General features: G+C 35.8%; 3 protein-coding genes and 1 long non-coding RNA gene across 5 annotated transcripts; 3 read left to right on the forward strand and 1 right to left on the reverse strand.

Moving 5' to 3' along the window:
- The first annotated feature begins 10,533 nt into the window (after positions 1-10,533).
- LOC132598657 (uncharacterized) lies at positions 10,534-16,154 on the forward strand. 2 transcript variants are annotated; one of them, XR_009566630.1, is made up of 4 exons: positions 10,534-10,709; positions 11,209-11,255; positions 11,970-15,932; positions 16,028-16,154. It is a non-coding gene; the product is annotated as an uncharacterized LOC132598657 (long non-coding RNA). The 2 variants fall into 2 exon arrangements; XR_009566629.1 differs by having other exon boundaries at positions 11,970-16,122.
- Positions 16,155-17,989: 1,835 nt separating this feature from the next.
- On the forward strand, positions 17,990-19,583 carry LOC132598664 (uncharacterized). The gene is made up of 3 exons (XM_060311669.1): positions 17,990-18,146; positions 18,257-18,310; positions 19,112-19,583. Exons 1-3 carry the CDS (start codon positions 18,087-18,089, stop codon positions 19,367-19,369), a joined length of 372 nt encoding a protein of 123 aa, XP_060167652.1. The 5' UTR covers positions 17,990-18,086; the 3' UTR covers positions 19,370-19,583.
- A 1,099-nt stretch (positions 19,584-20,682) lies between these two features.
- Positions 20,683-31,878, reverse strand: LOC132598674 (COP9 signalosome complex subunit 5-like). The gene is made up of 10 exons (XM_060311680.1): positions 31,562-31,878; positions 28,254-28,380; positions 27,145-27,231; positions 24,922-25,007; positions 24,571-24,783; positions 22,468-22,634; positions 22,018-22,176; positions 21,852-21,932; positions 21,698-21,752; positions 20,683-21,106 (listed from the first exon to the last, which is right to left on the reverse strand). Exons 1-10 carry the CDS (start codon positions 31,670-31,672, stop codon positions 20,930-20,932), a joined length of 1,263 nt encoding a protein of 420 aa, XP_060167663.1. The 5' UTR covers positions 31,673-31,878; the 3' UTR covers positions 20,683-20,929.
- Positions 31,879-46,104: 14,226 nt separating this feature from the next.
- On the forward strand, positions 46,105-52,227 carry LOC132598680 (uncharacterized). Its single transcript, XM_060311694.1, has 9 exons — positions 46,105-46,258; positions 46,921-47,097; positions 47,776-47,870; positions 50,372-50,431; positions 50,583-50,816; positions 50,911-50,973; positions 51,621-51,689; positions 51,836-51,881; positions 51,968-52,227. The coding sequence occupies exons 1-9, from the start codon at positions 46,249-46,251 to the stop codon at positions 52,036-52,038; spliced, it is 825 nt and encodes a 274-aa protein (XP_060167677.1). The 5' UTR covers positions 46,105-46,248; the 3' UTR covers positions 52,039-52,227.
- The last annotated feature ends 2,346 nt before the right edge of the window (positions 52,228-54,573 follow it).

Below are 54,573 nucleotides of genomic sequence, written 5' to 3' on the forward strand. Positions count from 1 at the left end.
CATCTACCTATTAAGCATTAGTTCATAAATATGTTGTTAAGTTTAATTCATAGTTTTTTTTTTCCATTTGGTTGAAAGTGATGTTTAAATGCCTATAGATTAAGTTGATGCACATCATGTTAGGATTAGCCTAAGTTGATTGGTATTGAATGTTAGTATGCGAATCTGGACATATGTGGTAATTTTCAAACATAGATGATGAGTAGTACCATGGTGCTTAATTGGTGTTTAGATATGCTATCTCGGATTAGTCCTTTAGTGTAAATGATGTTGGTTAGTAGGATTATTCTTGTTTTATTTTTTTTAAAAATGGAAGATTTGTAAAGAAGGATATTGAACCCCCTTTTTAGAAGTTGCAGAGTGTCCTATTGAATGTTAAATGGATTAGCTGGTTACATTGGTTGTTTATGAGTGAAATAAGTCGATGGTTGAATCATGCCCCCTTTGAAAAGGTTCCTGTTTGCTTGATGAAAGTCATATTTGTACAATTCCCTCTTATGTGTTTCTTTAAGAGCTGTTTAGTAGACTTAAGACAAATGTGTTCTAACCTCTGTGAAAGGTCACTGATTCTGCTAAAACCTGAAACTTGAGCTTCTCTTTATAAAACCATGATGAGGGTGTAACCTGGAAACAGCTATAGTTTTACAGAGTAAATAGGAGTATAATTTCAAGCATGTTTGTTTTGTTGATTGAGTAGTTATGGCTCTGAAAGTCCATGTTCTCTATTCGTTTAAAGTTATCTTTGGCATGCTTAGAGTATATTCATTCCTTGCTTTACTCAACTTCGAAATACACTCTTCCCTTGATGATTTTCATGACATCTATACCTCAACAATGGGCTAGAAGTAGATACAAACATTAAAGAACCAGAATGTCCCTTACTCCTGTTAGTTGTTGTCATGTCTTACTTTCTTTTTCCTGTTTTAGTTTAGTTTTGTCCTAGAAATTTATAGTATTTTGATCTTATTTTTCTTGTTTGACTGGTTTTGTCCTGTTTTTTGATGAAAATGTTAGTTTACTGCTTCTGTTTTCAGTTATGATATATGTGGGATTCCAGCCCTTTTTTTTTTTTTTTCTCTTTCTTTTCTTTTTTTACAGCAAAATATACCTTGTTGATCTTTAGATTTCTATATGTGTGCAAGTATGCATTAGTTTGATCTTGTATATGTCTAAACATTCCCCATATACCTCATTTCGAACTATGCCATTGGATGTGCATCAACTGACTGTTGTTTAATCTCTGTTCACTTAACAAGGAGTAAAAAGGGGTCATATCTATAAAGCCTGTTAGGTCCCTACCTGTTCGATCTTGGTGTCTTCATATTGCAAGCATGTTGTATTTGATAGTACGTATACATAAGTTATACTCAACTACATATCGTATACACGTGATCTGCTTTGAGTGGGTATTTTATATGTTGATCCTATTCATCTGGTTATGCTCTAATTCCTTTTCTCTCGTTTTTTTATGCATGACCATCGCATACGAGTCCGAGGGACTCGTCTCTTCCTTCTCATTCGGAGTTGGGCTAAAATCCCAACATGATCTCTCCCTGCCCAGCCATCTGTCCGCAAAAAGAATTAAAAAAAAAAATGAGTTCTGGGCCAGGCCCAATTTCTAACAGCAGCAGAAGCAGCCCAGTAATAAAAGAATTTGTTGGGCCGAAGCCCAACAACAAATAGCAATTTCAAAATGGGCCGAGCCCATTTAATTTTATTTATGCCCCTTTTGTTTTATTTTATGTCTTTAACTTGTATGTATTATTTGACTAACACTTTCGTATTCTTCTGCTCTTCCTTAGCTTAGTTGAACTATTGAGGATTAGTAAAGATAGTTTAGTAAAGGGGTAGTTAGATAAAAAGACTAACGATCAATCCCATAAGTCGTGTTCTTCTCTTTTAAAACTATTTATAAGCATCTAATATTTATCTTATTTAGAATAACTGATTTGCAAATGGCCTAATTTCATATTTTTTGAGTCAAAGGATTCACGTTTTATTATCTCAGGAATTTCGAAACGTCATTAACATGTAAATAGGAATTAAAGAACATTTTGAACTTCCAAAATGCAAAAGCAAAAGTCAATCAATACATTATCGTTCGAGTTTGTTTCAAATATTTGTTAAAGCATTACGCAAACCCGCGTTTTCTTTTTACTTATACATTTCATGCGAGTTCTATTAGCATCATTAATTAAAATCTTTGCAACATTTATAAGTTATTTTTTCGTATGGCATTTGCAGTTTTTTTTACGCGAATTATTACATTTTCTACAAATTTCATTTCTAAACTGCACTTTTTCTTATATTTCAACCTTAACAATATTTACGAATTTTATGGCATTTGAAGTCTCCTTTTATACAAATTATTATCTTCTTTTTTTCATAAGTTTTATTTAGTATTTTATTTTAAATCTTAGCAACATTTGTAAACTTCTATTTCAAAAAGCATTCTAAAATTCCCTCTTATGCGAATTACTAGTCCCATTTTGACAACCTTATTATTTGAAGTCTTTTTTTATAAGATGACATTTAAAATCCCCTTTTGCATAAATTGCTATATTTTATAAGTCTTATCTGCATAAACTATTTTCTTAAAATTTGATACTATATCCAACATTGATTAATTAACCTAAGTTTGGTCGGATAACCGTGTTTTTGCGGATTCTAAAGGATGCCTAACCCCTTCCCTTTAGGATGATATAGAACCCTTACCTAGAATCACACTGGTTAAGCAGACCATTAACAGAGGTTTAGTTTTAACTTTACCTTAGTTAATAATTAGGTGTCCTAATTCACCGTAAAAAACCAATTATGTGGCGACTCCTTAAAACAAAACAAATAGGAATCACCAATATGTTGTACTCCGCTTCAACTCCCGGTTAAAATGTGGTATAACACTAATCACTGATCCTGGAGGGAAGCCTGATTATAGCTTACATCAGGGGTTGATCAAGTACAAAATGAAGATTTTTGTGGGCAGAAGTACTGGTTGGAGACTGAAGATTTTTGAGGTACTCCACCAATCTCCATTGGGTGGGCACTCAGGACAGCTAGGTACTTATAAAAGGATTCAGATGGTTTTCTATTGGCCTGGGATGAAAGCTGAAGTGGCTAAACTGGTCTCTGAATGTGATGTTTGCCAGAGAGTGAAGACTGAAAATGTGCAATACCCTGGGTAATTACAGCCCCTGCCCATCCCTGAAACACTATGGCAGGACATAGCCATGGATTTCATTGAGGGATTGCCTTACTTAGGGCAAAAGAACACTATCCTACTGATTGTGGACAGATTAACCAAATATGGGCATTTTCTGGCCCTAAAACACCCCTACAATGCCAAGGGTGTTGCTGAACTCTTTTTAAGGGAAATATACAAGCTCCATGGTCTGCCTAAAACCATAGTTTCATATAGAGACACCATCTTCACCAGCCAATTTTGGCAACAACTATTTATTTCTATGGGAATCAAGCTAAACATGTCCACATCCTACCACCCTCAGTCAGACGGGCAGACTGAACGACTAAATAGATGCCTAGAAACCTACCTAAGAGCAATGATTTTTTCTAACCCAAAACACTGGGTCCAGTGGTTAGCACTAGCGGAGTGGTGGTATAACACCAACCACCACACTTCTCTTCAAACTACACCATTCCAGGCACTGTACAGCTACCCACCACCACAAATTCCTATGGGATCTATGCCCCACCCTATGCATACAACTGTGGGTGCTAATTTAGCTCAAAGACAATAAATTCTACACACTCTAAGGGATAACTTACAGCATGCACGGGCACGAATGAAATTCTTTACAGATCGTAATCGTTCAGACAGGGAATTGCAAGTAGGGGACTCAGTTTACTTGAAACTATAGCCTTATCGACAAGCATCGGTAGCAGTTCAGAGAAATTTGAAATTGAGTGCAAAGTTTTATGGGCCTTACCGAGTTACCAAGAGGGTCGGAGTTGTTGCATATCAGCTGGAGCTGCCAAGTGGGTCGCAGATTCATCCAGTCTTCGACGTCTCTCAACTCAAGAGACGTATTGGACCAGACATCACTGCTCAACCACAACCACCAATTTGCGACGTAAAGGGTCGTGTGTTGGTACAGTCGGTGGCTGTCTTGCAGCGGATAATGGTTCGACTGAACAACGCTGCTGTTACACCCCGTAAGAGTCCGTACTACTTGAATTAAGACAAGAATGAATGAGTTATGAAAGTTCAAGGAAAGTTAATTGAGTTAGTAAGAATATCGTTATATATATGGTTGCCTTAAGTATCCCGAGATGACATGGTAACCTAAAGAATTTGAAATCGCGTTATGAGTACGTATATGAGGTAATGTGAGTGCCCTTTTAATTATTTGAGATTATTAGTAATGATATAGAAGATGGACAAAAGATATGAATATACTTTTGCGATTGGAGTTTCGTCGAAGCTTCGTAAGTTCTCTAGTTATGTTTAAGGTTATTGTGATTCTCCGGACCCTTCGAGACGTGTATGGATTGTTATGTATGTATATAAGTATGTATATGTATGTATAAGAGGTTACATGAGGGTTGGAAGAGGATTAGAAGTTAAACGAATCTAAACGAAATGAATCGGACAACTTCAGTAAAATCTCGGACCAGATTTTTAGCCCATATTGTTGGAGGCATATCTCCTACTGAACTGAATGCCATATCAACTGCTGAGCCTACTTGGATGATGGAAATAATAAGTAGCTATGAGCATGATCCATTTGCTCAACAACTGATTGCTGAACTAATCACTGATCCTGGAGGGAAGCCTGATTATAGCTTACATCAGGGGTTGATCAAGTACAAAATGAAGATTTTTGTGGGCAGAAGTACTGGTTGGAGACTGAATATTTTTGAGGTACTCCACCAATCTCCATTGGGTGGGCACTCAGGACAGCTAGGTACTTATAAAAGGATTCAAATGGTTTTTTATTGGCCTGGGATGAAAGCTGAAGTAGCTAAACTGGTCTCTGAATGTGATGTTTGCCAGAGAGTGAAGACTGAAAATGTGCAATACCCTGGGTTATTACAGCCCCTGCCCATCCCTGAAACACTATGGCAGGACATAGCCATGGATTTCATTGAGGGATTGCCTTCCTCAGGGCAAAAGAACACTATCCTACTGATTGTGGACAGATTAACCAAATATGGGCATTTTCTAGCCCTAAAACACCCCTACAATGCCAAGGGTGTTGCTGAACTCTTTTTAAGGGAAATATACAAGCTCCATGCTCTGCCTAAAACCATAGTTTCAGATAGAGACACCATCTTTACCAGCCAATTTTGGCAACAACTATTTATTTCTATGGGAATCAAGCTAAACATGTCCACATCCTACCACCCTCAGTCAGACGGGCAGACTGAACGACTAAATAGATGCCTAGAAACCTACCTAAGAGCAATGGTTTTTTCTAACCCAAAACACTGGGTCCAATGGTTAGCACTAGCGGAGTGGTGGTATAACACCAACCACCATACTTCTCTTCAAACTACACCATTCCAGGCACTGCACACCTACCCACCACCACAAATTCCTATGGGATCTATGCCCCACCCTATGCATACAACTGTGGGTGCTAATTTAGCTCAAAGACAATAAATTCTACACACTCTAAGGGACAACTTACAGCATGCACGGGCACGAATGAAATTCTTTACAGATCATAATCGTTCAGACAGGGAATTGCAAGTAGGGGACTCAGTTTACTTGAAACTATAGCCTTATCGACAAGCATCGGTAGCAGTTCAGAGAAATTTGAAATTGAGTGCAAAGTTTTATGGGCCTTACCGAGTTACTAAGAGGGTCGGAGTTGTTGCATATCAGCTGGAGTTGCCAAGTGGGTCGCAGATTCATCCAGTCTTCGACATCTCTCAACTCAAGAGACGTATTGGACCAGACATCACTGCTCAACCACAACCACCGATTTGCGACGTAAAGGGCCGTGTGTTGGTAGAGTCGGTGGCTGTCTTGCCGCTGATAATGGTTCGACTGAACAACGCTGCTGTTACACCCCGTAAGAGTCTGTACTACTTGAATTAAGACAAGAATGAATGAGTTAAGAAAGTTCAAGGACAGTTAATTGAGTTAGTAAGAATATCGTTATATATATGGTTGCCTTAAGTATCCCGAGGTGACATGGTAACCTAAAGAATTTGAAATCGCGTTATGAGTACGTATATGAGGTAATGTGAGTGCCCTTTTAAAGTATTTGAGATTATTAGTAATGATATAGAAGATGGACAAAAGATATGAATATACTTTTGCGATTGGAGTTTCGTCGAAGCTTCGTAAGTTCTCTAGTTATGTTTAAGGTTATTGTGATTCTCCGGACCCTTCGAGACGTGTATGGATTGTTATGTATGTATATAAGTATGTATATGTATGTATAAGAGGTTACATGAGGGTTGGAAGAGGATTAGAAGTTAAACGAATCTAAACGAAATGAATAGGAACAACTTCAGTAAAATCTCGGACCAGATTTTTAGCCCATATTATTAGAGGCATATCTCCTACTGAACTGAATGCCATATCAAATGCTGAGCCTACTTGGATGATGGAAATAATAAGTAGCTATGAGCATGATCCATTTGCTCAACAACTGATTGCTGAACTAATCACTGATCCTGGAGGGAAGCCTGATTATAGCTTACATCAGGGGTTGATCAAGTACAAAATGAAGATTTTTGTGGGCAGAAGTACTGGTTGGAGACTGAAGATTTTTGAGGTACTCCACCAATCTCCATTGGGTGGGCACTCAGGACAGCTAGGTACTTATAAAAGGATTCAGATGGTTTTCTATTGGCCTGGGATGAAAGCTGAAGTGGCTAAACTGGTCTCTGAATGTGATGTTTGCCAGAGAGTGAAGACTGAAAATGTGCAATACCCTGGGTAATTACAGCCCCTGCCCATCCCTGAAACACTATGGCAGGACATAGTCATGGATTTCATTGAGGGATTGCCTTCCTCAGGGCAAAAGAACACTATCCTACTGATTGTGGACAGATTAACCAAATATGGGCATTTTCTTGCCCTAAAACACCCCTACAATGCCAAGGGTGTTGCTGAACTCTTTTTAAGGGAAATATACAAGCTCCATGGTCTGCCTAAAACCATAGTTTCAGATAGAGACACCATCTTTACCAGCCAATTTTGGCAACAACTATTTACTTCTATGGGAATCAAGCTAAACATGTCCACATCCTACCACCCTCAGTCAGACGGGCAGACTGAACGACTAAATAGATGCCTAGAAACCTACCTAAGAGCAATGGTTTTTTCTAACCCAAAACACTGGGTCCAGTGGTTAGCACTAGCGGAGTGGTGGTATAACACCAACCACCACACTTCTCTTCAAACTACACCATTCCAGGCACTGTACAACTACCCACTACCACAAATTCCTATGGGATCTATGCCCCACCCTATGCATACAACTGTGGGTGCTAATTTAGCTCAAAGACAATAAATTTTACACACTCTAAGGGACAACTTACAGCATGCACGGGCACGAATGAAATTCTTTACAGATCGTAATCGTTCAAACAGGGAATTGCAAGTAGGGGACTCAGTTTACTTGAAACTATAGCCTTATCGATAAGCATCGGTAGCAGTTCAGAGAAATTTGAAATTGAGTGCAAAGTTTTATGGGCCTTACCGAGTTACCAAGAGGGTCAGAGTTGTTTCATATCAGCTGGAGCTGCCAAGTGGGTCGCAGATTCATCCAGTCTTCGACGTCTCTCAAATCAAGAGACGTATTGGACCAGACATCACTGCTCAACCACAACCACCGATTTGCGACGTAAAGGGCCGTGTGTTGGTACAGTCGGTGGCTGTCTTGCCGCGGATAATGGTTCGACTGAACAACGCTGTTGTTACACCCCGTAAGAGTCTGTACTACTTGAATTAAGACAAGAATGAATGAGTTAAGAAAGTTCAAGGACAGTTAATTGAGTTAGTAAGAATATCGTTATATATATGGTTGCCTTAAGTATCCAGAGGTGACATGGTAACCTAAAGAATTTGAAATCGCGTTATGAGTACGTATATGAGGTAATATGAGTGCCTTTTTAAAGTATTTGAGATTATTAGTAATGATATAGAAGATGGACAAAAGATATGAATATACTTTTGCGATTGGAGTTTCGTCGAAGCTTCGTAAGTTCTCTAGTTATGTTTAAGGTTATTGTGATTCTCCGGACCCTTCGAGACGTGTATGGATTGTTATGTATGTATATAAGTATGTATATGTATGTATAAGAGGTTACATGAAGGTTGGAAGAGGATTAGAAGTTAAACGAATCTAAACGAAATGAATAGGAACAACTTCAGTAAAATCTCGGACCAGATTTTTAGCCCATATTATTGGAGGCATATCTCCTACTGAACTGAATGCCATATCAACTGCTGAGCCTACTTGGATGATGGAAATAATAAGTAGCTATGAGCATGATCCATTTGCTCAACAACTGATTGCTGAACTAATCACTGATCCTGGAGGGAAGCCTGATTATAGCTTACATCAGGGGTTGATCAAGTATAAAATGAAGATTTTTGTGGGCAGAAGTACTGGTTGGAGACTGAAGATTTTTGAGGTACTCCACCAATCTCCATTGGGTGGGCACTCAGGACAGCTAGGTACTTATAAAAGGATTCAGATGGTTTTCTATTGGCCTGGGATGAAAGCTGAAGTGGCTAAACTGGTCTCTGAATGTGATGTTTGCCAGAGAGTGAAGACTGAAAATGTGCAATACCCTGGGTAATTACAGCCCCTGCCCATCCCTAAAACACTATGGCAGGACATAGTCATGGATTTCATTGAGGGATTGCCTTCCTCAGGGCAAAAGAACACTATCCTACTGATTGTGGACAGATTAACCAAATATGGGCATTTTCTTGCCCTAAAACACCCCTACAATGCCAAGGGTGTTGCTGAACTCTTTTTAAGGGAAATATACAAGCTCCATGGTCTGCCTAAATCCATAGTTTCAGATAGAGACACCATCTTTACCAGCCAATTTTGGCAACAACTATTTACTTCTATGGGAATCAAGCTAAACATGTCCACATCCTACCACCCTCAGTCAGACGGGCAGACTGAACGACTAAATAGATGCCTAGAAACCTACCTAAGAGCAATGGTTTTTTCTAACCCAAAACACTGGGTCCAGTGGTTAGCACTAGCAGAGTGGTGGTATAACACCAACCACCACACTTCTCTTCAAACTACACCATTCCAGGCACTGTACAGCTACCCACCACCACAAATTCCTATGGGATCTATGCCCCACCCTATGCATACAACTGTGGGTGCTAATTTAGCTCAAAGACAATAAATTCTACACACTCTAAGGGACAACTTACAGCATGCACGGGCACGAATGAAATTCTTTACAGATCGTAATCGTTTAGACAGGGAATTGCAAGTAGGGGACTCAGTTTACTTGAAACTATAGCCTTATCGACAAGCATCGGTAGCAGTTCAGAGAAATTTGAAATTGAGTGCAAAGTTTTATGGGCCTTACCGAGTTACTAAGAGGGTCGGAGTTGTTGCATATCAGCTGGAGTTGCCAAGTGGGTCGCAGATTCATCCAGTATTCGACGTCTCTCAACTCAAGAGACGTATTGGACCAGACATCACTGCTCAACCACAACCACCGATTTGCGACGTAAAGGGCCGTGTGTTGGTACAGTCGGTGGTTGTCTTGCAGCGGATAATGGTTCGACTGAACAACGCTGCTGTTACACCCCGTAAGAGTCCGTACTACTTGAATTAAGACAAGAATGAATGAGTTAAGAAAGTTCAAGGAAAGTTAATTGAGTTAGTAAGAATATCGTTATATATATGGTTGCCTTAAGTATCCCGAGATGACATGGTAACCTAAAGGATTTGAAATCGGGTTATGAGTACGTATATGAGGTAATGTGAGTGCCCTTTTAAAATATTTGAGATTATTAGTAATGATATAGAAGATGGACAAAAGATATGAATATACTTTTGCAATTGGAGTTTCGTCGAAGCTTCGTAAGTTCTCTAGTTATGTTTAAGGTTATTGTGATTCTCCGGACCCTTAGAGACATGTATGGATTGTTATGTATGTATATAAGTATGTATATGTATATATAAGAGGTTACATGAGGGTTGGAAGAGGATTAGAGGTTAAACGAATCTAAACGAAATGAATCGGAACAACTTCAGTAAAATCTCGGACCAGATTTTTAGCCCATATTGTTGGAGGAATATCTCCTAGTATATGAGGAGTTTTAAGGTGATTCAAAAGCCTAAAATGAATTTCATCGAGTCTAGTTTCCAACGCAACAAACCGCTCGTCAAAATGATATTGGTATAAGGATATATGGACGATGAAAGTTGGGCTGGCGGGGCAGCAAGTTGAGACCCAACCCATGCAATTACATTTCGGCCCATGAGTATATTTCGGCCCATGAAGCCCATTAACGTTAATATATATGGAAAATTCATTTGAGGGCTGGTCATTTGCAACTACGAGCTTCCAAGAATATTAGAGAGAGAGGGAGAGAGATTCTAGGCTAAGAGAGCCATGTTGATCAAAATCCGAGCCCCGAATCCCGAAGCTCATGAAGAGAAAAGCGTTGTGCGTCGCGTTGCCTTCAGTTTGAGCTAAAAATCAGCCAAAAAGAGGAGTTCTGACGTGGTTGCTGCATACTTAAGGTAATATTAAGGTCCTTTTTTCATTGTTAATAAGTTTAATTAGGGTTTTAACGGATTAGAACGGAGAAAATAGCGTTATAAACTCGTTTGTTGCTTTGTTGAGATTTATGGATCGGGGGCTGTTTTAGTTGAATTAAATGGATGGAATTAGCTGAGTTATGATGTATATTAAAGGTTGGTACTGTTGTTGATGTTGTTGATGATATTTTGGGGCTGTTTTGTATGATTTTCGTGGCTGTTTTGTGATGATATTTTGTGGCCGTTTGGTATGATTTTTGTGGCTGTTTTGTGATGATATTTCGGGGCTGTTTGGTATGATTTTCGTGGCTATGTGTGTTGTTGATATCGTTGTGATTATTTTGGGTTGTTGGTGAGTTGGGACGGAGTAAGAAAAATAAGGGAAATGTTGCCGGATTTTCGTTAGATTGTTTGTTAGCTTACAATGAGTAGTAGAGACTGACTTTCACCTAATTGTGGCGTAATTATTGCCTTGTTATAGATTACAAACTTGGACAGCAGATCTTAGACGAATAGGCGCGCTTCAAGGTATGTAAAGCTATCCTTTCTTTCTTTTTGGCATGATATATGTGAGACAAACAGACGACGAATGTATAAACTCCAAAGAAACTCCTATTCTTAGAGACACTAGGATGGCTAATGTTCTTGATTTTCATAACCTATTTCATTATGTCTTGATACGTGTCTATGATTCTTGAAGTTCTATTTGATATAATCCATAGTGACATTCGAGGGGTACTTGACATGACTGTTGTCTTTGATACTCAAGTATTAGTTCATTCTACTTATTCTATTGAGTCTCAGATGATGATTTAGTTTGCATATGGTTGCTCACTACTCTGCTCGTGCATGCCGTTAATATATCTTTCACCGAGTCCCGGGCCGGGTATGTTTTCGTGCACAGTTTCACTGCATTGTTCACCGAGTCCCTCCCTAGAGGGCCGGGTACAGTATATATATATATATATATATGATCATGATGATGTGATTATGGCGCCGAGTATGGTATATGATGACTTTATTCACCGAGTCCCATAATGGGCCGGGTATGGTATATGATATAGACATGCATGATTCTCATCTCATAAGGCATAAGTACATTGGTATCTTTGATTGTTATACTTGTCTCCTGCAAACACTCATTCAGTTATGATCTTCTTTATTGTATTTCACACTTTATATACTCAGTACATATCTCGTACTGACCCCCTTTCTTCGGGGGGCTGCGTTTCATGCCCGCAGGTACAGACACTCAGTCCGGTGATCCTCCAGCGTAGGACTTCTGCTCAGCTGTTTGGAGAGCTCCATTGTCCAGAGCCTAGATATTTTGGTACAGATCTTCTGATATAGACTTATATATATTCAGGGGTACGGCCGGGCCCTGTCCCGTCATATTTCACTCTTATAACTCTTAGAGGTCTGTAGACATATGTGGGTTGTGAGTAGGTTTTGGTCAGCCGTGTCAATATGGTTTGTTTTGGATATTCCCGTGTATAGTGGCAGCTTTGTCGGCTTGCGTATTGTGTTATGCTTTGATCAGCTATGACTCCTCAGGAAACAGGTTTATGATGATACGGCTGTTGACACCTAATTTTAGCTCGACGTGCTTAAAATTAACGTTTTGGGGGGCCCTGATTCGTTAAAGAGCACGAAATACATTTTTACACATTTTTACACTTTTTCAACAATTTATTGATGATTATCATTATTTTAGAAATTTTCTCATTTTATTGTCATTTTTTCAAGAATCATTATTTTGCACATGTACAGCGTAATATTACCATTTTTATGCAATTAATAATTGTTTCTTAATTTTATATCAATACATTTTCATATCATAGACATTAATATTTATATTTTATACTTGCGTTATTATTTATACATGTATTAATTAACTATATTTTAATATAGTCCGACAGTGCAGAGAAAATCGGAGTAACTAATTTTTTAACGCAGAGTAAAATCTGATCAAGTCAAGGTTCATCACTTTAAAAAAAAAAAAAGGGATTAAAGTAAGCATTGAGGAGACAAAAGAGTGCAATCTTCTATTCTTTGGACAAAATAAGGGGCCATTTTGCATTATAAGAAAAGGAGGGGTATTCATGTTCTACATATATTTACACATACACACACAAGCACAAAAGAACCTGAGACTTTTTTTTCTCTCTCTAAAAAAAACCCTAAACATTTTCCCCCCCATTTCTCCCTAGCCGCCGCCACACCACGCCGGAGCTCGGAGCTCCGGCGCCCAACTACACCACCAGTTTCCTCCGTCCTCGCCAACCCAGTACCGCCAATGACGCCACTGCCCCCATTTCTCTCCTCCCCTCACACCTCTTTCCAGCCGCCTCTCCGCCACCTTCTCCGGCGAACTCACGTCGCCGGAGCAACCCAAAATAGTCCCCCCCCCTTCTCGTCCTCATCTCCTTCGCTGCTTCGGTGAACCCAAGCAGCCAACAACCAAATCACTACCAACCAACAACGCCACCAAACTTCGACGAACCACCGCAAAGCCACCAGCTGCCCGTTCCTCCCTTTCCCGTCACTGCTCCGATGAGCTAAGACCAGCGAACATCTTCTCCCACCGCGTCATCCCTCTCAGCCGCCGCCAGACCTTCCACGCCGGATATCCAAGCTCTGGTGAAACGCCGACGCGCTAAACTAACCCCTTTCGCTCCCCCCTTCATCGACATACACTCTCTGTTTTCCTATGCTTTTCTGGTAATTAAGTAGTGCCTCTCAAACTCTCTTTATCTGTGCATTCTAATCCATATTTATCCTTTTTGACTCTTTTCAATTTTTGCTTGAATAGATGCATTAAGTATTTAACTTGGAATTCTCTGTGTTCTATTACTTTCCATGGAAGTTATTGGTCAATATTACGTATTGGGTTTGTATTATTTTAGTGTTACGTGTTTTCTCTTTTGTTTCCTACTGTAATTTGCTGTCGTAATGTACAAATCAAATTTAGTCGGTTTTGTATATGATAACAAGTCCCATTTTGATACCCATCTCTAGCCGCCTTATTTTCCGTTGTTCTTTCCATTCTTACACGCGTGAAAGTTAAATTCAAGAATCAAGAATCAAGATCCATCTAGAAACTTCAGATTTTTTATCCATAAAAGCCCCTTCTTTTGCCCTTTGTGTAATTTTTTTTTATTTAAAAGATCAGATCTTTAGTACCAATTGAATTTTCTTTGATTGAATTTGACAGGCCATAACTCTCCACAAACAAAGACACCAACAATCATTTAAAGTTTTTTATGTTGCCTTAATGATGCGTTCGAGATTTTGTCATATTTATTCTTTCACAGTTTTTTTTTTTTTTTTTTTCAAACGAAAATAAAAAATAGCTATTCCAGATTGTACTCTCATTTGTCCTACTTCACTTTATTTACTCATCCTTCAATCTCAAATAATGGGAACTCCTCGATGTCTTACTTCGGGGTACACCATCTAGTGTTGGTCCAATATTTCATATGGTATATCTTTTAATATAAACAATTATTAGCTCATAAACGATCAAATATAGCAGGTGATGTTAAGCTATTAACAAAACCATAGGGGAGATGTAGCGAGAGTGTTGAAGACATTTCAAATGTCACACCTTTTACCGCCTTTACTAAATTGATTTGGGCGAATACTAAACCCAAATGGCCGATGAAGAAATTTCCGTCGATTTCCAAGGCCTTCCATGTACAAAGACGGATTTTTATTTTAAGTTTATTCATTATTTTTTAATTTATTCGATAATTATTTATTCTCTTACTAACATTTTTTATTAAGTCTCATGCAGGTATCCGAAGTTATTTTTTTGAAGGTGACACTCAAAAGAAGTTCAAATAGCTTCTTAAATTCTTTGTTTATATTTTTTGCATTCTTAAATTATGCAAGCATAAAATATAGTGAAACTTTACTTTTAGGGTGTAGGTTAGTGGTATTTATTTATGATCTGCTTAGGTGCTTTAAATTTTATGTGTTTTTAGACAAATTAATATTAGGCAGTTATTATTTTTGTAACATAATATTCTTATAGTTATCATGTTTTGCTAGAGTTTTAATTCAATAGCTTAGCACACTTAAGTAAATAAATAGGGTGATTTGCCTCAATATTTAGGCTTTAGAATATACTCTCATAATTAATTGATTAGGCGTACATACTTAGTTAGTTAAATTAGTTAACTCACTTCGAGTGCAAAATAATTTCATGCCCAAGCTTCTAAGTTACACATAACTTTTTTTATAATAATTATTATATCACATATGTATAAAATACGTATTGCATGATTATTTATGTGAATATTCATATTATTCTTTAGTCTAAATTCTATTAATTTTTGTAAATAATAAAGTCTTTTTACACATCCCTCGTATAGTTAAATTGGTCCAGCCGGGAACCACATTTGTGGATTCTGAAGGATGCCTAACACCTTCCCTTCGGAATAATTTGAACCCTTACCTAGAATCTCACTTATTTTTGTAGACCATGTTAAGCTGCATATATTAATAATTTATAGGTACCCTAGTATACCTTAAATGCTAGGTGGCGACTCTGTACATAATTAATTATTTCAGATCTCCATAAGTTGTGCTTTGTTTAGCCTTCGGTTAAAATGAGGTGCAACAACGGCATTGTGAATCTTTAATTGCTTTTACAAGTTTCCATTCTGTCCTTAGTTTCAGTTTGACTATATCTAACAAGTTCGTAAACGAGTGTCCAGCTCGGGCACTAGTCATGGCCCATGGGGTTGGGTCGTGACAGCTGCATCGATTAAAGTGTTGGTTCAGTGGTAAAATCTTGGACCAACTGAAGCTACGTGGGAGGATTGAGGTTATATTAGAAGTCAATTTCCTGATTTTGCTGCTCAACACTGACCTTGAGGTCAAGGTCAATTTGATCGGAGGGGTAGTGTTATGATCGAAGAGGGAAAAGAGAAATTGGGGGAGAAATTAGGTTTGAAATTGGGGATCGATTGATTGAAGACTGATTTAGAAAGATGAGTTATTTTAGTCAATAGGCAAAGGGACAAGTGGCGAGCAGAAGTGGAGAGATCAGAAGTGCGCAACTCACGTGCCACTTAAAATACACGGTGGAGATTAAATAGAGATAAAAGACATCAGACGGTCCAGATTAATTGAGCAGTTACAAGTTGTTACAAAGATATATTCTCACAGCTGGAGAATGGGATCATTATTGAGAATCTGGTATATTCAACTTCCTAATTCCTCTTCTCCTTCTATTCTAACTTCTTCTTCTTCTTCTTCTTCTTCCTCCCCATTCATTCTTCTTTCTATCACAGGTATCCACCATTGTTGACCACCATTATTGAAACTGCTCAAGCTTATCTCATTATAATAGCTAGAACTATCTCACTGTAATATCTAGAACTGTACTCAGACCATTATAAATAAAATTCCCCCTTTTCGATTACAATTTGTGTGCAATTACATTCAATTACAAGTCATTACATATGAACAATCTCTTAATATACTACCAACTTGCAGATTTTTTAATATTTGATATAAGTTGGTAAACATGATTGGTAAATATATCTACCTACTTATGGATCTTTTTCTACAAAATATAAACTTATGGGTCATTTTACATTTAAATAATGTGAAATGGTGATTTGGAATCCCAAATCACACCTTTTTGAAAATTTTGGAATTGAAATCATGATATTAAGTTGAAGTTGAAATTTTGTGCAAATTGCATAAACAAACGCTATGAAAATATGAAATCATAATATCATATCGCATGGCCAAACGCCTAGTAAGACCACAAGATTAAATAAATGTTTAATACTTTACACGTATGTTTACTTTATAAGATCACAAACTAAAATAAACAAATTGAAACGAGGGGATTACTATATTTCATACAAGTTATATAGTGGACACAATGTGCAAATTATAATATGAGGATGAACAATAATAAAATTATTTAATGAGTATTTTTAGATAAATATTCTATTTGTAAGATAAAAAATAAGATATTGCGGTATACTTTAAAATGTGCTTTTGATTTTATAAAAAGCACTTTGATAAATTTCTTTTCTTTTCTAATTTTAATCTTGGCTCTTCTAAAAGGACTTTGAAAGAAGAATTTCGGAAAGTATATACTTTCTTTTTGTTATTGTATTTCAGATTAGCTAAATCCGGAACGTCACTCATAGTGAATGTAATACAAAAACTAATACCAAATTTAAGCTATAACTAATTTTGAAATTACTTATATTGAAAAATAAGAATTCAACCAAATACGAAATTAATTAATTCCATATTTTACCTTAATATTATGATCCTATCCACGACCCAAATGACTAAGAGTAATAACTTGTGATTTTAATTCTGTCTGAACCTAATAATTTAATTAGCTCAAACGTGGTCTATGGATTAAAAATTCACTAAACAAGCAAAAAATGATAATAAATTGAATAGATTGTGGTAGAATTTCAACTTAAACGTATATTCAATTATGAATTCCGATACCAAAGTATAAGAACATATAACGTAGGATAAGGTATAAAATTAATTTGAACTTAAAAGAAAATGCATATATTGAGTGATATGTTATTTTAATTTATCCAAAGTCTTAGAGTTTTGCCCTGATTTTCTATCATAATTAGAATTCCTTTCTTGGTGGAAAAAGTTTCCTAGCTAAAAAAGATCTCTTTCATAATGGACTAATACTTTCTTGGCGAAAAAGTTTTGTATTTCTATAAATTGAGGATTCTTCCTTCACACAAAACAACACAGTAATATCCACAATGTAGTCCTCAAACGAAATCTTGTGAAATCTTGTTGAGGGAGAGATTTTTCTCTTAATAGTTTTTATGATTTTCTTTTATATTAGTTTTCATATGTAGGTCAATTGACCAACCCATATTATATTAATTATCAAAGTCCTTTTTTATAGTTTTTCATTGTTGCTTGATTCATCTTTGTTCAAGATTTACATTGTAAGCTTCCGCATGACGTCCTGCTATTTCGATCGCAACGAGTGGTATCCGAGTTAATAATCCAACACAAAGTAGGGGGCAAAAAGGGTTAATATTCCTAACAGCAGATGAGGTCCACAAAAAAGAGAAAAGTTGATAAGTAGCTCAGTATCCTGTAGAAGCGTTCTTTATTAATACGGAGTACCCTACGCCATGCATGAGTCATTTACATCTTTGCGTTTGTAGCCTTGTGTTCTGCCATGTGTTAGAAAATGCATGTACTGAGGTCACCTTTTGAGGAGTTTGAAAACATATAAATTCTCATATTCACCCATATCAAATCCATTCCATCTTTGCATATTTTGATCTTCCTTTATTACAAAAATTCACAAACACAAACAAAGCATAAAACGATAACATGGCAAGCCACGGTAATGACAACCTTTTTAGCAGTAACCAAGTCCCCGGCCAAACGCAGGTATCATTAATTAATCTATTCTTACTCTTTAACTAACCTAAAAATTGATCCATATTTAAATTAAATCTTTGTTTTTCCTTCGACGTTATACTAATTTTTCCGAAATACAGATGAGAAGAGATGGCTCAGACGCACCTAACCAGGGCCAAGGCTTTCTTCAAGAGGTAATTTTTAGTTCCTCCTCCTCATTAATTATTATAGGCGTGAATTAACTAGGAATTTAGAGTTTATAGGATCGAATTTTATCCATTTTACACACACACACACAAAAAAAAAAAAAAAAAGAAGAGGAATTAGAGATGGATAACTTTTTTTAACCCAAAAGTTCCTTGCTAATTCTATTTAAAATAGATTATCCAAAAAATAGATAATTATGAACTATTAGGACAGATATTTGACGATTAATTATCAAAAAAGTTTGTTAGCTACCGACTATTCAGGATAACCTTTTTTAACACAAAATCTGTCGCTAATCCTATTTAAAATAAGTTATCAAAAAAGTTTGTTAGTTATGAATTATTTAGGACAGATATTTAACGATTAATTATGGAAAAAAATTGTTAGCTATGGACTATTCAGGATAACTTCTAGCTATTAACACAAAAATTCGTCGCTAATCCTATTTAAAATAGATTATCAAAATAATTTGTTAGTTATGAACTATTTAGGACATATATTTAACAATTAACTATATATAAAAAAAAACTTGCTAGCATACGGACTATTTAGGATAAGTATTTTTAACACAAAAATCCTTCGCTAATCCTATTTAAATAGGTTATCAAAAAAATTGTTAGTTATTTAGGACAGATATTTAACAACAAATTATTAAAATTTGTTAGCTATGTGCTATTCAAGAGTAAATTATCTATGAAGTTCGTAGTTAATTTTTTTTTTTTCTTGGGGTTCGATCTCTCATATAATGCTTTATGTTTATAATCTTTTTGGTTTCTTTTTTGGTTAAGACTGGGACACAAGTGAAGAACATGGCACAAGGAGCAGCAGATATGGGTAAAGGAGCAGCACAAGGTGCAGTTAGCGTGGCTCGTGGTGCTGCTTTGGGTGCTGCTAACATAGCTCAAGGTGCGGCTGATGCAGTCAAGAATACTGTTGGAACCAACAATCCACCCCATCATGACAACACCGGCAGTGCCACTACCGGTGGTATCCCCAATTACCTAGATGAATTCCCAAAGAACAACCCAACCAACCCCAAGATTTAAGTTTTCTTTGGAAAATTAAGGCTGTCATATCTTTGAAGTTGTTTCATGTTTTTTTATTTGTTTTTATTTTATTGTTGTAGCATGTTATGAGGTGTGGTTTGTCGTTTAGCACACACCATAGGCGTATTATTTTTTTATTTTGTTTTCACAGAAAGATTGTTGTTCTTGTTAGTATTAAATTGATGGCCAGCAGTATACGTGCTGTTTTCTTGGATAGCATAAGAAGTTGTTGGAAAATTCACTTATGAACTTTGGATTGGGGAATGAAGTTCTGAGATATAAAATTGAATGGACAAATGGATGTTATCAAAGGAAATTTCGTATGAAGGACGGAAATGGAAAAAGAAAAACATGTGACCTTCGTATTCCTTTAATAGTGTACATAATTGGCTTTGACCAAAGGACAGTGGACAATAAACTGCGGGTTAAGAATTTTCTGTTGAATAATGAAAGATATTGACTTGATATAAGCTTAGGAAATAGGAATTGGGCGATTTTAGCAACTGCTAAGACGACTGCACGTGAAGTAACAAATAAAACTATTGAATATTAACAACGAATAAAGTAATGAATAAGAATCTAAATCTAAATCTCCTAGTAATAAACCAAATCTAACACGAATCTAAATTTCACAATAATGAACCAAATCTACACAATTAGTTTCACACGCCTTTTGACAAGCATTTGTAACATGTTGTGTAAGCAAACTCTTATAAATTCTTATCAAATTCGAACTAGTTTCTGGTTTCCTTCATAGTATTCGACTTAAACGTGAAAATGTCCGGTTCATTTCTGAAGAAAAAGACACCATTTTATGTGATAACGGGTGAAATATTAGCATAAATGTATCTAAAAAAAATAAAATTACACAGATATCCGAAAAGCTAGTGTCAGTACAACTCTGATTAAGGAAAGCGACCTTCAAGGCATCTATTAGTAAAGATTACAACTTTATGCTCCGAGATAGAGATTAGGAATTTGTATATGAATTAGGTATCAAGGTAGATTGAACAAAATCGGTAGGAAACAACGGGAGCGTACGTTGAGAGATAGAAATTAGGCTGGAAGTGGGAGAATTTATTCTAAATTACTGGAATTTTAATTTTTAAATTAAGTTGTTATTACTATGCTATACATGTTATTTAAACTGAAACTCTTGAAATATTTCAAAAGTGAAGTTATTTATGTTAATAAATTTTTAAAAAGGAAATACAATGTTAAATTGCCTTTTTCACACAGTCAACAAACGAGAAGGGTTGGGGACAAATGACAAAAGAATATAGATCTCTAAGGTTAGTATATGATGAATAAGGTTGTCTACTAGATGTTCTGGTTGCATCTCATAATTTTCTGAATTCCAATACACCATCTCATGGAAATCTGGCTCTAAACCAGAACCATTGCAATAATATCAGCCTTGTACAAACTCAAAAATAACCAAAACTTGGCATCATACAAAGGAAGCACCAAAAGGGACCAGAACCAGTAAAAACAAGGTGTAATAACAAAATAAACCCCTACTATACACTTCATGTAAGTAAGATCGATCTTGCTACTTCACTAAGACGCTTTTCTGCTCCGGCTACTTGAACCAGAAACACTTCTTAACTCAGTTGGACTGTACAAGTCTCCTCTTTGACCCAATGAAGCACTACCTCGACGAGGAGAACTTGTATTTGGTTCCCCTCTTACGATCTCCGTTTCCAAAACCTTGGATTCTTCAGTTAGCATCTTTAGCTGTTCCAGCAAAACCAGATAAAAACATTTCAGCCACCAAAACAAAGCATGTATAATGTGTGTGAAATCAGCTAACGTGTGAACGCAAGCTAAAGATGCAATGAATAACAATTGGAAGTACAACAACACGAATAGCCTTTAGTACAGATCTTTTTCCCTTTCAATCGACTTCCTTTAAATGGCAAGCCAACTAGTTGCGCAATACTGATCCTTGAGAAATGGTGAAAAAGTAACTATCTATCAGAGATATAATGAAATTCCACCATAAGTTCTGAGGATAAGTACTTGCTCGAGACCACCACATATTAGGAGTTTTTTTTTTTTTTTTTTTGGGGGGGGGGGGGGGGGGGGGGGGGGGAAGAAGAGTAGGGATGGTCGAGCAGTTCTGACGGTATAGCAAGATTGGCCATGACATATTTCATAAAACCAAAGCTGGGCAGAAGAATTTGAAACTTCTCAGGAAATCGAAAACGTTTGTACATGAACAGCAGAGTCTAACATCAACTCCAAAGTGTCATAATTCAATGGAAGGTAAAACCTGAAGAAAGAAGCACAATAGATGAAGATCAGAAGATAAATAAGCATTCATACCCGAATTTCATTCTCTCTCAACTGGTCCTGAAGGGCACTGATGGCAGGACTTAAGCTGCAATACAGAACAAAGTGGTGACCAAAAATAATTCACCACCACAAAGAAGGATGGAACTGAGTTCTAAGACAGAAGTCGAAGAGTGAGTTCATTTACCAGTACTCCATTAATTTGCACATAGAAGCCTGATACGTGGATGTGTGATGAATGAAAGCGAGTGGGTGCACTTTTGCTTCCCTGCACAAGACCTCCAATATTATTATAACAGTTGAAGAGAGCATATATGCAAAACAGGAAACAGGAACATGTTAAGTTAGACCACCTCATATTTGTTACAACAGCCTGACTATATGCAGTTCGTTCTTCTTCAAATAATACGCGTTGCAGATCTGTGAATGAGTGCAAAGGTGCATCAAGATTGAGAAGAGACGAGGATGGCAGAACAAGAAGAGGGATTTCCTTTCTGATATATTCTGCACCACTGTCACCAACCAAAGACATTGACAGATTAAGCCAAGCATTTATCACCCTTCAGAAGGATGGAATCAGTAATTTGATTAACAAGCAAATAGCAGGAAACACAGAAATTCTCTGAACCAAAGGGAGATGTGAATTAAATAGCTTGCATTTTCAACTTTTCATTATACAAGCCACTGTAGACAGACAACATTTCCTCAACAAGAGACTTGGTAAAAACAAAATTTTCTCTCCTTTTTTTTTTAAAAAAAAAAATTATTATTATGGGATAAATCAAATAACTACTCAAATGTACCTCATCTCCAGATTTGATCGATGCATTGCTTCTTGCATACTTTCTGACATGTCCATTGGATCTACATCAGTGATTGCATTACTAAGACTGTTGGTGTTACGGTTTTCTCCAACTCTATTATCAACATTAGCAAAGAAATTGCCCAAGTCCGTCGATCTTGCCCCACCCTGACCAATCAGTTAAGATTATTATGACTAAAGAAGCAGTCCAAGGCTAAAAAGAGAGATGAGTAAAATAGTTCTGATCCTCAATCATAAGCTCAGGAAAACAGTTGGCATGATAGTTTTCTCCAACTCGGCTATCAGTATTAGTAAAGAAATCCACCCAAGTACATAGATCTTCCCCATCCTTTTTTTTGAAAATGTAACATTGGTATGTATTGACTTGATCAGTGCATAGATTGCACTGGAACCATATTTACAGCAAAAGTGAGAAAGCTGATCCAAAACTCTGAAAATCTAACAAGAGCCTAGGATTTCAATTATGGATTCAGTCTCCTCAAGGTAAATCTGTTTGCACCAAAAACAAAAAAGTTTGACACAATTTAGCTTGATCTTTTGTACATCACTACTACTGTCTTCAAAGCACCGTGAATTTCTCTCTTTCCATATTGTCCACCAAATGCAAGCTGGGACAATCCTCCATCTATCTCTGTCTGAGGCTCCTATTCCTGCCTCCTCCCAAATATCTTCCCCATCCTAACCAATCAACTACAGTCAAACCTCTCTATAACAGCATCGTTGGGTCCGAAATTTTTCAGCTGTTATAGAGAATGGCTGTTATACACCTATAACAACATTGACATTTAAATAATACTTCGCTGTTATAGGCAAAAAAGATGCATAAATCTAATTTTCATTTATTAATTGCCAAATTCTAAGCTTAATCACACTTTGTATAACGAACGGAAACAGTTTAATGATGAAAATATATATATTCATATGATATTTTTTGTCATAAATAGTGTATTAAATGATCAAATATTTGGTCAAAATCCCTACACTTATTATTGGTAATCATAGATATTCTATTTTTATAAAGATGGCTAATTATTATATTACCAAAAAGAAGATAGCTGGTTATATGGGGGGTAATTTTACAAAGAGCATATTGTTATAAAGTTGGTTGTTGCTGTTATAGGTGAAATGTTGTTATAGAGAAGTAAAATATAACATAAAAAATCGGTTCCGAAAAATTTGGCTATTATAGAGAGGTGCTGTTATATGCGGGTGCCGTTATAGAGAGGTCTGACTGTATAATTAGAATGCACTAAAGAAGCACTCCAGGTTTATAAAAGCATACAAATGTTAAAGAGAGAGATGAGGTGAAAGAAGTTCTGATCCTCAAGCATACCAAAATAAAAAATAAAAAATAAAAAATAAATTCTCTTTTCCCTTTACTTCAAAGAGTGGGAATTAGCTGTAAGTAACAAAAGTAGCAAATTCCAAACAAAAAGATCCATAAATGGGTTTGTAGAAGCGGTTAGGAAGTAGTGTAGGGTTGGAGATCTTAAGATCACTGATCAGACCAACCCATAAACCAAGTTTTAATAAAAAATAACTAAACTCAACCTACCTCTTGTCCTCCAAAACTTTAAAAGAAAAAAGAATACATAACCAGCAGAAGAGAAAGAATAGGCCATAAAGCCCACAATTTTCCCTTCACATTTGTTTCTCCTAGGGTTAAGGTCTGTGTACATCCTACCCTCCCTAGACCCCACTTGTGGGAATACACTGGGTATGTTGTTGTTTACTTGTTTCTTCTAGGAGAGTGTATCTTCATTACATTGCAGATCCACAGGTAGCTTAGAGTGCCAAATAAAGGCAATTTCATACAGCAACAAATTCGATGTACTCACTACAGGATCATGAACTTGAAGAATTACCAGCTCCAGCCATGCTTCATGGCCGCTTGAAATGAAGGGTTGTAATCCATTAAAAAAAATCATTGTATATCTTTTGAACCTGTATGCCGCAACGAGCAGCAGCCTCTCGAATTCCAGTAAATTACAACTAACATGCTTAATTGTTATTATCTTTTGGAATGGTAAGTAACAACTAACATGCTTTATTTATATTATGATACCAGTTCCACTAAACATACCTTAGAAGATAAAGCCGCAGCTCTTGAATCACCAGTATCTTGTTCAAGACTCTCGATCCTTGAACCAGCTCTAGATGTGTCTGCGGAACTTAAAGATGATTCAAGGTCTATAATAGAATTTTTATGTACAGGGGAAAGAGATATAGGCCTCAACATGTGATTCTGCTGCTTTCCATCCAAGGACTGAAATGCAATAACTTGAATTCTTCCAACCTGAAATATTAGCAAATAGTTCGTAGACATGCACTGACCAAGACATTTTGCCGGTACTGATATACAGTTTTTAGACATGCACTGGCCAAGACATTATACTGGTGCTGATCTACTTGATACCAAACACTCTTACACTACCTTCTGTGCATCTTCACTAAAACATGAAAATATGAGCCCAATAAACCCAGCATCCAGAAGTTGATACATAGCTTGTGTGCGGACATCTGCATGATTTTACATAAGCATGTTATGATTTTCATGGACTAAGAGAAAGACAATTAGTGACAACACAAGTATCAAGCTGAGAAGAGAATAACCTATGGCCTGACTTAACCCTAAATAACCTCCAGAAAACATGTCATTCGTCTCTATAAGTTGCTGGAGACCAAACTATCCAATGAACCACAGAACTACAAACAGGTGAGAGTTAGGAGAATGCGAAAGGATTAATAAGAAGGGCATCCCAGTGAACTAAGCTCCCGCTATAAGTGGGTCCGGGCGAGGCCAGGACCAAATTGGTTCTATTGTACGCAATCCTACCCTGCATTTCAGTTTTATGTATAACCCCCTATTCTACGGAAAGTTAATGTTATCTTCGTTCAATTTAGGTCTTAGTCAAGGTTTTGTCTAATTTAGGCAATGTTCCAAGCTCATAGAAGAACACTGACTTTTACGGGAGCAGTCAGTTGCCCAATCCCCTTCTTAAGAAATAAACAATAGAAAGTTGTCTTCAAAATGCATAACCCATAACAGTTATCAGCCAGACAGCTTTAATGAGAAGCCAATTCTGCACGAGTAAGGGAAAATTAAAAGATAAACTAATCAAATAAATCACCAAATGAGTAGCCTTTGTGTTTTGGAACATATCTACTTAGTTCGCATGTGGATTTTGAATGGTAAAATTTTCCATCTAAACCCTCCACTTGACCAGCAGACATAACCTAATTAAATAAATGGATGGAGAAACATACAGAAAAAGACCCGCAAGGGTGGCTCAGTTGGTTGAGCATGGGGCTTTCATAATGAAAGTCCCACGTTCGAAACCCCCTGCCTACGATAGCAGGGGATTTGCCTTCTGGGTTGAGCTCGTCGCACGGGGCTTGCCTAGTGCGGGTTACCTCTCCTATGTGGTTTGCGAGCTATTGCACAGGAGCTGGGTTTACCCAGTGCGGGATGGATGGAGGCAAAAACAGTCATACAAGCACAAGACTCTAGTTGTAGGAGAAAGTAAAGGTGGACATTAATGGGAAAGGAAAATGAAATTTTGGAATAGAAAAAAATTGATGGTCTCAGTGGACATTTCGGGGATTTCATTTGGTAGTCGCTTAAATTAGAACTGTAAGTATTGTGCTGTAAGCACAGAAATAGAAACCTGGCCCCATCTAAGGATTACAAGTTTTGAAACTTCTTCCGTACAAAACAAAAAGACCGTTGTAAAACAAAACCCTTCTGTATAAATTTGGCTAATTCAAGTTTTTAGTCTATTGCAAGGTTCAAGAATTAAAACGTTGGTTTTACTTCATATTTTTAATTGATTTAGCTTTTTAAGTGATAGTCTAGCTTTATTTACGCCACATATATCTCCACCGTGTTTATTTTTATTATGTTGTATTCAACCCAAAGATCTAGTTTTAAACTTTAGATGTTTATATTCCTAAAAGGAACCTATAATTGAAATTCAGGAGATTTTGGAATCAAGTTTAGGATGCAACAGATAAAGATCTAAGAGGTAGAAAATATATGGAAGCCTGAGCATGTATCATACTCCAAAACAAAGAACAACCAGTTTTTGCAAACTAACTCTACGGACATCTAGGGATGGTGAAAATCATTCATCTTTGGCAAATGGAATAACACACACAGATAAGAACAAACTATGTGCTGTCTGAGCATTATCACAAACTAACGAATTCATAAAACTACAGCTGCTGAACTATAGTAAACAGCAGCAGCAACAAAAGAACAAACAGGTCAAGAGTCGACATAAACTTCAATGTTCCAAAGAGCGCCGCATAAGACCAACAAGGTATTGTACTAGAGCGTATCTGTGAAACACAACCTTCTGACAATCACCAAAATAAAAATGCTAAAAAATTTAGATGATTGTTTGGATAGCAAGGAACATTTGATTTTGACACCTTCATGGTGTGATAGGTAATTCTACAAACAGAGTTAAATAATAGCTCCAACAGAAAGGAGGGGGTCAATGTTTGAAATCCAAATACAGAAAAAAACTTCTATTAAGGGTCTTGTATACCAGAAAATACTAACATTCAGGCAGAAAGACCAACTTTGGTTTCCCAAATGTAATGGGACTAAACAATTAACCAGAAGCTGCTCATAGAGGCAATAAATACCTACCAACATGGGAAGGGAGCACTGTAATGTGGGGATGTGAGTGATACCAGCCAATCACTCTTGTTGTTCTTCCTGTTGCCAGGGTCATTCTGTGCTGAGAAAGTTAAAGTAACAAATCCAGACATAATCACAACTAAAACCGAAGCATATACTCATATACATTTGAACCCATCAAGCTGTATGAAACCATCGTTCAAGCAGGAGCAAAGATCTCTATTAGCTAGCTGTTATCGAAGCCCAGAAAGCCGTAGCATGTCATAAAATATGGTTAAGTCAAGCTCTACATTGTACATATACTAGAAACATGGCATGCACTCTAGTGTTATCAAAAGCGAAAAGCGCAAAAAGCTCTAAGGTCTGTTGGGGCTTTAAGCAGAAAGCGAAAACAAAGCGTGGGCTTTAATGGAAAGGGGCGCAAATGGAGAAAAAATACAAATACTATATATGTTTAGTCCAAGACTAATAATTACAAGCATGAATAACAAATATATGAACAAAGAAAAAGTTAAGATAAAGTAAAAATCAATTGTTTAGTGTCGTTTGTTCAAGAGAGGCTCATTTCCAAGGAAAAGTATGTCTTAGAGAGGGATGACGACACTAAAGCGCACTTTAAGCGAGGCAAAGTGCTCAACATGTTATGCGCCTCGCTTTAGGGCTTAAGCGCGCTTTAAGCACGCCTTTGACAACAGTGATGCACTATGCATTAAAAAAAAGGTTGTGCACAAATAATCCTAAGAAGTTATGATACCGGGGAAATTATTTGACATGTTCCCAAAATTCATCAAGGCAAAAAAAAAATCAAGATTTACTAATAAATTAGACATGTTAGCATTAACAGGAAAACACTTGCAAAAACAATGGAACAACCCATTGCATGAACTGTCATTCAAATTGTTTCATGTTATGAAGAAAAAAGAACTAAATTTACGAACATTCAAATTGTTTCTCATTTGGCAGCAAATTTACCAAAGAGACTTTGAAGCAATTACAAGAAGAAGCTATACAAAGAAATTAATTTTACCAGTCACTAAATGATAATGATCTATTTACAACTTTTAAAAGGGCAAGGGCAGTGAAAAAAAAAATTAATTGTGCACAGATCAGGAAGGATATCTCAGCCTTGACTGATGCAGCAGTTAGCTGCTCAGGATTGGTCTCAACGCGGTCCTTCCTCCTGTCGCAACGTGGCTGTGGCAGCGCTCCCCATATAAGTGCAGTCACACTACCATTTTTTGAGTGCTGCAAATTGCAACAGCACAAAAATTACTTTTGCACATGGAAATATGGCTTAGTAGGAAAGTCATCATCAATAGCATGTAAATCAAGGAGAGAAACCAGAAGATGATTTTTTTTCTAATTCATGATCAGTAAGGAAAACTAAACTGTATACTGAACATCTAGACAGCAAACGTCTAAACTATAACATGATAAGCAAAAACCAGAGTCCATAACATCAAACTACAGGGAAAGGTCATGCAAGGGCGAGGTTAAATGTGGACTGCCGAAGATGCACAAGCATATCTACCGAAATAGATGGATTATTAAATAGGCGGAATGGCCTGAGAGATCCTTGTACTTGTTTCAGTTTGTCATCCCGGTCTCTGTACTTCACAGAGTTTCATCCAGAAACCTGAACCTGTTCAAACCTTATATTTTAAACCCCTCTGAGAAGGAGTGTTCATCACTTGCCTTGACATGGATGACACCGACACGTCGATCCACATCACTGCCACATCATTTTTATATTCAGCTACTTAAAAACCTTTTTTTGTCCTTCTTCTTAAATAAGTTTTATTATTAAATTTATCTATTAAAAAATTGAAATATTCAGATGCATTTCCTCTTCTGCAATTATTGAGCAGAGAAAATGCTCCTCCCCTACCAACATTCTCATTTCTTTCTTTTCACCCACCACCATTACAGACCACCACTCACCACCAGTGCAGGTCACCTCCCACCTCCACCAACTTCCTCCATGAGTGATCTCAAAATCACCATATATTAAATTGGGATAAAACCCCAGCTAACATGTTAAGAGGCGTGTTCTTAAATTAAAATGTTGGTTATGGTAAACAATTTATGGGGAGGGAAATGCAGAAAGAGGGGAAGGAGGGAACGTGAGGGAAAGAAAAAGAAATGGGGAAAGGGAAAGGGGAAGGGGAAGGATGGAAAGAAGAAGAATGGTGGTAGGGGAAGGAGTGTGGGGGGTGGGGGAAGGATTTGGGAGAGGAATAAAAGACAAACTTTTAATATATTTATCGTATTCTTTTTTGTTAGTATTTTTAATCAAAATTAATGCATCCACTCATCTTTTAAGTGCGTGGGATCGCGCACATTATTGGACTAAGCAAAATAAATGCCATATAAGCTCGGCCAACGCCTCAATGGTAAGAAGGGCTTAAACTATAAGTTTTGAACAGGTTCAGATGTCTGGATGAAACTCTGTGGAGTTCAGGGACCGAGATGACAATCCGGAACAAGTACAACGGTCTCCCGGCCCATTCCGCCTAGTAAATATGATTATGACTTACTGAGATTCTTTTTCTTTCCTGATCGGTGAAGAAAACTCGAAATACATACACAATGTTTTGCAAGAAAATGTCTAAACTTTAACCTGACAAACCAAATTCAGAGTCTAAATGCTACTCAGGAAGGCCGTGGAACGACAAATGAACATCAACCGCCAATGATGCACGTGCGCATTTACCAACATAGCTATTAAACATGACTTCGGTTTATTAATCAACATATTGTTTTAGCTCAATAGAAACAAAATCATTTTCCTCCGACGTAAGGAGATCATCTCCTTATCCTTATGTGTGTATTACTATGTGTTGCTCCATTTATTTTATATTTTGATATTTTGCTGTCTTATTTTTCTTGCAATCCTGCATTAACTACGTTTCTTTTGAGCCGAGGGTCTATCAGAAACAGCCTCTCTACCCCACAAAGGTAGAGGTAAGGTTTGCGTATATCCTGCCTTCCCCATACCCCACTTGTGGGATTACACTGGGTATGTTGTTGTTGTTGTTGTAAGGAGATGATCTCCCAAAAGCACATGTACTTCCCAGGACAAACAATGTTAATCGAATAGTATAGAAAATATTAGTTACCAACACATACCGCGATTGTTAGACAATTAACCTTTTTTTTATAACGGTGAATCAAACCCACATTGCGCACCTCCATCAAGTTATACTTCCCAGTCTCCAATGTGGCATTCCAACTTGATTTACCATTAGGCTATACCCTTAGTTTAAGCAGTTGACGTTCTTTTGATCAAGATATTAAGAGGAATACATATTGCAAGGTTAATCAAGGAGAATCTTTTCTCTCAAGGCACTACTGGAAAAAGGGACTGTGTACTGCAATATCAAGGCTCAAGAGTCAAAGAGCACATACAAGGCAGAAATATGCACCAGCTTGTTAAAACGCAGTTCAGAACCTCTTGACCTTTTCATAAAATAAATAAATACAGTTAATACCCCACCCCCACGCCCCATCCCAAGAGTTCTGTTTTTATCAAACTGAACATATATTCATAACAATCAATTACTCCTAGTTCCAAGTTCCACTAATTAAAGCCAGATACGTAATTCATTTATATCATTCCACCCATTTTATTCCAAGATGGCCGATAAAAACTAATAAGGTTTATCAGAGTCCCTTTTACCATTTGCAAACAAGGCAGCCAAGAACGCAAGAATTTTTATTTTTTGTAACCGTGGCGTGACGTTGAGGCTACCTTGAACGAATCTCAACTAATTCCACAGGGTACCTTCTACCACCCACCAGCACATGTACAGGATAACTCTATCAAACATTAATCCTAATTGGAATTTACCGAAATGCAAATCAGCACTGACTAAAGTTTCCACCTTTATGCAAAAACAATAATTTCTCCGGACAAATAGGGATCTTTCAAGAACTCTTTTACCATTTGCAGACACGACAAGTAACTTTAGATCCAACAATGACATAAAGTTACTGCATTTGAGCAACAATATCAATTTCTCCAAGAAAGAGAGAGTTTTTTAGGAACTCTTATACCAATTGCAACCACAGCATCCAATAATTCAAGAATTTTCAAGAAAATGTCAACAACAAGACACTCCATTTAGAAAACATCCACAAAAGAAGGAATTAACGAAATCTCAATCACAACATTGACTAAAGTAACTTACCTTTATGCAATCACATTAATTTCTCAGGGAAAAATAGAGGTTTTTGACCACCATTTGCAGAAACCACATCCAATGATTCAAGATTTCAACACAAAATGGGAAGTTCTCAACTTTACATCATTACTGCCTTTATGCAACAATTATAGCTTATGCAGGAAAAAGATAGGGTTTTTTGACAACCCAAAACCCTAAAAATAAAAAATTTCCTTCAAACGGGATACAAGAAAAATAAAAACCTGAGTGTCACCAAGAAGAAGGCCCATTATTTCTTCAGTTTCAGTAGACAATGCATGACTTAGGCATGTTAACCACACTTCCTCTGTCATTTTCACACTCGTTAGAGACATCTTTCCCTTTCTTTCTCTTTCTCAATCTGTATGGATTTCCCCTTTCTTTAATTTTTCAGTATTTTTGGTTCCCTTTTTGAGAAACACACAGAAGAGAAGGGAAGCAAAAGGGACAGATGAAGGTACAGATCGGAGTGTCGGAGTCTGTGGAGAGTAAGTAGGCGTTTACCCATAGAAACCAAATACTCAGTAATTTGGAATTTTTTAAAGTTGGGAGTTAGAAGATGGACGAGTAAATAATATTTGGCAGTTTGAATGTATTTTTTGTAAATAATATTTGATGGGTTGAATGTAATTTTTTTGAAAAATATTAAATATGATTTGTATTTCTAATTTCTAAAATTTAATAAAATCATCTAATTTGATTAATTTCTCTGGAATATATAATTAAATATGTTTCAAAGAGTAATATTTCATGATGGATAATCACCTAATGTTATTAATTGAATTTTATATTTTTCTAAGTGTGAAAAATTGTTTCACTAATTCAAATGTCATGATCAAAAAACTTTTTTTTAATATCTAATAAAATATAAACTCAATAAAAAGATCTAGCTCGACCCAACCCAAAATTCAACTGGGTGGCACACTTGATCAAAATGGAATGGGTCGTCTCTATAAAAATAAAGAATTTAGGGAAAATTTTGAAAAGAGAAACATCAAACGTGAGATGGGAAAAGTGAAAATAGGTTTTGAGGTGTTTCTCAAAATTTAAAAATAACTTTAAGTTTTATTTGAAATTTGCATGCCAAAATGTTGATTTTTAAATAATGCGAAAAAATTCTGGAAAAAAAAAGGAATAATTCTCACGGCCATATGGCTCCTAAATCGTATTTTCCGTCCTTAGAGATTTATATGTGTTTACATTTCGTCCTTGTTGTTTTATAGTTATTTTAGAATGATCCTCGACCTCTGGAGGTGGTTATTATCTCTATCCTTATGCTTTTTATTTACAGGTGGTTATTATCTCTATCCCTATACTTTTTATGTACAAGATTTTCATGTGATTAGAGTATTAAACATATACTCGTGGGGTCCCAATTTAAGTGGTGTGTTTAATCGAATGTGAAATTTAAGTAGAAAGAAATTAAAATTATGAGCTAAAACAAATTATACATATTTATGTGATTATAAATTATTTAAGGATGAAGTAAGAAATTTAAAGTTAATTTTTTTGAAAAAAAGGTATAACATTTTTCTTAGGACAAACTGGAAAAAAATCATATAAATTGGAACGAAAAAGTACTACTCCTACTACTTGTCTTTATCACATGAGCCCAAGACTTTTTTAACCCAAAAATAAATTTTTGGAACCAAACTAACCCGTTAAAAAAAAAAAAATCAAAGTAGGCTTCACGCACAGAATCTGTGCGTGAAACCCTCCCCCGGGGCACCCCAGCCTTTCTTTGGAAATCAAACTCAAAATTAAGCTTTTTTCCATACTTTGACCGAAAATTAATCAAGTTTCAAAACACCGGAATATAAAAATTTTATATAGAACTTAATATTTTTTTAGTATACAATAATATCGACTCATTACATCAAGTATACATATACATTTAGATCATCGTTTTAGGGGTTGTAAAGTGCTCCGAAGTAAATTTGAAAACTTGTTATACATATACATTTAGATCGTCGTTATAGGGTTCTAATTGATATAGGACGTCGCACGAGTTATTATTAATCGACAATAAATACTAAAATAACTAATTATCATTAAAAAAATAATACCCAAAAATATATATAATATTAACATAAAATGTATATTTTATTTACAAATACACAATCTCCTAAGGCCTAAAGATCCTCCTAACCCCACCACCCTCACTATCATCAGGATCCTCTGTCCTCCTCTTAATGACAGGATGATTTATGGCATGATCATCCTTTCTTCCCTTCTTCAAGCCCTGGGTGAAAATATGCTTCCTGTGGGAGACGGCGGCGGTCTCCACCTGAGTAGCCTCATTAGATGCCTCAGGATATGACTCAATCAAAGGAGACTGGACCACAGGAGCAGAAGAATGAACCTGAAATAACATATAAACAATTTAATGTATCATAAACTAAACATGAAATAACATATAAACAATTATTTAATAAATTATGTCTTTGTAAAAAAAAAAACATGTGTGTCGACGGCCTCCTGAGATGGCTGGTCAGAGGGCTCCTGTCACGACCCAACCCCATAGGCCGTGACTAAGTACCCGAACTGGCACTCGTATTCACACTCTTTAGCTATGTGTTCAGTTCACAACAACACCATATGGAACTTATAACGACTAAATCATAGTTTCGGAACTATCGCATAAATGTATATATATATATATATATATATATATATATATATATATGTTCGGCGACCTGTCCCCTGAGGAGTCACAACCGATCTTATCATGAAATAATACGCAAGCCGACAAGGTTGTCATCATATAACAATATTATATGCAAGCCGACAAGGCTGCCATCATATAACAATATCATATGCAAGCCGACAAGGCTGCCATTATAGACGAGCATCATACCACAGCACATCGTATAGACACAGCTGAACAGAACCCATACACAACCCACACATATGTCCACAGACCTCTAAGAGTTTCAACAGTGAAATATGACGGGACAGGGCCCCGTCGTACCCTTAAACAACATATGCATATATTTAGATCGAAAAGGATCTATACCAAAGTCTGGGCTCCGGAACAATGGAACTCTTCAAGACAGCAGAAGGGAAGTCTTAAGTTGGCGGATCACCAAAACGCGTATCCGTACCTGCGGGCATGAAGCGCAGCCCCCCGAAGAAAGGGGATCAGTACGGAATATGTACCGAGCATGTAAAGAGTGAAATACAGTAAAAGGATCAGAACTGAAATATGGAGTACAGTAAATGTGTACAATATCCAGAATACCAAAACACTTGCCTTTGTAACATAATCATACTTGTCAATATCATATATCGTATGCATGTATATATATCGTACCCGACCCTTTGATGAGGGACTCGGTGAATAAGATCATCATATGTCCTCCTGGCCGCCATGACATGTCATCATATCATCATATAATCATATCATCATATATATATATATATATACCGTACCCGACCCTTTAATGAGGGACGCGGTGAACAATGAAGTGAAACTGTGCACGATAGCATTCCCGGCCCGGAACTCGGTGAAAGATATATTTAGACATGCACGAGCAGAGTAGTAAGAAACTATATGCAATTCAAAACATTTTTAAGGACTCAATAGGATAGTCAACACGAACCATCGTTCGCAAATTCAAATAATAGTCATGTCATATATCTTTCGAATGTCCCTGTGTATTATATCAAAATGGAACTTTGAAATCATGTGCACATCTCAATATATATAAAAAAAACATAAGTTATGGGAATCAAGATCAATAGCCATCCTAGTGGCTCTAGGAATAGGAATTCCTTTGGAATCGTATATATATCGTATATTCATTTCACAACGACCATGCCAAAAGAAAGAAGGATTAGCTTCACATACCTTTAGCGCTTATTCGCCACACAATATGTATACGCTGCCCAATAATACTTCAACCTATATTAAGACGCCAACAACTACGGTTAAGCTACGGGGAGATTCAAAACGTATTCTAACGTTAGTAACTCCTTTCTAGATGTTTAGACGACGTTTTCTCTTGTAGCCAAACCAACTACATACAACCAATCCCACATCAATAATTATATGTTCAATACCAATCCGGACAGCCCACACAACATTCCAAACATCCCACATTCACAACATTCAATAACGATTCACATGTGGCTACTACATTCTCAAGTTATTCCTAATAGTTCGTAGCCTTAATGTTTGCATGTAACAACTTTATAACAGCCCATCCAACATACAACATGATGCATATTCTTAACTATAATTAGTTTTTCCAACTTAGCGAAAACAACACGTCCAAAACAGTCCCTAACCAACAACACGTCCAAAACAGTCCCTAAACAACAACATAACAATGCTCGGAATTCTTGCAAACATTTACGAACATACTAAGCAAACCACATACGATTCTTACACATTATTTCATGTCTTCTTTTCATATAATTTCAGTGAATTATGACCAGCAACCACACGATAACTTTATCATCGATTCATACGCAAATAAGCTACGTTATTATCACTATAATCCTTACAACAGCCCACAAACGATTTTAGTTCCAACTCCAACCATTAAACACCTTCATTTCCATCATAAAATTTATGACAACAACAATCAAAATATCAAGTAAGATCAGTTCATTATCTTCCACACAAAACAGTCCCTATACGGTTTCAACATGCTTCAACATCACACACAAAATTCATGGATTCAATTTATATTCATACTAACACAACTTCACCTTTAACCTTCCAATTCTTTTAATTCTTTTTACCATGCAATCTATGATAGCATCAACCATAATTACTAAAGAAAATCAGTCCACCATTTCCACTAAAACAGTCCCTACGGCCACATTAACATTCCAACACCAACATTCATGATTTTTATGCATGCAATTCATGTTCACCAAGTTACAACCATACTTCAACATCAACACATATAACTCCATGGCTACTATCATGTCCCAACATCAACACACATCATTTCATGCATACAACTTATATTTACACATCTACATCACCCTTAATACATGCAAAAGAAAGTTAGATCTTACCTTGACAATTCGACTTCTCAACTTGGCTAGAGTTTGTGAATTGAAATGATAATGACTCTTGTTGCTCCAATGACTATCTTCACGTTTCTAGGGACCTTCTAAAGGGTTGAAATGCTTGAAGATTTTTTTTTTTATCAACACTCAAAGAGCTCAAAATCAGCCATAGTTGGCCGAGAGTCTCTCTCTCTAGGTTCTAAGTTTTCTATTTTTGTGTTGTGAAGTTGAAATGAGAGAATGAGCTCTCTTAGTCATCCATTTGACTATACCAAGATGCCTACAAGTTGGACACATGCTCCACTCATGACATGGAGCCACTCAAATAAACTTTGCACTTAAATTTTATTTCTTTTCCCTTCTACTTTTAGCTAGATGGCCGACCCTCACTTTCTTTGTCTCCTTTCTTCTTCTTTCCATTTAATTGTTTACAAGACAATTGCATGTGTAGTGAATGATTCATACACTAACCTTTGTCCATTGCAATTATACAAAGATGAATGATCAATATTTAAATGTGCAATGATTCTTCCAACTTGTATATCTTCATAAAATAATGCATGCCTTCATAAAATAATGGATGCCTTCATAAAATAATGCATGCTTCACACTTTTTCTCCTACAACTTTCGGCTACACTATGGCCGAACCTCACCTTGTTATGAAGTGTATTTTAGTTGTCCACAATATAATGAAAGTGTATTGGATGAATCAACATTTAAATGCATATTTGTATGTCTTCCATAATAGCCTTATTTTAGATGACTTTGAGTCATCTTTAGGCATTGGCACTTTAATGTTCATCTTGGCTCATTGTTACCACTAATTTTTACTTAACACCACAATTAAGTAGTTTCTAATCTCCAATAACATTTTTATACTAAGTAAAATTTATAACCGATTAGTTCTAGTTTAGAAATTAAAGATCCGAGGTTTCTATCTCACGTCGATTCTTTCGCGAATAACTCGACGTATAAAATACGGGGTCTAACAGCTCCTTAGCTGGCTCCTCAACTGTCTCCTGAGCGCTACCCGAAGTTGTAGCTGGAGGTGGAGACGGGTCAATCTGAACAAGAGGAGACGGGTCCACAGGCGCAGAAGAATGAACCTATAATACATGTAAATAATTTAGTTTAAATTAATAAAATAATTAATTAATACATTATTTTATTGTAAAAAAACAAACATGTATGTCGACGGGCTCCTGAGATGGCATGTGAGAGGGCTCTTGAGCGGTCCGCGGAGCCGGAGATGCAGATGGTGCCGTAGGCCTGGCTGTAGAACGAAGAAAGTAGTCATCGAAAATTATGTCCAAGTTTATGTCCTCATCTCCGTCTTCCATATGTAGATCACTAACTAGCACCTGTGGAAATGATGACCAAGGATCATAATGTGAGAACATCTCTGGCGTATATCCAGGTCTTTGTGAAGTCGACGGCTTGGAAGAAGAAGTCGACGGGATATCTGTAGCCGACGGAGCTTGACGGGCTATATCGTCAGGCTCATCTACTAGACCTCTGCCAGCCCGACCACCTCTATCAGTCCTACCACCCTCTGGAACACCCTCTGGTACAGGATCTGGAACATCCTCATCAACACAATGCCACTCTTGTGCCCGTGTCATACCAGTGTCGGTAAGCTGAACTATCCGTGCTGCATATGCCGCTATCCCGGGGTCGGTGGACTCCGTACTGGGAATGCTATCATGGCGTATCATCAGAGTCATCCGTAGCTGCATATATTTGCAAATTTTAAGAATTGAATAAATTCGTAAAGTAATACATAATAAGACGATGGATTAAGTTTAAGACTAATAAAACTTACCAGCGCCTCATACGCTCCTGAGAGTGATGCATATCCTCGACCATCAGGACGAGGCGTCGAGGGGTTGGCAATCAAGGAGCGAGTGATATGCATGTACCACGTTATGTACTCATGGACCGGAGTGTCATGTCCGACCGCCACTAGAGTCATCATTCTCGGGTTCCGTGTATCGACTTCCTGGTGCATACGCGCCCGCCATGCCGCATTGTCGATCGAACGTTCGTCCCTGGTATAGTGGGTGTGCTCCCAACGTGCAGCCGCGGGTATGTTCTGTAGATGCCCAAACTGCCGTAACACACGGTCAGGCGCATGATGCTCAACGATGTCCATATGGATCAATGGACACCGTGCCATCCACATGTGCTCACCAGCCCTACAAAACGCCGGCAGCTGAACCAAAATCTGATCATACGGTGTCCATATGAAAGCCTATAAAAATAATTCAACTAGTTAACAATATAAGACTAACAAAAATAACAAACTAATGTTAAATCAAAAAAACTTACCTCGGGCGCCGTCATGCGGTCTAACTGATCCCTAAACGGGAGAATGACATGGTGCGTCTCCACACCTCTAGTACGGTATCGCGACCATCTCTGCGCGTGTGGCATATCCTCAGCAACATAGTCATCGGGAGGGTGAGCAGCTACGGGCTGAAAAGGTCTCAACCTAGTCCACACTCATATTTGTCATAGTCATCAAAAAAATTATTTATCAGTCGTCGTTTCGAAAAAATATATTTAGTGTTTTATTACACACACTTAAATATATTACATGAAGAAGAGGGCTAAATGCAGCGACCTCAAGCCTCTCGCCCATAGAGGCTCGATCAAATCCTCTGTACATATAAGTCAGGACAGCGGCGCCCCAACTGTAACATCCCAGCTGGTCTAGATCCTCAATAAAGAGTAAATACCTCGTGCTCATATCCGCACTCGACATGTTCGGGAACATGATGCCCCCGAATATGATGAGAAGATAAAAGCGAGCACGTCGGTCAACATCAACCTGAGGCGTCGCCTCGCCAATCGGATGCTGCAGATGTACGAGGCGCAAGTGAGCATGGAGGGAGGACTGCAACAACCGATTCCGTCCACGCATATCCCTCTGATGAGGCACGAAACCAGTGAGCCTAGTCAACTCCTGGGATACGACAGGTGCGGAGGCTCCACTCTATATAACGCCTGTCCATCAATATGTAGACCATAAATCACCTCGACATCCTGCAGGGTGATGTTAGCCTCGCCAGTGCGGAGATGAAATGTATGGGTCTCCGGTCGCCAGCACTCAATCATGGCCGTCACTAGAGCCCTATCCTGCACAAGCCGACCAACCTCGATGCACCGGTAGATACCGTACTGACGTAGTATATCTATGACACGAGGATATGGGGGAATAGCCTCTAGAATATCCCATGCTGACTCCCCCGAACAGGTACGGACCATTCTACTAGAGGATACCGGTGCATCCTATACATACTGGGACATATGCTCATGCTGTAGATAAAGTACCCTTCTGTTGTCGAAGGGTCCCGGCTCCATGGAGGTGTCCTATCTATTTTAGGCATTTTAAATTAATCATTAATACATGAAGTAAGGATTAAAGTGGTATATTTTTTACGCATTTTAAATTAATCATTATTTTTTTAATTAATTTCTAATACGTAGTATTAGTTATGTAATCTTTTACCGATAAATTATACAAAGGATTGAATCCTCAACTAAGGATTTTCAATTTCTAATTAGCAAATAAATAAATTAACAATTAAAGATATAAAGATTAATAATTAACAAATCAAAAAATTAACAATTAGCTAGCAAACAATTAACATATAATTAATAAATAAACAATTAACTAACTAATCAAATAATTAACAAATTATTAGCATATAATTAATAAATAAACAATTAACTAACTAATCAAATAATTAACAAATTATTAGCATATAATTAATAAATAAAAAATTAACTAACTAATCAAATAATTAACAAATAAATAATTGGCTTAACAAAAACTAAATAAATAATTAGCTAGTCTAACAATTAACAAATACTAAATAAATAATTAATAAACAATTAACAAATTAACAACAAATAAAAAGGTAAAAAAAAAAAGGGGGGCAGAAACAACCCTTTTGCGCACAAAAAAAGTGCGTAAAAGTTTTTTTTTGTCCATATCCGCAAATAATACACAATAGTAATGCTTAGGTTAATAATGTAATAGAAAAATCGTAGTAAAAATGTAAAATACCTAGATTGAAGCTTTGATTTTGAGTTTTTGAATTGAATTATACTCCGCTTTATTGCGAAGAAACTTGTTCCTAGACTTCAATATACCAAAAATATTGACTTTTGGGTTGGAAATCAACAAGAAAACGATGTTTTTGATCGCGCGGGACCTCGAAAAGCGACCTTTAATGGTTGATTTTCTTTTTCTTTTTTGAATTAGGGGACCAGTGGTGGGGAAGAAGGAAGGGGACATTTTATTTCAGGGCTTTTACGCATAGATTCTGTGCGTAAAAGAACTTAAGTGTAAAACTACAATTTGGTCCTTTTACGCACAGAATCTGTGCGTATAGCCTATTTTGGTTCTATTTTTTTAAATGGGTTATTTTGGTTCCAAAAATTTATTTTTGGATTACAAAAGTCTTGGGCCCTTATCACATCTCAGCTAAAGCAATTAACTACTAGTACTATTAGCTATTGAGTAATTACTTAAACTGTGCTAAAAGAACTTTGATTGGACACTTAGTAGGCGTTTGACCATGAAAATCAAATATCTTTCACTTTATTTGGAATTCTGAAGTTGGAGTTGAAACTTGAGTTGAAAATGGCTGTTTGAATGTAATGAAAGTGAAAAAAAGTGAAAACAAGGTTTTAGGTGTTTTCCAAATTTCAAATACAACTTCAAATTGTATTTAAAATTTTCATGACCAAACACTGATATCCACAAAAAGTAAAAAAATGTTCTGGAGAAAAGTGAAAAATTCTCATGGCCAAACAGGCTCTTAGAACGGCAACAACAAGTAGTTAGTCGTCTAGGCTAATATGATTAGGAGACTAGAAAATAATTATGATTTCAATAGAATATATTAAATTTAACAGTGCATACCACTAAGAAAATTGCCAAAATCGAGGCATACCTGAAAATCTTAGGTGCCGTTTGGCCATAAAAATTATTCACTTTTTTCCGGAATTTTTTTTCATTTTTTTTTGGAATCAGCGTTTGGCCTCGAAAAACTTTTCGAAATACCAAAAACTCACTTTCTTTCACTTTTTTTTTCACTTTTTTTCGGAATACCAAAAACTCAAAAAACTTGTTTTTAAAAAAAAAAAACACTTTTTTCACCTTTTTACAACTACATTTCACCAAAAACTACAATTTTAAAAACTATGACCAAACACAACTCCAACTCCAAAATTTAAAAAAAAAAATGTTTTTTTTTTTTTTTTTTTTTTTGTATTTATGGACAAACGGGGTTAATTTACTCCAGGCTTGAATATTACTAGACTGTAGGCCATTATATATTCTCATCCGCTAATAAATAAATTTGATTAATGATGTTTTGAAAAATTAAAAATACAAATAGATAAATAAATTTTAAAATGTCTAGCACTTCTTGAAATAAAAACAATTTATTTCTCAGTTGGTCTACTCTAATTTTATCTTGATAATTTTTTTTTATCAATATACTTGGAGAAGATGAAAGTGCAATTTTTTAATCATAAATTATGGTGTGTGGCTATTTGTATATTTCGAGTCAAATAAAAATAGTTGTATGATCTTCTGAGTCTATGCTGACATAAGCTGAGCTAACAAAATAAATGAAAATGATAGTTTGATAGAAAATAAATGAAAATGATAGTTTGATAGATTACTTCACAACAAGGTAGTTGTCAAACACAAAATGGATATTAAATTTGCTCCTTTAATAATACAAGCGAATTGATTCAACGACTTTAAGCAACTCCTTAGCGCCTAACATAACATCCTATCAATTGCACTTATGTATATTATTATTGATTTATTTTCTTATTTTATTGCCATTTCAAATAATCAATAGAAAGTAGAAATAATAACAAAAAAACACACATGAATTATCATATTTTTGCGAGTTTCATTCCAACTATTAGTTATTTCATTTTTCTATCTGAACTATCATCATTTATGTATTAAAACGCACCTTTAAATCGATTAGGCCAACTATCATTTGTTTCCTTTTCTTATCTAAAGTATCATCATCTACTCAATTAGGTGTATTTCAATATATAAATCGTGATAGTTCCAGGGGCGGCTCGGCCTTTTTTTCTTTAAAGATGTATTATATATATATAGTTGTTGTCTCAACCGAACGAAGTTTTTCAAAATTAAAATTGATAAAATGTTATCTAAAATCAACAATGTCTCAAGGGAGATTGAATGAATTAGCTATATTATCATTTGAAAAAGAATTGTTAGAACAAATTGATTATAGAACAATAATTAATGATTTCGCATCTAAAATAAAATAGAAAAGTTGACTTTAAACAAAAATATATATGACGATCTTTCCTTTTAAAAGAAAAATTAGGGTCTCTCTCTAAAGTTTGGCTTTAAGCCCCCAGTGTTGTTGAGATGGCCTTGGATAGTTCAAGTAGAAAAAGAAAATAACCGATAATTAGGCGTGAAATTATAGTTCAGGGCTATTTTTAACAATTAACTCTGAACTAGCCTTATATGCCCGTGTGATGCACGGGCCGAACATGTTTATTCACTTTAATTAACCTGTCTTTAAGATTTGTATTTTGTAAATAATTTTTAAAAATTTGTCATAGTCATGACAATGAAAATTGTTCATCAATGTGAAAACGAAAATTAGTAAGAAGGTGAGGGAAAATTAATATTTTGATTATAAATTTTTTTTCTTTTTAATTGTTTAATATATTATATGTATACCAACAAGTTGATATACATCTCAATCAATTAACTGTTTAGATCCAAACATAAGAACCATTGTTGTATATATTGTTTTTTTTAAAGCAAAACTAATAAAATATTTTTATTAAATTAATTAAAAAATATGAGGAAATAAATGTGTCGGATAATTAAAATTGAAGTGCATACGTCTATGGAATAAATATTAAGTATTATGACATATTAGAAATGCGATATGTTATATCGTAAATCACCAAATTTTAATTCCGAAATGAAAATATAAAGTAATGCATTTTATAAATGTAAAGAAACAATAATCAGAGAATGCAAAGGAGAGTACGATAAGTAAAGTATTGACAAAGAAGGAAATCGGATTTTCCTTCTTTCTTAATACTTTAAACATGAAAAGAGGACGAACAATAGCAATGCAAATTTGTACCAAAAGTTATATAAATTGCACACTTTAACCAACTATTTTTTTATCCACTTAGACATTTGTCATAGTCTCTCTCCAATAGTCTATTTTCAAGAATATTTATTAGAAAGGATTAATTTTATTTTGGTTTTATAAATGAACAAGTAATTTGGACACACACATATTATATTTTTCAAGAACGCGAAAAGTCAAGTGTGAACAAGTAAAAATGCACGGAGGATATAAATATATCGGAGAATTAAAATTGAACTGCATATGTCTATGGAATAAATATTAAGTACTATGACATATTAGAAATGTCCACGTGGGATTAAAAAATAGTTGGGTAAAGTGTACAAAGTTATATAGCTTATGGTACAAGCATTCATTGCGTGTACAATTTGTTAAGCTTTTGGTACAAGTTTGGGCAGCTGTGTTCGTACCCCTAAGCCACTTATATATATATTAGAAATATGGGAAGAAAATAAATATTCAGCAAAAACGTGAAAAGTCAAAAGTGAACAAGTAAAAGTGCACGGAGGAAATAAATATGTGTCGAAAAATTAAAATAGAAGTGCACACGTGTATACATAAGAAGAGAATAAATATTAAGTATTATGACATATGTCTACGTGTGATATAAAAATAATTGGATAAAGTGTACAAGTTATATAGCTCATGGTTCAAGCATTCATTGTGTGTACAATTTGTGAAGCTCATGGGAAGAAAATAAATATTCAGCAAAAACGTGAAAAGTCAAAAGTGAACAAGTAAAAGTGCACGGAGGAAATAAATGTGTTGGAGAATTAAAATAGAAGTGCACACGTGTACACATGAGAAGAGAATAAATATTCAGTACTATAGCATATATCCACGTGAGATTTATTAATTCTTAAAGAATGTAAAAAGACAAAAGTGTACCATTTGGGAAGCTTTTGGTACAAGTTTGGGCAGCTGTGTTCGTACCCCCAAGTCACTTATATATATTAGAAACATGGGAAGAAAATAAATATTCAGCAAAAACGTGAAAAGTCAAAATTGAACAAGTAAAAGTGCACAGACGAAATAAATATGTGTCGGAGTATTAAAATAGAAGTGCACACGTATATACATGAGAAGAGAATAAATATCCAGTACTATGACATATATCCATGTGGGATTTATTAATTCTTAAAAAATGTGAAAAGTCAAAAGTGAACATATTAAAGTGCACAGACGAAATAAATGTGTAGGAGAATTAAAATTTGAAGTGCATACGTCTATACATGAGAAGGGAATAAATATTAAGTATTATGACATATGTCTATGTGGGATATAAAAATAGTTGGATAAAGTGTACAAGTTATATAGTTCATGGTACAAGCATGCATTGCGTGTACAATTTGTGAAGCTCATGGGAAGAAAATAAATATTCAGCAAAAACGTGAAAAGTCAAAAGTGAATAAGTAAAAGTGCACAGAGGAAATAAATATGTGTCGGAGAATTAAAATAGAAGTGCACACGTGTATACATGAGAAGAGAATAAATATTCAGTACTATGACATATATCCACGTGGGATTTATTAATTCTTAAAGAATGTGAAAAGTCAAAAGTGAACATATTAAAGTGCACGGACGAAATAAATTTGTGTAGGAGAATTAAAATTGAACTGCATATGTCTATACATGAGAAGAGAATAAATATTCACCTAGAATATAAAAAGTCAAAAGTGAACAAGTAAAAGTGCACGGAAGAAATAAATGTGTTGGAGAATTAAATTTGAAGTGCATACGTCTATACATGAGAAGGGAATAAATATTAAGTACTATGACATACGTCTACATGAGATATAAAAATAGTTAGATAAAGTGTACAAGTTATATAGCTCATGATACAAGCTTCATTGCGTGTACAATTTGTGAAGCTCATTGTACAAGTGGGGGCAGCTGTGTTCGTACCCCCACCACACTTATATATAAGGACCCGAAACTTTTTTAACCAAAAAAATAACTTTTGGAACCAAACTAACCCTTTAAAAAAAAGAACCAAACTAGGCTTCACGCACAGAATCTGTGCGTGAAAGAGGGTACTTTTTTTTTTAAGCTATCAAAATTACGTTTTTTTCATACTTTGGGCAAAGATTAGTCATGTTTCAAAACCCCGAAATATCAATATTTTATATAGAACTTAATATATTTTTTTGTGTACAATAACGTCGGCTCATTATGGAAAAAAATGTGATTTTGATAGCTTAAAAAAAAATACCCTCTTTTGTGCGTGAAAGGACCAAACTCAAAAAGTTACAGTTTGGTCCTTTTACGCACAGATTCTGTGCGTAAAGCCTAGTTTTTTTTTTTTTTTTTAAAGGTTAGTTTGGTTCCAAAAATTATTTTTTGGGTTAAAAAAAGTTCCGGGCTCTATATATAATGAAAAAGTATGATAATGAGAAAATTAAGATTTCTTTCATTTTCAAATCTTTTCAACTACGACATTTTTTTCAAGAAAGTGAGAAAAGGACAAAAGAACCCAGCTTTGTTAGCCACCAGGCCACTAGACAATGCCAAGGTATTTGGCGGACCTTATCCACAACTACGGGCCCATCTCTCTACGGGCCTTATGATTGATGGGCCTTTGTTTAAACAAAATTACAATTATTAAACAAACAACTAATAAGGGCGTCGTTCTCGTTTCTAACTCTCTCTTCGTTTGCATCGCCATTCAATTCGCTAGCTTTGCAATTCCATAACCCTTCTTATGGCTGCATGTTAAGTACCATACTCCCTTAACATCTCTCTACTGTTGTTGGTGGCTACATGCATGCAATTCTTTTGTTTAAATTTATCATCATGGCCCTTACCTGAACTGTTTTAATTGCTTCTTGATTTATTTAAATTCAATTGAACAAGGCTGGAATTAGGGTTGGATAATTAAATGCTTTCTTGTCGACTATGTTAATTTAATAAAAATGCGATTTTTTGTTACTTCAATGATTCTTTGTCCATTGTTGGCATTGTTGATTGTTTTCTATTTATATGCTTCAATTCCAAATTAGTTGTTGTTGGCTATTTTAGTAGAATGTGTGTCTTCTTCACTTATTGAGTATGTTAAATTTAGTAAAATTGTAGCTTTTCTTACTGTTCTATTCTTTTTGCATCTCTGGTATGGTTGATTGCCTTCTATTTAATACTGATTGGTAGTTGCTAATTTAATCAAAAGAGAGCTTAAATTACTTCTTAACTATGTAAAATTAATTAAAAAAAATGCTATCTTTTTGTTACTTTTCTGTTTATTGGCAGTGTTGATTGTTTTTTTTTTTTTTTCCTTTTTCCCATTGGGTTGTAATTACTCAATAACCATCTATGCTAAGTGAATTACTAGTATCAATTTATTTGTTTGTTGATTTTGGGATGTGTTTCTTTAATCCAGGTGGTTTTGGGGCTTCTGGCCTTAAATTAACAAACTTGAATTTAGGTTCCAGTAAGCCCAAATTGAATGTATTGCACAATCTGAGAACTAAGAAAGTGGTTCAAAGTGATGGGTTGCTATTAACCGCGAAATCAAAGCAGACTTTCGGTTGCCGGTGTTCGACTGTTGAAGCTGAAAGTGAGTTATTTTCCTCCAATCAAGCTAGTTATCAGTCAAATGCTTGGCTAATGCCTTTTTTTTTTTTTGTTTTTCTGGATTTTTGTTCTTTCATCACTAAACAAGTGCAATTTTTCTGCCCACAAAGTGTCTGCAATTGACTCGTTTTTAATTTGCCTATCATGGCAGCAATGCTGGTGTTTTCTACTTAATTTAAATCATTGAAATACTAGGTTGCCGCGTTTTTTTGTGATAATGAAGAATGGTTGTTATCCTTGATTATCTTATTGACCTTTCAACAGTTGGAAATTCTATTAGTCATTTGGAAGTAAGTTGTTGAACGTTTCCTGCTTTTGGAGTCAGTATTCTATTTTGTTGGTTCTCGTGCTTGAATTCAAATTTAGACTAGATCAAAGTTGATCACAGATTTTCAATTGCCCACATTTCGAGGGAGTCCCTATTATTACATTCTTATTCAGGACACGTTTTAGTTGCTAATATTACATTTTCAAAAAGGTTACTGCTTTTTCTTATTCTGTTTTACTAGGTTAAATAATGAGCATTTTGTTCCGGACATCTTTGTTTCCTATTTCCAGTTAATATAACTTCTTGCTCTATGACATTGCCCTAAAGCATGAACATGTTTTGTGTTATGTATAAATAATTATACAACTTTCTTTTGTTTCTCTCATCATGTAGCTGCAGCAGCAGCAGCTATTCCCAATTCAGATGATAGTTCAAGAAAGATCGTTTCTTCAGAAACTGCAAGTCCATTGATTCCAAACTCATATGAGGTCAACACTTTCTATTTGCATTCTGTACTCTGTCAAAAGACAGTAATCTGATCATTATATTGCTGGTATGGTGATGTAAAACTTTGTTGTTGGTGCAGCATGCTTTCAGCCACTACATAATTCAAAAAATATTTTAGTAATTTCAGGAACTTGGGAGACGGCTAGGTACCTTTAAATAACAACATTTCCATCCATGTTGGGGTTAATGTGAATGCTGGAAATGATCTTATCCCTTGTGTGAAGTTCCTTAAATCAACCTCCTTTGCACTCTGGTTAGCTAAACACTTGAGCTCTTGTTGGATCTTCCTAGAAAATTATGAATATTCAGATTTTAGTGGTCTATAATTTTTAGTGAGACCTGAAGATGGATATTTAGTAAATACCTCTTTGGTATTGTTCATTAATAAAATTACCTTATTTATCAAAAGAACCTGCAAGCTGGATAAGAATTGTCTATCCATCTTGAGCTTCTTGCTGGATCTTCCTAGAAAATTATGAATCTTTAGATTCTAGTGGTCTATATACTTCAGATGAGACCTGCAAGATTGAAAATTAGTACAGTACCAAAGCCCCTCTCTTTGGCCTAGTGGTAAGAGCGCAACTTTATGATGATGTGTCTTAGGCGCATGCACGGGTTCAAACCATGCTCCACTGACCCTCGGGGATTTCTCGGTTATCAAAAAAGTAGGGAAGAAGGTTTTTACCTCATACAAAAAAGGTAGGAAAGAAGGCTAACTTCAACTACAATAAAATCTCTCTGATTCTTTGAGAAAGAGGAAATGTAGAGAATGGCAGCAGATTCTTTTCTTTCCTCCATTTTCTGTCAGATCTTACTGGTTACTCCTGCTTACAGAGTTTAAGTCTCTGTTCCTTACAGCCTCATTTACATCTGCTGTTGACATGTCTCTGTGCTGATGCATTTTCCTTTTGTTTGGTGCCTAACTGACTTTCTATAATCCATGCAGACTCATTACACTCCACCACCTCCTCGTTACTTCCTTTTTTAATATTGGGACGCTGCTAGTGTTACACATCACATTATTTTCATCTAAAAAAGAACTGCTAAAGCATCGCATTATCTGAGAGTAGCTTTGTAGATTCGTAAGGAAGATAATAAGGTTGCGGTAAGGCTGGAATGCCAATTTGACTTCAAGCTTACAGCTGCTAGTCGCATTTGCCAAAAAGATTTGAACCCGCTAGTAGTCTTTTATGGAAAGATTTAGTGGCAGGTGGGAGGAACTTGTAAAGTCAGTGATAATACAAGCATTACATTTGTGAACAAATGGGTATTATATGGCAGTAGATGGAAAGGCCTCATAAATAACAATATCACACTGATGCAGGATCAAACATGTTTCACTAGGCAAACACAAGATTGGGACTTGAAGACTTCATGCACTTCCCTTCTTTTCAACTTCAATTTGTAATCCTTCAAGTTTAAATTTTTGACTTGTCTGATGCAATACTTTAGTTGCACTTAAGTTCATCACCTTCTTCCTAGTGCGTTAACTCGGAAGCTCCTACTGGGATTTTCTCTTATAGTGGGGGGAGAAAGAAATAGAATTTGGGAAGGCACTATAAGTGTCTATATGGGTGATGCCGCATAATGTTAAGAACCTGTTGGTATGCTGGCAGAATCAGAAGACAACGAAAGGCTGAAGCAGATTTGGAAAAAGAGATGCTTTGAAGGCAAAAAGAGTCACATAGCAGTGGTAAAAAACAAGTGTATCCAGTATCTGTACTATTGGTGTAAGGAGGGCTTGTTAGAGGATATGGATCAATATCTTGATTTCCTAAAGTTGTTAGGGAGAAGCATGTGATGGTTGATTGGTCTGAGTTCTTCTTTCTGTTGTAAACTTGTAATTTCTGTACCAGCTAGGTACTTCATTAATAAAATTTACCCTACCTTTATAAAAAAAAGTGTCTATATGGTGCCTTGGATAAAGGGAATTCACGTTCAGAAACAGGCTTATATCTATTTAAATAACTCTATATTACTTAGTTTCCTCTGGTTTGATGCATTGAATATCATCCCTATACTTGCATTGTCCTTTTCAAGCTTTTCAGCTAGCTGAGAATTGCGTAAAATAGGGGTTTGGTCTGTGATTCTGCCCAACCTTGTATGGTATTGCCACCACCTTAGTTCATCTTGTGAAAGACTGAAAGTGCTAGTGCGAGCAAGTACAGAACAATGTGCAGTATGACCTAATACCTTCAAAACTGCATCACCTCGTTTTAACAGAAAATTGACTCTGAAATTGAAATAAAAAACGAGTTGTTATTTCCAACTTCTTGATAAGAACTTATTTTTCTTAAGTAAACAGATCGTAGACATATTATTCATGTGGAAAATTTGTGTGATCTGCTAAAATTATTTTGGTGAAGAAGGCACTCAATTTATTTTTTGGTGGAACAAATATGGTCTTCCATATTAATATGTTGTTGCCACATGCCATGAGATTTTGTATTAACATGTGAAACTTACCTACTTCTTTTAACAGGTAGAGTCTCTCCTTACAGAAATATGTGATACAACCTCCATTGCAGAAGTTGACCTAAAAGTAAGCTGGTTTTGTAATTTTTTTGTTTATTTTATTTCTCAAGTCCTTCACAGAAACTTTTTGTGATCTGCCCCTGATGCATTTTTTCATCTTCTTCAAATCATTGTTAAATGCTTCTGCTTCGTATGACACTTTTTCATTTTATCACTAGCTCGGTGGGTTTCGTTTATATGTGAAGAGAGACTTGACGGGGCAAAGTACAACTTCATTGCCTCCAGTATCCAATCCTGTCAGTGTTCAGTCAACTGTTGAAGTGGCTGAGTCAAATGGCTCAGCCTCGTCACCATCATTAGCCATCACGAAAACTTCACCTCTCTCAGATGGAATTCAGACGATGATTGATAAAGCTGCGGATGAAGGCTTGGTGATAATTCAATCTCCTAGGGTGAGATTGCAGTGAATCTCTCTCTCTCTCTCTCTCTCTCTCTACCTCTCCGTCTCTCTGTCACTTAAAAGTGGCACTCTCATATGTCATGCAGGTTGGCTACTTCAGAAGATCTCGAACCATTAAGGGAAAGCGTGCACCTCCATCCTGTAAAGAAGTAGGTGTTTTTTAATCTTTTATTCTTCAAATCAAGATGAGATGTTTCTGTTTGACCAAACTAAGAGATTGTAAACGTTTAGCCTTTGTATAACTCATTATTACTCAAATTCATGAAAGTTTACTATTAATGTCATTTTTATATAGCTCCTTCCCCTTCAAAAGGAGGTCAGTTTGAAGAGGAGGTCTACGCAAAATTAAGGAACATTACTTTATAAAGCATTCCTTAAACTATATCTAAATATCTTTCCTTCGTTCTCGAAAAACAAAAAAAATTGCTTTGTTTATGAGCCCTCACCTATTTTGGTAAATTAGATTTTGTTTCCAATTTAACCTATTAAGCTGGCCCTTCGTTTAAATTTGCTTAGGAAATTGTTATTAGGGATCGTCATGTAATCTTTTTGTCTGGAGAAAAGCCTTATTTAAACTGGCTGCTAGATTCTTTTAGAACTGTCATGTAGCTTTATGAACCGAGGCAAATGTTACTCTCTTCCTGAAACCCCCTTCCCCTCTTCGTCTTTTTTTTTTCCTCCCCTTTCCTGTGTCACGTCTCTCTCAATGCATGACTAGAAGTGTCATTTGTGCTTTGGTACAACACTTTCTGGCTACTGTTAATATGACCCATTTTTTGTTAATTCTGCTCTGTAGAAGCAACAAGTGAAGGAGGGACAAGTAGTTTGCTTTATTGAGCAGCTTGGAGGCGAGCTCCCTGTTGAGGTTCGGACCCTGCTATAGATGCTACTTGCATGATTTTTTTGTTGATTATGCAAGCTGTTTCACTTTGCTCAGACACTTATTTTAAGTAAATTCTCATGCATCTTAGTTGATTCTCCTTTTGTCTTTTCTTTTCTGTTCTCTTTCAGTCTGATTTAACTGGAGAAGTTATCAAGATACTCCGAGAAGACGGGGGTATGCTTCTTAATTCTTATACTATGTGTTGAAAATCATTTGAACATTCCATCTTCAAGATCTCACTTTACCTGTTTATTGAACAGATCCTGTTGGATATGGTGACCCTCTAATCTCAGTCCTTCCTTCTTTCCCTGGAATAAAGAAGCTTCAATAGATGTTCTTGTAGCATATGCCTTCTGGCCCGAGTTCATTTTTTCGAGAGAATACTCAAGTTGAAATTTTTTGATTGCCTTTGTCAAACCTGCGGAATTTTATTTAACCTTGTTTATTTGTTTCAAATATCTAACTCCAATCTGCACCTACAATTATGAAGAAACCAGAATCTACACTCTTTCGTTTGCAATTGAGTCCAAGGGTTATTAGCTCTGGTTCATTTCATACTAATACTCATAATTGATGAAGTGGTAAATTGTATACGCTTAATGTGACATTTGATATATGGCGGAGGATATTGATGAGTGCAAGCATTTTAGGATAATTAGCACGCAAAGGAGTTAATTAGAGGGGTTACTCGACTCAAATACCAAATTCCTAGACCGAAAAAATAAAGAAGGAAAATAATGTGTCCGCATATTGAATAGCTACTAGACAGGACATGGCGCATTTCCTGCTTACCGAGGATATGACCTTAGATAGGAGGGCATGGAGGACTCATATTAGGGTAGAAGGCTAGTAGGTAGTCGCGTTTATCCTTTCTTACAAGTAGTTGTATTGCTCTATAGTTTCTTGTCTCTTGATTTCTGTGAGTATCTGTTGGTTTATAATGGCTTATTTACTTTCATTGTTTTCATTTTCATAATTGCTTTGATCTGTTTACCCGTATCTGACCTTTGCTATGCTTTTTCTTGAGCCGAGGGTCTTCCGGAAACAGCCTCCCTACTTAAGGTAGGGGTAAGGTCTGCGTACACTCTACTCTCCTCAGACCCCACGTTATGAGATTCACTGGGTATGCTGTTGTATATTGAATAGCTAGTCAGCAAATTCAACTGCCTAGTTGCAGATTAAAATCTGGAGAAAAAGAAAGAACTTAACTTCTTAACATTAGATATCGGAAGAGGCATCCAATTTCCAAGCAGTTGGCTAAGTGGAGATGTCAAGAACTGCAATATCTTATATTCAAATGTTGTTGGTCAATTCATTATTATTATTCTTATTATTTAAATATGAAAGAGAATTTGTCTGGTAGTACCTCTTCTCTTTCTTTTCTGCTAACTACTAGTTGTAGGTCCGTGCTAAGCCCGAGCTCAAACTCAAAATATAAATATAGTATGTAATTTTTATCAAATAAGTATAATTTGTGTCACATATGTTTACTACATAATTAATTTAATGTAATTGTAGGTTCAAAATATCTTCTCCATAAATTTTCATAATTATTAAAGTTTCTTCGTCATATAATTGGATAATTTTTAACAAAAAAAAATATTTATGAGAAAGCAAGTTTGGTATGAAAATTAGCAAATATCAAAGGGTCGTACGTAATTTATTTTATGCTTAAAAGGATTACTTCTTAAGAATTAATTTAATTCTTCATATATACTTTATGCTTAAAAGGATTAGCTCCTAGTTAATCAAACATGATTATAAAGCTAATTCAATTTTGACTGATAATGCTACCTTCATCTTCAATATTATAAAACACCATTCAACAAATTTTACTTTTTGTATTGTAAGCATATGTGATATCACTAAAGAAGCAAAATTTTGGAAGTTAAAAATAATAGAGAGGAAATGTTGGTGAGGAATATATTATGTGAGATATGTTTAAATGTAAAGTAAGACCTAATAAATGCTTCAGCTGAAATAAAAAATTGGCGCCAAAGTTAACTAAATTATACCAATTTAAGAACAAATAATTTACAGGGTACTTCCCCAGTTCATATTATATGATGTTTTTAGTTTGGTCACAACCTTTAAAAAATCACTCACCCCTAGACTTAAATATCTTTAATTAAATGCTATCAATTTAATATTTCTTACTTATGTAACAATTCACTTATCGGAAATAAGGGTATTTTTTTTTTTAAAAAATAATACCTACTTAGTTATATAAATAATTATTTATTTTAAACTAAATATAAAAATTAAAACCACCATATAATATGGATTAGAAGAATAATCTAATAGCACCAAGAAGAGAATTTTAAAAAAATTACACAACACACCAATTATAAAAGCCCATATGGGAAGTGGCCTCTAGTAATGAATGAGACAAAAATGAAAATATGCAAGGACAATTCACAACACCCACATGTAAGAAGATTTCTATAGGGTGCTTTGGGAATGTGAGGACTATAAAAAACTCCTATTGACACTTATATATATTGGTAATGTGAGAAAGATAGAAAATGCAGAATGAAACAGACCGGCGCATACCATTTTAGATTCCATTTTTCAAAGGCAACGTAAGTCATTAACACGGACCGCAGTCATACAAATATAAAATCAGTATGACCTGAACTTTTGGTTTAGCAGTTAAAAAAGGTGTTTGACCGACGAATTCCGTTATAATCTCTCCTGCATTAAGAATAATGTAAATAATACAGATTGAACATACATTAACAGTGTAAAAATGTTTTTTATACTATTGGTGTAATTTAATTTTGTACAAAGTTACCTAGATGATGTTTGGTTATAAGGACTTTGTTACTTACCTAGACATTTCGTATATGCCCAAAGTACTCTATCT

Source organism: Lycium barbarum, chromosome 1 (genome assembly GCF_019175385.1).
Source record: "Lycium barbarum isolate Lr01 chromosome 1, ASM1917538v2, whole genome shotgun sequence".
Lineage (NCBI taxonomy): Eukaryota > Viridiplantae > Streptophyta > Magnoliopsida > Solanales > Solanaceae > Lycium > Lycium barbarum.

Coding starts and splice junctions, on each gene's coding strand:
- LOC132598664 (XM_060311669.1), top strand. CDS start 18,087: ATGGCAAGCCACGGTAATGACAACCTTTTTAGCAGTAACCAAGTCCCC. Junction 18,147..18,256: donor AAGTCCCCGGCCAAACGCAG/GTATCATTAATT, acceptor TCCGAAATACAG/ATGAGAAGAGATGGCTCAGA. Junction 18,311..19,111: donor GCCAAGGCTTTCTTCAAGAG/GTAATTTTTAGT, acceptor TTTTTGGTTAAG/ACTGGGACACAAGTGAAGAA.
- LOC132598680 (XM_060311694.1), top strand. Junction 50,432..50,582: donor TTGCAGAAGTTGACCTAAAA/GTAAGCTGGTTT, acceptor TTTTATCACTAG/CTCGGTGGGTTTCGTTTATA. Junction 50,974..51,620: donor CACCTCCATCCTGTAAAGAA/GTAGGTGTTTTT, acceptor TCTGCTCTGTAG/AAGCAACAAGTGAAGGAGGG.
- LOC132598674 (XM_060311680.1), bottom strand. CDS start 31,672: ATGTCTCTAACGAGTGTGAAAATGACAGAGGAAGTGTGGTTAACATGC. Junction 27,232..28,253: donor TGCATCAGTCAAGGCTGAGA/TATCCTTCCTGA, acceptor TTTCTCAGCACA/GAATGACCCTGGCAACAGGA. Junction 22,177..22,467: donor CGATCAAATCTGGAGATGAG/GTACATTTGAGT, acceptor GGTTGGTGACAG/TGGTGCAGAATATATCAGAA.